This window comes from Raphanus sativus, chromosome 1 (genome assembly GCF_000801105.2).
Source record: "Raphanus sativus cultivar WK10039 chromosome 1, ASM80110v3, whole genome shotgun sequence".
Taxonomy (NCBI): Eukaryota; Viridiplantae; Streptophyta; class Magnoliopsida; order Brassicales; family Brassicaceae; genus Raphanus; species Raphanus sativus.
In genome coordinates, this window is record NC_079511.1 from 10257739 (window position 1) to 10323075 (window position 65337).

General features: G+C 31.9%; 10 protein-coding genes and 1 long non-coding RNA gene across 11 annotated transcripts in view; 7 read left to right on the forward strand and 4 right to left on the reverse strand.

Annotated features, from left to right (window-relative positions):
• The first annotated feature begins 411 nt into the window (after positions 1-411).
• On the forward strand, positions 412-999 carry LOC108856531 (uncharacterized). The gene has a single exon (XM_018630361.2). The coding sequence runs from the start codon at positions 523-525 to the stop codon at positions 931-933; it is 411 nt and encodes a 136-aa protein (XP_018485863.1). The 5' UTR covers positions 412-522; the 3' UTR covers positions 934-999.
• A 1803-nt stretch (positions 1000-2802) lies between these two features.
• On the reverse strand, positions 2803-8053 carry LOC108808049 (probable sulfate transporter 3.3). The gene is made up of 11 exons (XM_018580269.2): positions 7676-8053; positions 7500-7548; positions 7195-7402; positions 5450-5621; positions 5299-5364; positions 4772-4885; positions 4561-4677; positions 3866-4470; positions 3420-3505; positions 3245-3321; positions 2803-3162 (listed from the first exon to the last, which is right to left on the reverse strand). The coding sequence occupies exons 1-11, from the start codon at positions 7922-7924 to the stop codon at positions 3007-3009; spliced, it is 1899 nt and encodes a 632-aa protein (XP_018435771.2). The 5' UTR covers positions 7925-8053; the 3' UTR covers positions 2803-3006.
• Positions 8054-25087: 17034 nt separating this feature from the next.
• On the forward strand, positions 25088-26284 carry LOC108850238 (MLP-like protein 43). Its single transcript, XM_018623810.2, has 3 exons — positions 25088-25513; positions 25685-25809; positions 25895-26284. The coding sequence occupies exons 1-3, from the start codon at positions 25243-25245 to the stop codon at positions 26045-26047; spliced, it is 549 nt and encodes a 182-aa protein (XP_018479312.1). The 5' UTR covers positions 25088-25242; the 3' UTR covers positions 26048-26284.
• A 1481-nt stretch (positions 26285-27765) lies between these two features.
• Positions 27766-29050, reverse strand: LOC130512359 (uncharacterized). Its single transcript, XR_008945869.1, has 2 exons — positions 28637-29050; positions 27766-28543 (listed from the first exon to the last, which is right to left on the reverse strand). It is a non-coding gene; the product is annotated as an uncharacterized LOC130512359 (long non-coding RNA).
• Positions 29051-29959: 909 nt separating this feature from the next.
• Positions 29960-32942, forward strand: LOC108850230 (MLP-like protein 43). The gene is made up of 4 exons (XM_018623803.2): positions 29960-30465; positions 30624-30748; positions 30848-31033; positions 32760-32942. The coding sequence occupies exons 1-3, from the start codon at positions 30009-30011 to the stop codon at positions 30998-31000; spliced, it is 735 nt and encodes a 244-aa protein (XP_018479305.2). The 5' UTR covers positions 29960-30008; the 3' UTR covers positions 31001-31033; positions 32760-32942.
• Positions 32943-35103: 2161 nt separating this feature from the next.
• Positions 35104-36309, reverse strand: LOC108861238 (protein C2-DOMAIN ABA-RELATED 8). Its single transcript, XM_018635074.2, has 3 exons — positions 35977-36309; positions 35689-35784; positions 35104-35618 (listed from the first exon to the last, which is right to left on the reverse strand). Exons 1-3 carry the CDS (start codon positions 36085-36087, stop codon positions 35343-35345), a joined length of 483 nt encoding a protein of 160 aa, XP_018490576.2. The 5' UTR covers positions 36088-36309; the 3' UTR covers positions 35104-35342.
• A 2640-nt stretch (positions 36310-38949) lies between these two features.
• On the forward strand, positions 38950-40049 carry LOC108855449 (uncharacterized protein At4g22758). Its single transcript, XM_018629284.2, has 2 exons — positions 38950-39566; positions 39663-40049. The coding sequence occupies exons 1-2, from the start codon at positions 39338-39340 to the stop codon at positions 39857-39859; spliced, it is 426 nt and encodes a 141-aa protein (XP_018484786.2). The 5' UTR covers positions 38950-39337; the 3' UTR covers positions 39860-40049.
• Positions 40050-43015: 2966 nt separating this feature from the next.
• On the forward strand, positions 43016-46352 carry LOC108812938 (uncharacterized). The gene is made up of 10 exons (XM_018585345.2): positions 43016-43610; positions 43718-43855; positions 44130-44321; positions 44517-44654; positions 44743-44861; positions 44952-45084; positions 45156-45285; positions 45372-45451; positions 45545-45685; positions 45763-46352. Exons 1-10 carry the CDS (start codon positions 43128-43130, stop codon positions 46027-46029), a joined length of 1821 nt encoding a protein of 606 aa, XP_018440847.2. The 5' UTR covers positions 43016-43127; the 3' UTR covers positions 46030-46352.
• Positions 46353-48829: 2477 nt separating this feature from the next.
• Positions 48830-53262, forward strand: LOC108813230 (probable phosphoglucomutase, cytoplasmic 1). The gene is made up of 18 exons (XM_018585726.2): positions 48830-49011; positions 49505-49586; positions 49713-49768; positions 50039-50152; positions 50283-50345; positions 50473-50592; positions 50684-50784; positions 50886-50945; positions 51061-51160; positions 51255-51412; positions 51508-51603; positions 51706-51769; positions 51858-51939; positions 52021-52199; positions 52286-52362; positions 52463-52595; positions 52725-52841; positions 52943-53262. The coding sequence occupies exons 1-18, from the start codon at positions 48934-48936 to the stop codon at positions 53012-53014; spliced, it is 1752 nt and encodes a 583-aa protein (XP_018441228.2). The 5' UTR covers positions 48830-48933; the 3' UTR covers positions 53015-53262.
• Positions 53263-56427: 3165 nt separating this feature from the next.
• On the forward strand, positions 56428-58667 carry LOC108851634 (probable pectinesterase/pectinesterase inhibitor 6). Its single transcript, XM_018625096.2, is given in 3 exon segments — positions 56428-57162; positions 57165-57434; positions 57852-58667. Coding segments are annotated over 3 exon segments (1641 nt in total). The 5' UTR covers positions 56428-56456; the 3' UTR covers positions 58517-58667.
• A 6464-nt stretch (positions 58668-65131) lies between these two features.
• The window catches only part of LOC108839508 (21 kDa protein), an 861-nt gene continuing 655 nt past the window's right edge, over positions 65132-65337 (reverse strand). Inside the window, exon 1 of the mRNA XM_018612266.2 lies at positions 65132-65337. This exon is cut by the window's right edge and continues 655 nt beyond it. Within this exon, the coding sequence (XP_018467768.1) occupies positions 65256-65337 (82 nt within the window). The 3' untranslated portion in view covers positions 65132-65255.

Below are 65337 nucleotides of genomic sequence, written 5' to 3' on the forward strand. Positions count from 1 at the left end.
GTTATATATTTTACTAATTATAGAGGAAAAATAGTAATTTATATTTTAAAGAAATTAACTCTAAATACTATAATAAAAATAAAAATAGCAATGTGTCAGAGATGATTTCACAGCAAGCAAAGACACGTAACAAGTGTCATCTAACTAGACTCCAGACCTTCCAACTAAGAGCACCTCCATTGGAGGTTTGTGCACAAATTCCAAAAAAAAAAGTATTATAATACAAAAAAGGAGTGAACCTGCCCCTTGCAGTTTCACTTGGAAGAGACGATATCATGAGAATTTCGTGGGCTCCACGATACGTGGCGGCCCACGATTAGTTCGGTTCATTTTTTTTTTTTTTTAAATCCAACGAAAAAAATAAAAAATTAATTATTTGCATTGGAAATCGTGTCCTCTTAATCTCACTAATGCAGATGCTCTAAGCTTTTACCCAAAACTTATCTTTACTTTCTCGCGGTTTCTCTTAACCGAAAGTCTGTGTTTACCAAAAAGAACCTCATCAAGAAAGGTAAAAGAAACATGAAAACTAACGATCATATTCCCTCGAGCTTAGTCTTCATATTTTCACTTCTTTACTTCCCCTACTTAGCCATATCCGAAACGCCGTGTCCGTACCCGTGTTATCCGCCGCCCATTGGCGGTGGTTCCACCACGAATCAACCACCACCATATCCTCCTCCAGCTGAAAATTTACCAAATTACCCTTCACCACCGTACGTTGGTGAAGGCGGAGGCGGTGATAGCAGTATCTATGGTCCTCCACCGCCGGATGCTATCTTGCCTTACTTCCCCTACTACTTTAGAAAACCTCCTCACCAGACGGATCAAACGTCCTCGTCTCCACTTGTAGCGGTTTCAGGAAAATTGACGGTGAGGATCATAGCCATTGGAAATCTTGTGGTATCTGGAGTTCTCTGTAATATTTGGTAATCAAGTTAATTACTAAGTAACTATTGTGGAAACCTTTATATGTTTATAAAAATATATTGTAATATACTTCAGAGGTCTAAAGCCGAAGCTGCGCAGATGCTATTCGTTAGTATTTCTTTTATTATCACGGTAATACAAATATGCAATTTTAAAAGTTAATGATACATCATACTATCAATATTTCACGTGATCCTTGAATTAGGATAAGCACGAACACTGTCAATAACGTCACTGTTCGTTGGTGACTTCGTAGTGGACAACAATGGATGTTAACGGTCGAAAATGATTAATTAACAATATTAGTAATTGACTCTTTTATTTTGTGGAAACTAGTGCAAGCAGAAAAGGATAACTAGGCCGTCGACTAAAATCAAATCAACACTAAAAGTCTAAAACATTAAAAAAAATATGATGAATAAAAAAGAATATGAAACGAAACCTAATAGAATTTCATTGTCTTAGAAGTATAGGGAATTCGGCCAAAAAATCACGAACTTTGCACGAATTGCCAAAATATACCTAAACTTTTGGACATGCCAAAAAAATACCAAACTTTTCATTAATTTTAAAATTTATTAACAATGTCTTTATTGACTTGCTAATTTAGCACGCCGTTAGCAAACTTAACAGAAAAAAATTGACGTCGTTTATTGTTCCTTTAACTGAAACGACGTCGTCTTTGTTTTACATGATCTGGAAATAAAAATAAGTAGAACCCTAGATTCGAACTCGAGTTGCTTAGGTGAAATGATAATGTATTTAACCACTGGGCTAAAGGCATTTCAATATAGTTCCAAACACATTTAACTTTATTTGATACTCACTGAATATAAAAAGTTTTCTAAAAACATAAAAGATCTTTAAAATTACAAATATTGAAAAGTAAAGATTTTGTAAAAAACAAATTAAACTTAGAAATATTTTTTTCTTTAAATAATCAAAACATTTCCAAAAAAATTCATTTTTTAAAATTAAATTAAAAATTGAAAAAATAAAGAATTTTTTATAAAAATAATTTTGAAATTAAAATAATTATTTTTCTTTAAAAAAAAAAACAAAAATCTTCCAAAATTTTCAATTTATTAAAATTAAATTAAAAATTGAAAAAATAAATAATTTTTTTATAAAATTAATTTTGAAACTAAAATAATTATTTTTCTATTAAAAAAAACTTCCAAAATTTTCAAATTTAAAAAAAAAAAATTTTAGCTGATAATTGTAACTTAATTTTTTTGCATTTTATTTTATTTTTGAAAAATTTTGGATTTTTTTTTAAAGAAAATTTTGGAAGATTTTTGATTTTTTAAAGAAAGAAAAAGTTTATTTTTAATTTCAAAATTAAATTTACAAAAAAAAATTATTTTTCAATTTTTGGAAATTTAAAGATTTTTCAAAAGTTTTTAGAGAATTTTTTGAGTTTATGAGAAATTACTCAATTAGGGTTATGTTTTGTTTTATTTCAATCATCCACGTCTTTTGATAAATAAAAAGAAATTTGTATTTAATCTTTCAAAAAGTTTCACTAGCCCAGTGACAAAACTCCCATATGTTAAGTCCAATAGTGTGTGGGTTCGAGTCCAACCAACAACAATTTTAAGATTTTGTCTTGTTATTTTGGTCAGTCAATCGTAAGTTTTTTAATAAACTAAAAAAATCAACGAAAGTTTAGGATTTTATTGGCCAGGCTCGAGTACATGTTTATTTTGGTAATTCGTGTAAAATTCGTGCTTTTTTGGCCGAATTCCCTAGAAGTATAAGGTGTTAAAGTCTTTTTCTCCTTGGAATTGTTTTAGTTGAAAGTCGCAATGTTTTGAAACTCAACAGGAGACGAGAGAGTTGATTAGTCTGATGGCTTGATAATCCTCAATGTCACCAGACTCAATCGGCTAAACTCCATATTAGCAAAAGCTCATACCAAAACATACATCTTGAGATTCTTGATCAAAATCAATGATAGAGAGAGAGAAATGAACATAGCATACAACTTAACTGTACTGAAAATAGAAAAAAAAGGAGACCTTTAACCATCTGCCAAATATCATATTCTGGACCGATAAAACAAAATCTTTAGTGTCAAACGTTATTGAGAGATGGGCCTCCTTTAAGAGAGAGCGACGCAACGGCCTCAGAAACAGTCAAGAAGAGAAACTCAGGCCTCATGAACTCTTCTTCTTCGTCAGATCTTTGTAGCTTCTCCATCACTTCACTTAATGGGTTCACAAACACAAGCTGGCACAAATATACGGTTTAGATAAAAACTAATTACATTTCTTGGTTAAAAAAGGAAACCTGGTTTGCGAAACAACTTTACCTCGATGTTTTTCTTTGCTGTGGTTTTCTTCAATTCCTTAAAGAATGAGACTCCGTTTGTGTCCACCCCACTCACAGCTTTAACAAAATATAAATTAAAAAGAGTTCGCTACGAAGGTCAAGTTTAAGAAAAACATCTAGATATGATGATGTGGTATGATTCAAACTAGACTAACCTGACATTTCAAGAATCAAGAACCGAAGGCTAGAATGCTTCTCCTGTGCTTCCTCTTCTTCGCATTCTTCTATCCAACGAGATGTTCTACAATATTTATACGCAGTCCAGGTCAAGAGACAAATATTGTCAACAACGTGACCTAACTTCTATATATAAAGAAATGCATTTATGTAAACAATAATGATAACTCAACGGGTAAAACTTCAAAACAGAAGAATATGTCCTAATACAATTGACTTAACATAGCGTTTTCGAGGCTTGAGAGATCAAAGTCTATTGAGTCCAAAGCATAGCTTACATCAGTGTTCTAAAATCGGTCTATACAGGCGCCAAAACAACAAGATCATAAACGAAGTCTAGACGTCTTCCTATGTACTAATCATCCCATATAAAACGTCTAATTACCGTCTAGCAATTTATCTAATATTGGTATATATAACTAACCTTTCGGTGAGGTAATTAGAATTGGCAAAATTGACAGGAGATTCAATGCTTAGGACAAGGAACCCTGGGATCCTTCGTGCATCTTTGTAATGATGAAGATTACGGTACACATCTGTCCCCGGAATATTCCCCATAATAACCGTCTTCGGCCTCGTTACTTGCATTAATAACTTGAACAACGATAGTCCCACCGCTATAGCTAGACCGTTCTGGACCGACAAGAAAACAACACCAAAGAAGGCGCATAACATCACCAAGAAATCAAACTTATCAATCCTCCATATATGACGAGCTGCGGGAAGGTCGATGAGACCAATGACCGCGGTCACAATGATGGCACCGAGGACCACGTTGGGAGTGTATTCGAAAAGCGGCATTAAGAAGAGGAGTGTGACCATAACGGTGACAGACATCACGATGTTTGAAACCGCGGTTTTACATCCGGCGTTGTTGTTAACGGCTGATCTAGAGAATGCTCCGGTTGTGACGTAGCATGAAGTGGCGGAGCCGACAACGTTCATTAGACCTATGGCGATCATCTCTTTGTTTCCGTCTACGTGGTAGTTTTTTACCGCTGCGAATGTTCTTCCTACTGCGATACCTTCCTGTTAGATGACAAAGGCACAAAACAAGAATGGGTTAAACACAAACTAAGTAAACAAGAACATGTTAAACTGAGTTGAAAGAAACGTTACGGTGAGGGAGACGATTCCGGTGATGAGTCCTGTTTTGGCAACGAGTCCGAGATGACTTCCTTGGAACTGAAGCATGTTCCAAGACGGTGGATTCAAACCTTCTTGTAGTTTCCCAATCTGTACGTCCACCAGAATATAATTTTCTTAAGTTCTGCCCCTCAAAAAAAGACAGAGGATTGGTTATTATGTAAGAAGGAAGAGGGAAGCTTACGACGCTAATGCCATGACGATCAGCTCTTGAAACAAATACGATAAGTGTAGAGACGGTAACTGAGAGTAGCGGAGCTCCAGCTGAGACCCAGAACAGCTTCGGCTTCTTCATGCTCTGCATATCGATTTATCATTATATTTTAGGTTATTTATATTTGGATGTTTCATTTCGACATTTTTCATGTTTCTCTTTTCTATCCTAGTGTTGTGTTTGAATGCAATTTTATTTGTTTGTGAATTTTCTAAGCAAATTTTAATGCAAAAAAAAAAGATAACTTTTTCAATGATTAAAAAACTAAGTTACTATCAAAAAAGTTTAAAAAAACTAAGTTACTATCAACACTAACTTTTAAATAATAATTACTTGTTTTTTTTCTGTTCAAAAACCATTGGATCGTTATTTATTGCGGGAAGAATGTTGAAAGAAACAATGGCGGTCCATTGTAAAAGTAAGTGTAACAAATGTTCCACATGCATATTGCAGAAGATTTAAAATTGGAACGAATAGTGAGAGATGTGCAAACATACGAGGTGACGTGTGGCGAGCAAGAACAGCAAGAAGCAGAATCCCATCACAATCGTTTGCCATGACCACTGCATAGTACGTAAATTTGAATATATCAAATATTTAATGAATCAGTTCTTATGTTAATTGTGAATAAAAGCATAAGAGAGAAACCTCGTTGGTGTGGTGGAAAACAGAGGAGAGAACAGGGATCACACTCATTTGCTTAGTGAAATGAGTTATCCCTAGCAGAGCCTTTAGCTGTTGCAATGATACTATTATGGCTGCACCCGCCATAAAACCTATTAATGTTGCTTTTGATAGAAAGTCGATTATAAATCCCAGCCTACATATTTGGAAAATAAATTAGTTACTAAAATATCCATCATTAATTCCAATAAACGGATGTCGAAAAACAAATAGTTGTTGTCTAATTGACATGTATGTTGCTTGAGAAAGTCAGTTTCATATATCGCGTTTACGTTAGTTTTTACGATGGTTTACTATTATGATATTCTTAATAAATTAAGTTAATTATTATAATTGTCATTATTAATATTTTTCTTTTTATTAATAATTTTTTGTAACCACATTCTTATCAAAAAGTAATTTTACATAGAAAGTTAATATCTTTAACATTAAAATATACAATCACTGTAATGTTTGTTATATATTTGAAGCCCATGTCAGTTACATATTAACATAATTATTATAATGTGAGTCACTTTATATAACATATGCTTCCATTTTTAATTTACATATTTCCTCATATATTTAAAAAATTCTTATTTTAGCTATTTTTAATAGAAAGGAATATATTTTAAAAGATATAAAAATAATATTTTCCTTATTTACAATCTGTGTTTCTTATATTTTCTTGGATTCAAATTCTATGTTAAAAGAAAAATTATGTTATTTTTAGTTATCCAATAGGGAATACTGGGTGATAACTATATACTATGAAATGTTAAATAATTAGAGGTTTTAACAAATTCATTGACACTGAAATATTTGACCAAAATAATAAAATATGATATAATAATCATAACTAACAGCCATGAACTAAAATTAATTAATTATACCAAATATAAATCATATTATAATTTCATAAATAAATATCATGGCTAAGTTAAATATTTTGCAAAATTAAAACAATGCAACTAAATAACTCATAACTTATAACTGTATTTAAAATAACATAATGATACACAAACAAATAAAAACTACAACTAATAAAAATATTATCTAAACTATTATATTTTAATTTTTCCGCAAGAGCACGGATAAGTCACCTATTCGATTATATTGTGAATGCATATACTTGTAAACTGTTACCTAAATCTATTTTATAAGATGCTTAAAAAAATATTTTGTTTTTTTTCATTTGAGTATTGTGAATATTTGTATTTGAGACTTTTTATTGGTTAGATTGTTTAAAGTTAATGATAATGTAAAAAAGATACAAAGTAGTGATTTGGTTTAGTTTTTCGATCTCCACTTACTAATCTAATACATAAGGAATAAGAGGGAGTATATTAGATACCAGACCAATTATAGAATAATCATTAATGATATGAAATTGTGCACTACTTAAGTATTATTTGAATATAATATAAATGGTTTTATATTAAATTTAAATTAGTGAATCTATATATTTTTGTAATGGATTTTATGTTAAATTTATTCTTAAGAAATATTAAAAAGTAGTTTAAAAGATGATGTGAGTGAAAATATAAGTGTAGATCAATTTCTTTTGTAACAAACATAAATATATAACCTTACAGATTAACAGTATAACCTAGCCCACACCCAGTATATTGACCTCAGAAGTTTTCAGCAGAACAAGTGGTTCACGCAATGCTACAAAACTTTCAGGAGAAAATAATATTAATAATACATACATAGTATAGATTTATAACCTGAGGATTCCAAGAGAGGCTTGAAAGAGACCAGCAAAGAAGGTAGAAGTGAAAGCGAGCTGTAAAAAGAGAATAGGATTGTCTACGGGAGATACTTGCTGCCTTAGCATGGACCCTAAGATCAACGACGCTATGGATACTGGTCCCACCGCTAGATCTCTTGAGCTTCCCAACACCGCATAAACCAACGGTGGTACAAAGCTCGAGTCTACGTACATCAACATACACACACGTGAGTACTACTATAACTCGCTATTTACTTATATCAAAGAATAATTCGATGCAGTTTCACTTTAGATTCTTACATAGACCGACAATTGGAGGTAAATTCGCTAGCTTCGCGTAACTTATCCCCTGTTTAAGTTTGAAAAATATCAAGAATTTGGTTAAGGATATGATCGATCGTAGTTGTTAGGAAACTGACATGGTTCATCGTCGGGTTATGCAAACTCTCTCACCGGAAAAAAAAAGTGTTACGTACCTGAGGAATAGCTAAACTAGCGATGGTGAGACCTGAAACGACGTCAGATTTGAGGAGTCTAAAGCTGTACTCTGGACACCACTGGAGGATTGGGAAAATGTATTGAGCGGCTCGTATGAGTTTGGTACGGTTCGGTTGTCCTCTGAACTGTCTTAGAGGATCATCAGGGAAGAAAGTCTCCTTCAGTCTTGTCTTCAGCTTCGCCGCCGTGCTCCTATGCGGCGGAGCAACCACCTTGTGCACCTCCATTAAGCTATATTTATGTGACTCTGCGTGTTATGTTTTTTTTCTTAGCTCTCTGTTGATAATGTAACCTCGTGTATTCTTGTTTTCGGTCGGTCATGACCATTTTATAATGGTAAGCTTGGCGACTCTTTTCTGGTTTTAAAAATAAATAATTGTTTTGGAAAACCACGTACTGCTGTTTTTGAAAAGAGCAATAATTTGTAATTTGTACCGATATTCTGTTTTGTTTGTCTTTGTAGCGTTTGCTCTGTGAATATTTAGTTGTTTATGACATGCTCCCAATCTTCAACACTTCTCCATGCGATAAATTACAAAATAGTTATATAAAACATTAGTCGCCAGCTTAAGAATTTATAATAACGCATATAGAATACATACCTAATACTATGAATGATAACAAAGTAACAAGAAAAATAAGCAGCATATTATGTATCTAACTGTTCTATTGCCCATTAAAATCGCTAACAAACAGAGAGAGAGAGCACAAAGTAGCCTACTAAGAACATGATTAATGAGGGTTCATAGAAGTGGGGTTCTTAACGTAATTTAAGAACCGGTTCTTAATTTTAACAAATAAAAAATGTTAAGAACCGGTTCTTAAATCCCCATTAATCATGGTCTAATAAGGAGTTTAAAAGAAAATCAAAAATATTAAAAACATCAAAAAGAGTATACAAAAGTTCTTAAACTTCATCTTTTAAAAACCTATTAATAGCCCCAAATAACAAGTGTCATTCAAATGTTTTTTCAACTGATTAAAAAATAAAAATTTAATCATTTAAGTATAGTATTAATATATTTTTTTTAGAACCCAAGAAGATTCTTTAAGAATCTATTAATTTAAACTATTATTTGTAAAATTATTTCTTGAATTTTCACATTAAAAATTAGAGCAGATAATATCGCTATTATAATTTAAAATGGATTTTATATTAATTATTCGATTTTCTGTTATATTAGACAATTGATTATAATTTAATATACCAAACTGCTAAAACATATGTTAAAAAATAAGATAATTCTTATATATTGTGTTATTATCTGAAAAGAAATATTTTCTATTTTAAAATTTTTAAAGTTCAGATTTAAAATATTTTATAACTAAATACAAATCAAGCAAAAAATCTGTATAAATATATTTTCTAAAATATTTTTAATATGTGAATGTTTTTAAATTTTTCAAAAAATAACAAACATATATTCACAGATAAACTTTTTGTCATAAATAGATAATTTAATGTTTAAACTAATTTTCCAAGAACATAAATAATAATAATAATAATTATATTAGTTTTTAATTTAATAACACATAAAACAATAAATATTCGTAAGAAAGATTACCATGATAACTTACCTAGTTGTTAGATTAATCAGGACCAAAAGAAAAGGTTGACGAAAGCTGAGCACCTCCAATAGAAGGTTCTATACATTGGAGTTCCAAATATCTATATATATATATATATATATAGTTGTAACGTCTATAATTTTGTGCAAAATCCAATCCAAAATTTTTAAACCCCAAGTTTTAAAATTTTGGAGTGGGTTTTCCAAAAAATTGTGGATCCCAAAATTACAAACACATAATAATATTATACATAGATATATACTGATGTTTATAAGTCCAATATGTAGAACTCTTCATTGGTTGGATGTACTCTAAGAATCTTCAGACTTACTGTCTTTGGGTTAATGAATCGACCCTACACTACAGTTAAAAATATATCTCCTAGACTATGGATCTAACTGGTCATCAAGTAATGAATAAGAATAATGTATTTTTAATGTTCCTAACAAATTTTACCATTCACAAGGAATAGTCATTTTTTTCGTTCTTTCTCATTCCTTTTATTGTAGAGAATTAAAGAACAAATTTGTTCCTCACTAAATTTGATATGGAATAACTGTTCCTCATAATTCCTATAATTTTATTCTCATCCATTCTTTTCTTATTTGTTCCTAGTATTCCCGAAATAGTTACCAGTTAGACCCTATATTTGAGAAATTTTTTTGATATGTGTCGTCACCATATTCATTCTCATTAAATAAAGATGACATGACACGAAAAATAGATGACATGACTCTTAGAAAAAAATGACATGGCGTCAAACTATTTTTGAAATGTATAATTTTCTTATAAAATTTTATATTTTTTTGGTAAGAATTTTAAATATGGTAATGACTAATAACTCATATATCGTCATTAATATAAATTTTCATATAAATACTTATTTGATAAAACTATTAATTTTATTAATGACTCAAATATCACTATTAAAGTGTGTATCTATATATATATGTCACATAATGAAAACAAACTAAATAAGATTCAAAATATATTTTTCATTAACTTATATATACTATTTATATAAATATATTTACCAAAATTAATTGTAAATGGGCCTCAACAAATACAAAACTAAAATAGCAATAATCAACTTTTTGATAGTTAAATGATTAAAAGTTTATTTAATTTTCTCTTTTCATCAGGTTAACTAATAAATAGATTTCTAAGTTTGACATATTTTAACCAAGACAAACAAAATCTCAAAATTATTAAAATTTATATTTATATATGTGCATATATTTAAAACTATAGATTATAAGGTATATATATTTAAAAATAAGTAATCATTAAATATAATATAATATACTTAAAATATTTTTATAAAATGTAACTTAACTTTATTAAAATTTAAATAAAGTCAAATTGAGATAGTTAAACCAAATCAAGAGAAATAAGACTAGAAAAATAAGTTTATGATTTTTTTAGACCGTCGAAATTAAAACATGTAAATAGTAAAGTTAAAATATAAATTGTATATTTTAAAATAAAATATTATATTTAAAATTATTAATTCTGTGCATGGCGCATTAAAACTCCTAGTGTATATATAAAATATTTGTAGCTGCATCAGTAATTATCCAAGATTACTGACTTAATTAAACTACGGATCGCAAAATTGCATAAACCCAACCAACTAATTATCTAATACGTCGTCGTGGAATTGAAAAACTAGGTTTGAATTATTAAACTGCAACTTTAGTCATGGTCACAAGTCAAAGGATTTCTGTAACAAAAATAAGTTTTCCATTGCACATATGCTTTGATTTCGATTCATGATCTTTTGGTTATCTATTAGAATTTACGCTTAACTAGACATAGAATACATTTTGCTTTACACTTCAGACTATTTATATCCACAATTCAGCTTCGCATTACTGTGGATATATTATAGACCAATTTATCACTGAACTGTTTCTCTCACGACATCATCAATCTCTTTATTTACACACAAACAATAGACCCCATAATTATTTACACACAAACAATATATACATATAACATATATGAGAGTTTAGAACTCCAATGGGTAGAACCCCTATTAGAGGTGGTCTAATGTGTACGTGAAGAAAACAGTTCACAGTTTCAATGCAAAATAGGTAAAAATAGTTTAACTATTTTTAAACTTTGTGTAGTAAACCAGCCTCTTACAATTTCAGGGAGATGGTGCTTTACCGATGGTTCGTGGAAGGACAAAGACTCTTTTTCGGGACAAGGATGGTTTAGTACTCTAGAAGGCTATGAGGGATTAATGGGGGCACGAAATGTTCGGGCAAGTTTGTCTCCCCTTCACTCGGAGGTGGAGGCTTTGATTTGGGCAATGGAATGTATGAGGAATTTATGACAGTTTCAGGTTACGTTTGCAACGGATTGTTCTCAATTTGTGAAGATGGTTTCGGAACCAGAAGAGTGGCCGGCGTTTGCAAGTTATCTAGAGGACATCAAGAACTTACAAAGTAGTTTTCATAGTTCACAGCTCATTCATGTACCGAGGACGGCAAATTCAAGGGCGGATCGTTTAGCACGCAGTGCCAGACAACAATCGTCTTTTGTCATCCACATGGATGCTGAGCTACCAGTTTGGTATGCAGAGTCAGTATGAGTCTGTATGTTTGATGACAAAAAAAAAATTAAACTTTGTGCTTTTAAACTCTGTGCTAATTTGTCTACCACTTTGGTTATCTTCTCATTTTGAACTGTATAGCTGTGGCATTTTATTGTAAAATTCCTAGTATTCAATGGTAAGCCCTTTTTCAAAAAAAAAAAAGTTTAACTATCGTACAGTGAAACCTCTATAAATTAATAATGTTGGGACTACACCAAAACTATATTTTTTTATTAATTTATAGAGATTATTAATTTATCGAGATACTAATTGAACCAAAAACTCAATTTAGGACTATGAAATTATATTAATTTATAGAGATATTAATCTATCGATTATTAATTTAAAGAGGTTATACTGTATTTGGTTAAGTAATGTGATGACTGATGATATGTCAATTAATATCTATCGATTATTAATTTAAAGAGGTTATACTGTATTTGGTTAAGTAATGTGATGACTGATGATATGTCAATTAATAGTACGATACCCGAAGATTGTCTTCTCGTGTGAATCAGATCGAGTTTTTTTTGGTCAAAATCAGATCGAGTTTATATTACTTTAATCAATCAATCAATCTCGGACATTCCTTGTTTCCGGTGAAAGAAACGAAATGGACCAAAATGAAAAGAAAATTTGGAAATATCATATAACATTGAGGAATCTAACCAAACTAGTAAAAGAAATATAAAATTTTCCAACCAAACCTATCTGCGTCAAAATATGGGTGAAAAAGTCTACAACTTTAACCTACAAATTTTAACATGTTCACCAAAAAAAAAAAAAAACTTTAACCTACAAATATTTATTTGGAGTCCAGACCTACTTTATGAATCTAAATGACACTTAAGACACAATTATTGCGATCTACACTATTCTATCGGTATGGAGTGAGTGATAGCTAAATATAGTTTGGTTTTAAACAAAAAAAAAAGATTAAGAGCATCATTAACGAGGTAGCTTAGTAAGGGGGTGTTTATTAAAAATTAATATAATAGTCAGTGAATTCCACAGTGGATCCTACAAAAATGTTTACACTGTTTACTGACAAGTAGCAATCTATAATTTTTTTTTTTTTTTAATCACAAAAAAAAATTTAAGCACTCATCACTTAAGCCAATTGGGTTAATGATGCTCTAAATATAGCTTGGCTTCTTTAGTTCACTTACTCATAATAAAATGTGATCACATTATTTAACTAAAGTTTTTTGCTTTAAAAAATTTAGTAATAATGTTGTAAAAACAATTTAGTAATTGAAAAATTTGCGTTCGAAAAATTGTATAATTTATAAAATAACAAATCATTTAATTTATTCTTTGTTTTCATTCCACGAACAAATCAAAACTTAGTTTACATGATCTGTTTCCTTACTTTATTTTTATCATATTTTTAGTTACTTTTATGTTTTTCTAAATATTATAATCATTGACATTTTATTTGATATGCTTTATCTTTGTGAGAATATGCGTATTACTTACAAAATAACATTTAATTCAATTTAATCCAATCAAACCTGGTCGAACCACATTGACTCATGATTCTAATTATTTTTGGTTCGTTAACCGGTTCGGTTTTAAAAATATTGGTTTCTTTCTGTTCAGAATACAAGCTAAAATGGTAAGAAGAACTAATAAAATAAGTATCTTTTTACGATTGGGTTCTTTTGTACAAATTGAGTCAATATACCGAACTGTTTTTGATAAGCTAGAACCCAAACTGGAGGATTACAGACCAACTAATTATTCTTGGATCCATGTAAAAATGGTGGAATGAAAAGTGAGAATTGGTGTATATTCAATTGGGATCCTATTTAGTATTGTAGTATATATATGGTTTCTGGTTTTGTTTTTAACTAATTATGTTTATGGTATATAGTTTTGTTTTTAACCAATTATGTTCATGCGTGAAAAAACAGTGTAACGAGAATGATCTATGAAAACATGTGCCACGTAACATGGATGGGCATTGAACACGAGATCAAATAATACAAGTATATACTATTATAATGGATATTGGTTTGGCCAAATTGGATTAAAATAAAGAAAAAGAATATGAGAAGAAAGAAACAAAAGGGAAAAGTAACGGGACGTGATTGGAGTTACGCATGAAAAAAGAATCTGATGCCCAACTCTTTTGGAATGAAGGGGAATGTGAAAGCACTATGCACATTGCGCACTTGTGAATGTATGTATTCGCGTGACTATTACTTGGTCCATCTATCCTTAGTTTTAGTTTAAATTTCTTGTTAGGTACATAAACTACATATAGGCTATAAGTCATTTCTATCTAGGACTATTTATTTTATATAGTGTTGACAAATGATAAACGAGTCACTACTTATATGCTGAGAGGTTAAACAATAATTGATTCATCAATATGTCTTACCTTTATATCTTCTATTTTTATTTATCGTTATATCTTTCTGAATTTGGCTATATATACATACTAATAAAATATTTGACAAAAAAAATCGTTGCATTTAACGACCCAAATATAAGACATGACACATGAAAATCTTGGATTCCTCCACTGAACAAACTCGTCGACTTCTTTAATCTTCGGGAATCTTTAGTGTTCGCACTAGTGTTTATATTATCATAATAAAATAATTGGCCACAGATTCACTCTAGATAAGACTTTACTAAGAAAAGTATTTATCATTCAAAAAAGATCCATACTGACACAACAAAAAATCATGATTGTTGATTGTCTTTTTAGCGTTTGGATATAGACCCCAGTTTAGCTTAACCATTACTGAAGTGGTCATATATATATGACGTTGAACAAATTTTGATGTATCAAGAAGTTCATTTTCACTTTTTCCAATAGCGTCTGTTCTTGTGAAACTGTGAATTAATACAACAGTCCGAGTCTCTAGCAACACAAATCGTTAACGCATAAGTACAATACCTTTAAATGAAAGTCGCGGTGGGTATTATTCAAAATTCCCTGGGAGGAAATTTTAGCATGACTAGTAAATTGATAGGTATTGAACTAAAGCGGGCCTCACTTCTATTTATGGAGAATTGCCACTATCATCTTTTTTTTTTGCCACTATCATCTTTGTCTAGTCGTTATCTCTTTAATGGACTAGGGTATAGTTTTCGTTGCAACATTATTATCACATGTTATATTTTAATTTACCAACAATGTTACATCGCTAAAGGTGAGTACGGATTATAGTATCTTAGTTTTCAGTATTTAAAATTTGATTCGTATTTAACGAATATCTAATATTTTGATTTGTATTGTTTTGGAATAAAAATTTATAGATATTTACGAAGACTAACAAATATCTTATCCACTTTGTTCGATACAAATCAATTTTGAAAAACTATACAAGTTTATCTTCAAAAATTATCTTTAACATAATACAAAATATAGAACGAAAAATTAATGAAACTATGTCTGTATATTTTTAAAAATAAATTAATTTTTTTATAGCATAAAATTTTAGAATAATTACAGTTTTTATAAAGAGTTTATATTCCTTTCTTAGTTTAATACTTCTATAGTAGTTTTATAAATAAAACTAATAAAAGTTATATGTTAAAATAATAGTTATATAAAATTATACATTTAAATTTTTATATTTAGTGTAATATACATATATTTATATAAAAATTCAAAGCACTCTAATTTTTTAGTATTTGCGAAATAGATATTCATTTTCTAATATTTGTCTGACTTCGAAAGTTATGGGTATCCATTTTTTAGATCGAATCGATAGAATAATGAATTGAAATCAAAATTAACGGATAAAATAACAGTTACACATCACCACGTCAACAACACATGCCTAGTTATACACATATGTGATATGTGGATGCTTTTATTCAAAAGACATGATTAAGAGAGATAATCAAGACGAATCCAAATATGTTAGAAAACTAGACGTGTATATTTTTAGCAAAAAAAAAAACTAGACGTGTATATTGACTATGTATATTGACGTGTATATTGAAGAATCCAAATAGCACACACAGACACACTGTCGCTGTAACGATATTCAGAGAAAGGAATAAATGGAATTTTTTTTTTTTGATCACTTGGAATAAATGGAATAAAAGTAAAAATTATTAATGAAATTTGAAGAACCGGAATTAGTGTTCTGCTTATTACATTACGTTTTTGATTTTTTTCACGTAGAACTATTTTGAAAGAAATGTTGTTTTTCAAATTCATGGAATGAAACAAAATAATTTTCTTTCTACTTTTTAGTATATTTTAAGTGGTTAATAACTTAATATTATGAAAATGTGAGAGATTTAAATATTCATGAAGATTTTAGGAGGAATTCATTTGGGGAGGGGGTGGAATTCTACTTTTACTAATTTGCATACCACTATTTAAATTACCTTCAAAGATATCCATTTTATATATACCTTAAATTAATAATAAAAAATTTATTTATGATTGCACCTTTTTAACAACTTGAAACTCACGCCATTCCATTTAAATAAAAATAGTATTACTCTGTACTCTGTAGGATCATCGAAACAAAACTATGCTGTTGGGTAAGAAATATATTAAAAAAAAAGCAGATAATAGTTTAGCATAAATTTTGTGATAAAATATATATTGATGATCAGTTATCAAGGAAAATAATTTGATGGTTCATAAAATGTATTTTTATTGTTGTTGAGGTAGTGACTATACATAAAGTAGCGTTATTTGGAAGACCGCAAATGTCACCAAAAAAATTGTATAGATATCTGCGTTATTTAAAAAGACAAAACAAAAACCGTTTCGCAAAATTAAAAACACGTAAAATAGTTCACTGAAGAAAAAACACACATGAAAATGTAAAGTTTTTGTAACCAGCGGATCAATCAATTACGCACTAAACAACAATTATTTTAAAAATATTTTTTTGTTTGAAGACAAACCCTTAAAATATTACATTATAGACTGTGCATTTTTAGTTTAATTTGTAACAATTAGCGTTGCGCTTTCAATTTGTAACTGTTCATTTTAATTAATTTAAATGGAATATGCATTTTTAATTTACCAGCAATAATAAATATATTCACTTTATTTTTGAATAATAATTATATTTTTAAAATATGCATATGACACAATAAAAGATAATACTGTAAATATGATATGGAAATATTAAATTATTTTATACTATTCTTTTTGTATAGTAGTTTTATATTTAACACTTTATTTACAATGTTTTTAATATGTATTTTGTTACAAAAGAACTTTAGTAATTAAATTATATTAAAAAGAAAATATATGTGAATTATAGTAACTAATCATACTAATTTTATATTTCAAATTATAAATAAATATATTATGACATTATTTAAGCAAAAAAATTAATATATTTTTTATATATTTTTTTTTTTTGAAAAACAAATTATTTTTTATATCAAATCCTTTTGTGTCCCACAAAACGTATAAAAAAATAATACCATAACATATTTTAATACCGCACCATTTATACTATCAAAACAGCGGATATCATTCACACCGTGAGAAAAAAAAAACATAAAAGCGCAAAAAGGGTGTTATGATAAACATTTTTTTTGAACTTTATGATAAACATTTTTGTCAGGTAAAAATAAACACCAGCTTGTTACTGCAGTTTCATTTGCTCTCTGTATCAGAAACCTAAAATATAATTAATTAATAAGTCATCAAGCATATTTTGGAATGAAAAAGAGGTCAACTTCCATCTTCTTGCAAGTTGCAACCATATAATCTGACCGATGACCCAATAGTCCAAAAGTAAAATAATAATGCGACTTGAGACTGTGACAAGATCTGTCCATTCATATTTTTCCCCCTTTTCAACCTTCTTTCAACCCCTATTCTGAACCAACTTGCTTGTACATCAAACAACTTATACGGATTTGTCTTTGATATGTTTTTTTCTCTCCATTATACTGATGTGATGTTTTGTTTGTAGCATATGTTCTTATCTCCATGAAGATATACGTGAATGTGACTAAACGGAGCTGTACAAGTTTTCTAGAAGTCCATAATTTAAGTATCTTCATTACATGCTAGGGAAATCGCATAAAAATTCTTGGAAGTAACATCTAATGACTTTTTAAACCTTTAACGTTTGTATCACAAAAGAACTTTCAATTTGGTTTACTTTCATCAAATAAAAAACTAACTTGTTGTACAAGTAAATATGATGATGTATCATTTTTTTTAGAAAATAACTGTTAAAAAAAATAACTATTTGATTAATAAAATCAATAAAAACAAAGAAAAAATAGAAAATAAAATATAAAATCAGAAAATACAAAAAAATTCAGAAATTAAAGTAAATTACAAAAATAAATTAGATATAATTAAAATACATAAAGAAAAATAAAAATTCAAATATTAAATAACAATACAGAAATTAAATGAAATTCAGAAACTTAAACAAAAATCAAAAATAAATCACATAATAAAAAAAATCAAAATATTTTTTTTTTAATTTTTATTTCATTTTCTGTATTTTTAAGAGAAATACTTTAAGATAACCCTATAATTTTTTTAATCACAAATATAGCTTTCAAGGATCAAAATGATCAAAATATTTCATTAAATAAGGAATTTTATATATTTACACCCCTAGATTTAACTAATTTAGACTTAGAATTTAGAGTTAAGAGGTGGGTTTTAGGGATAAAGGTTAATTTTTTAAAAAGAATAAATTAAAATTTTGGAAAAAGAAAATTTATAAAAATAGTTTCAAATATCTTTTTCGAATTTAAAATATAAAATTAGAATTAAAAAGCTCAAAAATATTTATAAAAATTTGAATTTGAAAACATATATTTTTTTTAATTTATATTTGTATTAATATATCTAGGATATAAAGATCTTTTTTTTTTATTAGCTGAAACATTTTGGTCACTTTCCTCTTTAGAGCCTCTTTTGTAACATAAACTTAAAAGAGTATATTTGAGAGAACTGTCTTTTAATTTAATAGTTTATTTTGAAATTTTATTTAATTTTCTGAAGTGTTATTTAAGTTTCTGAATTTTGTTTTATTTTCTGGATTTGTATTTAATTTTATTAATTTTTATTTAGCTATCTGATTTTAAAGTTTCTGATTTTTTTATTTTTATTTATTTTACTAGTTAAATAATTATTTTTATATTTTAATTTTCTGACTTTTTGTTGTATTTTGTAAATTGTTAAATAATTGTTTTAATTTTTATTTAGTTTTCCGACTTTATATTTAATTATTATGATTTTTATTTAATTTTTATTAATTTTATTAATTAAATAATTATTTTTCTAAAAAAAACTGACACATTATTATCACATTTACCTAAACTACTTTTTACTTGTTATGCAAGTAAACCAAATTGAAAGTTTTTTCTGATATTAATGTCACTCTAAAGGTTCAGATAGTTAAAAAACTTTAAGGGGAGTGTATTCTATTGAGAGTTTCAGGTGATTTGTATTAAAATGACAAATCTATTGTTATTGAAACATGAATTTTAAAAATTCATTTAAAATCCACTGTTATTGAACTTGACATTTCGTAAAGTATTCTGAAATCCACTGTTATTGAAAATATTTCAAGTTGTGGAGTTTTAAAGTTATTAGGTGATTTTAGGATTTGAGTGGAATTTCTTAGTTAAAAAAATTAAAACACAAATCTCATGGTTTTAGGTGATACTCTAGAGTGGTTTAATAAAAATCGCCTAAATCTCTACAACTTATTGGAATCATCTAAAACTCCATTAAAAATCAATTCACTTCAAATGTTAATTTGAATACACCCCTCTAAGATTCAAAGTGTCCGTATCTGCCACTTTAAAAGTTTTCTTTATGAAATTTTCCCAAATGTAACAGTCGATGGATTTTCTTGCAAAATGCAAAAGTTCTAACGATTTCTTTTAATATTTTACTTAACGTGTATCCGAGTATTCAACAAGAACCAAAAGAATATCACAACATATATATATGAATTCGTGAAATAGTATACCTTTTGCTAAAAAGTCAACGTGCAATAAAACGATCTAAACATCGTTTTATGAGTTTTATAAAAAAACATCGTTTCGTGAATTGAAATCAATAGTATTATTTTTACATTTTTCCACTAAATAGTACTATTTAACTTCTTACATCCGTTAAAGTTTTAAAAAGAAAAACTTACACCTGTGATCTGTTAGCAAAAAGAAAGTTTCTACTTAGAGAGAGGTATATGGGCAGATTTGAATTTTAGGAAAGACGATTAGGTAAAAGCTTAAATAATTTTTCAAAAATAAATTTAGAAGTCTATGTCTAAAGTTTGGAGGTTCATCCAATGTTTAATTTTGCTATATTCAGAACCAGGTCTAGATAGGTACCTTGGCAGCATGCAGTTAACGTGAATCAACAGTTCAGACTTAACAATCAAGCGACTAAACAAAACACTTTACTTTTTGTTAGAATTAACAACCATTATATCAATTACAATAAGAAAAGAAGGATATAGCACTCGTGAAAATTAAAACACAAAAATATTTCTACAGAAAATGTTCTTCCATTCATAATTAATTTAGTGGCTATCTTTCGATCTATTGTTTCCTAATCAAACATCAATACGAACAAGAGTCCCTTATTCTTTGTCTAAGGAAACTTTATAATAACGTGGCACATCAAGAAAGAACGTCAAACCCACCAATAGTTGAAACTTGGCCCTTGTCTTATTAGGTTTCGTGATTCTTCTCCCAATGTTACAAAAAGGTCAATGCACGATGCAAGGCTGGTAATGTTCTCTTTTTGTTTATGGTGGCTTTGGCCGGAACACAAGTAAAGATGTTGATGAGACTCGATACGATGTTAGTGTCAAGATCCTCTATTTTCGTTAGACTCTAGGATGATGAGGTGAATCTATATGCTGTAGTGCCTATCCATTTGTTCATCATTGTCATGACTCATGAGTTCTAAAACCCATACATATACTTTTGGGACCTCCCAAAAGACACATTGAGCTTTTGATCGCGTGTTGCTTTGTTATCTTCTCTGCCCACTTTAAGGACCTCCATGTGTCAGTTTTACTTATTTTCTTTGAATAGTTTGGCAAGGAAATCCAATACAATTATTTGTTCAATTTTTGGTTAAACATTTGGTTGTGAAAAATTGAGAATAATTAAAGTTGAATCCAGTTTTGGAAAAGTTTAACGCGGTTTGCCATTTCGCCAAGTTTTATAATTTGTATTTTTGTTTCCATTTTCGTTGCCAAATCATTTAATTTTGAACTATTTGGACATCACATGTGCAAAGTAATTGTTACATTCAAGATTGTTCGCTCGACCAACCATTATGGTCCGGTCCACTTCTAAAATGTATTACATACGTGCATGTGCCTTTCTGTCAATTTAATTTTCTTCCAGTTTAGATTTTTTTTATTAATCAAATACATCAGCAATCTTAAGAGTGGTAATGTTAGTAAAAAAAATTTTAAAAACAAACAAAGAAAAATGAATTCTAGAGGACTAATCATTTTACTATCTTTTCCCCCTTTTTTCCACTTGTCCATGAATAATACATCTACTAATATACTTTCATTATTTTTAATGTAAATATTGAAAACATAGCATAATCCAAAGTAAGAAATAAAAAAAAAATCGTTCATTATATCGATCGTTTTAATTTGATGTAAGAACTAATTTTGCAAGTGTAAGAAATTTGTTATCGGATAAATTATTGAATATGATGAACAAGGCGACAAGAAAATACATGAGATCGAATCAATGGGCCTGGTCTTCCTAAAAGCCCAAGTAACTATGAAACCCCCAACACACGCTTCTGCTTAAACCCTAAATCTTGCGGAGCTTTATCCGACGATCTCCGTCGTCGTTGATTCTAAAGAGAAAAATGGCGAAGCGATTGATCCCGATCGACGCCAAACTGCGTGTTGGTGGAGATGATTCTTCAACCGTCTAAGACCGTACCGGCCAGCATTCTCCTACCGGAGACATCTGCTCAGTCAAAGAGCTACTCTTCATGATTGATGTGTGTTGTGAGAGTGAGAGTAGAGAGAGAGATATTTGAGTTGATGATTGCTCCCTGTTTTGTTTTCTGCAATTTTTCATTGTTTTCTGCAATTTTTGGTTTCGACTATTTTCCTTGGAACATTTGGAAATCTAATCTAGTATTCGAGAACCTTTTAACATGTTCAAGCTCCACTGGCTTCCGCGGGGTGCCAACCAGCGTGAAGATATCGTCAGCTATGATCAGAAGACCTCCTATCAAAGAAGTGTTGAGATCTGGATCTTTTAAAGCTTTTCTTTTAGCCATTAATAACTTTTGGTTTCTCTTTTCCAGATCCCTTTAGAGACACTTGACAAACCATAACTGAATCTAACTGGATAGATTTTCTGAACACGTATATGGAGATGAGTTAAGAAAGATGGACCTTAGTACTGTCGTTGTGGCGATCATTGTGTAATCTACCCATCTTGGGTACTTCTTCAACTTTCCCCTAGAAGTATGATATAGACTCGATGGGATTTCTTAGGTATTTCTTCAGCTTTCCCCTAGATGTATGATATAGACTCGATGCAATTTCATCTCCAGCCAGGGAGTTTGCTACCTTTGTGTTCAAATTCTTTCTGTATTGCATAGTTCTTTGATTAAAGTTTTAGTGAAAGTCTACGTACAAATGGGTTTCGCAAAGAGAACATTTACCTCGGTGCCTGCATACCAAGGATGAAAGGAAGCAAGTACCATGAGGGAACCAGCATCATTCGTTATCTAAAAGTGTAAATGGTGACTAAATAATGAATGATAAAAAATGATTTTTTTTTTTTATTTTCAAAAAAGTTACACCTTTTATAATGAATACTTGATCCCTGAATCCGTATGGATGTTTATTTTAATAAAATAGACATAAATTATTTAGAACACAAATTGAATGATTGCCTAAAATGCATTAATATGAATGTTTGTTCAATTTGTTATTTCTGATAGATTGACGATTTTTAATTGTGTGTAATTTTTTATTTTTTCATATTGTGCTTGGATACAAAACCAATCAAAATAATATGCTATATAACATATTTGTTAATTAATATTTTAATTATAGTAACTATTTTTGATGTATTTATTTATGAATCAAACATAAATTATTATGTTTATGTATGTTAATAAATATATGTTTCCAAATTAAGTGAATTTGTGTTTTAATAAGATATATAGATATATCTCTCAGATTTTTATATGCCAAATAAATTTCCCTTATGTTTTTTTTAATGTTAAATTGAAATTTCTTTGTTTTATTTTTATAACTCAAATATATATGTGTGAGTTATACTAATCATCATATTATTAACTTATATTTAAAAAACAAATTTATATGTTTTAATTAAATCATAATAATCCCCTTTCATTCTTATTATTATGTTTCTAATCATTCTTTTTCTTTTGTTCCTCTTGTTCTTTTATAATCACCAGTCATAGTTTCTCAAAAATTTACTTTTAGACCTTTTTTGTAAAAAAAAGTCGTGATAAACAATAACTAACTACTCTTTTCATCATTAAAAGAAAAAAATGATTAGAAACAAAATAATAAGAATGAAAGGGGATTATTATGTTTTAGTTAAAACATATAATTTTTTAAAATAAGTTAATATTATCAAAATAGCCGTTTGATGTCAAAAAAATAATAATTAAATGATGAGAAATTTTCTTTGAGATACTGTATTGGAGTTGCTCCTGAAACGACGTGACAAAATTAACTTTCCTTTTTATTCAGCGCACTTATTGTCTTATTGTTTAGACTTATTGTCTTATTGTTTAGATAAATAAATTAATCATCCTAATCATGCAAGGGTGGAAATAAAAAAAAACAAAAAAAAATTATAAACTGCAGGGAGTAAAGAAAAACATAACTAAATACAAAACAATCTTGTAATAAGTAGTTGGAAGCAGTTGATCCTAATAACATCTCTAAAAATGACACTAAATTTAGTGTTTTGGTGTTGTAGTTTTTTTTATCTTTAAAAATAATACTAAATTTTACGTCAAAAGTAATATTATATATTATTTCATGTTTTGTTATTTTTTTAATTTTTATCATTTATAATTAATAAATAATTATTTTATTACATTCCATTATTATTTGTATTTTATTATTTTAAGTGGTAAATAATGATAGTCATTGAATGATTTATTTCGAAAAAATATTTTTATTTTCTAATTATGTGAGTATAAATTAAAAATGAAAATAATAAAATATATTTATGTTTAATTGAAAATTTATTAGTAATTAAATTATATTATATTATTAAATAAAACATAATAAAATATATATTTTAAATTTTTGTTGTGATAAATAATATTACACTAAATTTAGTTATGTCAATTTTGGTTAACTTGTTGGAGATAAAATAATACTAAATTTGGTGTTTTAATGTATTGTTGGAGATGACTTTACACCAGACTTTTTTCATCTGATCAGCAGGATACGAAATGATTCTAATGCCATAAACTATATGCTCTCTGTTGATGGTTCTAGGTTGAAAGAGGTTCATGAGATCGCAGCTACCCACTTCTCTGGAATTCTGTGCAACATCAAAGGCTCATATTGTTCCCATCTCGAGAGGTATTCGGGAGCTAAGAGCATTTTTATCCCAATTTCTTTTGGGGGTGGGGGGAGTTTTAAGAGAAAAAGTAGATGTGGACCCCACAAAACATCAACAAACTCAAGCCAAAGTCGCGAAAGAATGAACGTTTCTTCTTACTGTTTGCGGGTCTCATGACACGTGGCGGCCCGTGATTGGTCCGTTTTTAATTTTTCTTTTAATTCGGACAAAAAAAACCAAAAAAAACAAATTAGAAACCCAAATGGGTTTTTGCAATAAAGATATTCTAAGAACATCAGCACCGGTGAAGGTTTTATTCCAAAGTTTCTCTTAATATAATGTTAGTATAATTTTTTTATGATTAAAATTTAGTTATATATTTTTATTTTTATGAGAATTTTGTTGAGATACTTACAGCTGCGGGTGGCCAAATTTTTAGAAATGAGTTTGATAAAATCTTGGAAGACTAAAAACTAAAATTTTGAAAATTTAAGAATTTAATTCTACAACTGCAACAATTTTGGCAATAAATGGTAAGAGAAACTGAACACCGGAAGGGAAACAACGTGAATCATGCGCTTGATTAAATAATCATTGAAGAACGTTGTAGAAAGAGTCGTTGAGTCATAAATGATGTGTTGAGATAATATACTACTCCAACTTCAAGGGGACAATGAACTAATCACTCTGAAAGCAAAATAAAACTACTCTCATTTGTCTTCTTCTATTACAATACTTTCTCCTTTTCTCTCTTTATAAAAAGAGCTATACGGATTTTGAAGGCATATATATACTCACACCATTCAGAATTGACTTAGCGTAGCAAATCATTCGTACAAAATGGCAGAGGTAGAAACTGAGCCAGAGACAAAGGCTGCGACTGATCCAGAGACAAAGGCTGCGACTAAAACAGAGACGAAGGCTGATAGCATGGTTGGAGAGATTTGGATAGATGTCGATATCAAAGCTTCTGCAGAGAAGTTCCACCATATGTTCGCTAAAAGGCCACACCACGTGTCCAATGCCACCCCTCGCCACATTGGGGGAGTTGAGCTGCACGAGGGAGACTGGGACAAAGTTGGAAGCATAGTCTTGTGGAACTATATTCATGGTAATGAATTATGTAAAGATAATTCCTTACGAAGATACAAATATTAATTAGTTTTAATGTCAGCGATGAATGCAAGAAACCATTATTAGACTGTTTCACATCAAGCATATGTGTATGTCTTTGATGATAAAAACATTTAACATTTCATTTTTGAACGAGTTTTGGGTGCAGAAGGAAAGTCAAAAGTAGCAAAGGATAGGATCGAAGCAGTGGATCCGGAGAAGAATCTGATAAAGTTCAGGGTCTTAGAGGGAGATGTGTTAAAGGAGTGCAAAACCTTCTTGATAACGCTCCAAGTAATACTAAATTTTGTGACTCCTATTTCGATCTAGTTATATTTTGGTTTTTCATCTGAGTCAATATTCTGATATCTCTCAACAGGTAACACCAAAGCAAGGAGGGCCCGGAAGTGTGGCGAGGTGGCACTTGGAGTATGAGAGGATTGATGAGAAGGTAGCTCATCCTGAAACTCTACTTCCATTCTTGGAATTAATGTCCAAAGAGATCGATGAACACCTACTGTCCACAGAGTAGATCCAAGACTTTCTTCTGCTTGTTTAAAACCCTATATATGATGAGTATGGTGCATGCATGGTTTGTATGTGGTACATGCATGTATATAGTTCTGTATTATATGTAATAGTAGTTACGTATATATGTTATGTTTTTTATCAAGTAACAAGTTTGTAATTGTAACATGTATGAGTGTGAGCTTGCCTTTTTTGTATTAAATTGTGTGGCAAAATAAAATAAAAATCGTACTTATGCAGATTTTTTGGGTTTTAAATCATACTTATGCAGTTATGCATGAGACCATAATGTCGGAAGTATAATTTATTAATTTATAGAATTTACAAATTTTCTTTATTTAGTTTTATATTTTAAAATATGTCTCTGATGGAAAAGGATCAAAAGAATTTTATTTTACGATATTATATGCTACTTAAATTTTATATATTTTCATTAGATTATTTGATATATTTATGTGTGTTGATTCTATACGATAAAATACAAATGTAATTTTATATGTAATTCAATTAATTAATACCAAAATATTGAAATAAAATAAAATAAAATCGAAATCATTTTAAGAAAACAAAAAATACTATTTTTATATATATTATTTTATTATCTTATTAAAATTATAAATATACCTAATAATTTATAATATATTTATGTCATATTTTACACTAGTCTAGTTTAAAATATGAAAAATTTATTAATTTAGCGGATATTAATTTATAGAGTTTTTGTTCACTGATTTTGGAATAAATTTTGAATTATTTCTTAAGGATTTTTTACTCAATAAAAACATTATTTTATCAAAAGATTATAGTTTTGGAATATATCATTTTTTTAATTGAATAGTTAAATTTAATTTAAAAGAAAAAAACCTTTACAATCTAAGAGTTTACTTTTTCTAGAAATTACTTATCATTTATAAAACTGTTCAAATAAATGTAATGCAAAAGCAAGAAGTGTTTGAAAGAGTTGTGAACTGAGACATGTTGAATATAAGACCAATGTGGCTTACCCTAAAATTGAGAAACAAACTCAAGCCTAAAAGATTACAGCGTTGTAAAGCTTATTGAAATAGAAATAGCTCAATGAGTTTAATTTATAAATAAAAAGCTAAGGAGAAAAGACTTGAAATTATCACCAAGAGATAAATGGTTTAGACTGATTCATAAAATGAAAAGGAGAGGCTGCCACAATCGACAGCCAAAGTTACTTTACAAAATTTTGGAAGATATATTCAGGGTAAACGATCTATTTCTCCACGATAAATATCATATAGCACTAGATTCCCACCAAACTATGATCTCACGCTATATTCCCATGAATTGAAAGTCACAGACACATTTCTGCATGAATCGATAGTTTGAAACTTAATTACCTATAGATGATAATTTTAAGTCAGTTTACTGGTTTAGTCGGTTTATACTTTACCAGTCAAATTAAAATCAACTAAACAAAAAAAAAACCCAATTTTTATATATAATATTTTAAAAATAGATTTCATCTTCTTCACATGTCTCTTTCTTCTCTTCTTTAATGATTGCCATAGTAACTGAATTTCTTTTATGATGAAACTCATCTTCATGATTATTCATTTCTGTTTCAGTTTGCTGGTGAAAATAAAAGTAGTAAAAAGCTAAGAGCATCCACAATGGTGGATTCCATTGTGGAGTCCTTAGAGACTATTTTAGTATATTTTTTTTTAATTGAATAGTTAAGGACTCTTAGCAAAATAAACAGTCCAATGGTGGATTCTTTTTAAGATCCTTAGGAGAAAAAAATATTTTTTTTTTGTTACAATGATCTATTAAGTTCAATACTAAGCTCATGAGAAGTCTGACCAGAACTGCATTCAATATTAAGTTCATCAGAAAATAAGTTCACCCAACAATATTGCTAAATACACTGTCGGTGATGCTGCAGCAAAGGAAGCTTGTGGCTAAAGGCTATTCAGAGGCTGGAAGACTCCCAACTAGCATAGACAGCACCTATAACAGATAAGTCATTAAACAAGTTACCTAACTCCCATGCTGTCGGCAAGTCCTGCAGTGAACAAGTGGTTTGAGTTTGCTCTCTCTACCGGCTCACAAACCGTAGCTAGAACCGGATCATCCAGTGCTGAAACCTTAAGAAGCGTTGCATCCAAGCTTGACCACTTCCTCTCTCTGCATACATGACACACCCTTTGGCTCCAAGTTGGTTACAACCGTTACTTAGGCAACCTTTCTCCTTGATATCCCCTATCTCCTTGACGAGCCGTTTCCCACGGCGGCGAGCGTGGGATGCTTCAGAAACCTGTGGATCACATGTGTTTGTTCATTCAAGTTTCATCATCAATAGAATGAGAGAGAGGTCTTTAGAAAAATGGTCATAGGAAAGTAAAAGATCAATTTTGAGTTTGGCTGGAAGATGAAAACAATGCTTACCCAGAATTCAGCCAAGTGCCTGGAAGTGTTGGAATTCTCAGCTCGAAATGTAGGACCAAACGTGTATATCTGTAAAGGCCAGAGACTGTGCAAAACAAGAAAAAAAAAAGATTGAGCTAACATACATTTCATCGAACACTTTGTATGCATTAAAAAAAGGTTAAAACAGTTAACGTACCTCGTCTCTCTCTATGATCGCATCTCGAAGGCGACCCGTGGTTTCTCCATCGACAAGCAACCTTAAACCTAACTCATACTTCTTCTCCCTAATGAAAGACAAGTTATCATCAAATCAAAAGTTTCAGTAGTGGGGTTCGCGAGTCAAGTTATCATCAAATCAAATGAAAGACAAGTTATCATCAAATCAAAGGTTGCAGAGGTTTGCGAGTCGAGTGGGGTTGTGGATTAGTCGAAGAGTAGTAGAAGAAGGAGGATTGTTCTGTTCTGTTATTGACCACTGAAGCCTTGCCACGTTTTTAAGGATCTGATCCTTAAACACCCTAAGTAAGGATTCGATCCTTGGATTATCAATTTCTTTTATTATTATTTTATGTTTTTTACCTAAATAAACGTGCTAAGGATTGGTCTTGGACCTCCGTTGCACATGGTCTAAGGCGCATGGTATTGGAATCATTAAAGTTCTAGAACCGACAGCGTCTCTCACCAGGATACAAGGAGACAATGTGGCAGAAACGTGCAATTTCCAGCATCTATGCTTACACAGCATGTACATTTGATGCTCTCCTGTTGAAAAGACATCTGGGTTGAATCTAATTGAGATTTTAATAATCATGACCATACTTTCATCTCCAGTGATTTCATGAATTTTAATTTCATCTCCATTGATTATACATTGGTTTAATGAATTTTAAATTTTTTGTTAAGAATAAACCGATTAAAATTGGTAAACCTATATAAAACCACCATCAATGGGTAATTAAGTTTTGAATTCTCGATTCATGGAGAAATAAGTCTATGACTTTCAATTTGTGAGAATATAACACGAGTTCATAGTTTGGTGGAGATCTTGTGCTATATGAAAGTTATATTGGGAAAATAGATCGTTTACCCTATATTTATATCAGGAGATACTAGCAAAAAACCTAATTAACATCGACTGATTTTACAAAATTCTATAAGTATCTCTTAATAATTTATAAATTATTTTGACTATTTATAAATGCTTAAAATTATTTATAGAATTTTATATGACCCAACCTCCGAATTAATAAACTCTAAACTCAAATATTAAAATATTTTTGATTATTGCTATTTTAATCAATTTTTTTTCCTTTACTTTCATTGGTTACTGACTTACTGTTACTTTAGTGCCTTCTTTGTTAAAACGTCGCTATAAGGATTTTACCAATGTGAATCACGCGCTTGATTAGATAAATAAATGATTGAAGATTGCTGTAGGAGAAGTTGAGCTATCAGTGATGCGTTGAGCCTATTATTAGGATGAGATAAGGTATAATTGTACAACTAACTACTTAAATTTTAAAGGGACAATGAAGTAATCACTCTGAAAGCAAAATACAACTACTCTCATGTGTCTTCTTAATTATCTCTATAAAAGGAGCTATTCGGATTGTAGTGCATTCACTCACTCTTCATTCAAACCATCTCGAAACGACTTAGAGAAACAAATCCTTCATAGAAAAATGGCAGAGGTAGAAACTAAGAAAGAGAAAAAGGCTGCTACCGAGCCAGAGACGAAGGCTGCTGCCGAGCCAGAGACGAAGGCTGCTACCGAGCCAGAGACAAAGCCTGCTACCGAGCCAGAGACAAAGCCTGCGAGTAAACCAGAGACACAGGCTGATAGTATGGTTGGAGAGATTTGGGTGGATGTTGATATCAAAGCTTCTGCAGAGAAGTTCCACCATATGTTCGCTAAAAGACCACACCACGTGTCCAATGTCACCCCTCGCCACATTGGGGGAGTTGAGCTGCACAAGGGAGAGTGGGACAAAGTTGGAAGCATAGTCTTGTGGAATTACATTCATGGTAATGACAACATGTTTAATTTATAGGCAAAGATATTTCTTCATGCAGATACAGATATTAGTCTTATGGTCAGCGATGAATGCACGATAACACTCTTCTACTATTGCGTACCAGCCTTGATGATTAAAAAAAACATAAAACATTTAATTTGGGAGCAGATGGAAAGCCAAAAGTTGCAAAGGATAGGATCGAAGAGGTGGATCCAGAGAAGAATCTGATAAAGTTCAGGGTCTTAGAAGGAGATGTGATGAAGGAGTACAAGACCTTCTTGTTAACACTCCAAGTAACACTAGATAATTATATTTTAGCAAAAAAAAACTAGATAATTATATATATTGTGTGTCCTTGATATTCTTAGTCAAGATTTGAAATCTCTCAACAGGTAACACCAAAGCAAGGAGGAACCGGAAGTGTGGTGAGGTGGCACATGGAGTATGAGAGGATTGATGAGAAGGTAGCTCATCCCGAGACTCTACTTCCATTCTTGGAATCAATGTCCAAAGAGATTGATGAACACCTACTGTCCACGGAGTAGAACGAAGACTTTCTTCTGCTTATTTAAAACCTTACTAGATCTTAACCCGCCCAACTGGGCGGGTCTTTATTTTTATGATATATATAAAATCTTGAAAAACAAAAGGTTAATGGGTACAATCTTTACTACTTTAGTTTATTGTGGTAAATAATATTAGAGGCTGATTCGAGCATCCACATGGATATTGGGCTGGTTTTTGTTTTTATGATATATATAAATATTTCAGAACTTTAAATTAGTTGAACGAAATTATATAGCTTATTGTTTATTATTTAAACTTTGTATTTCGTAATTGTACCACCAGAAGCAACAACCTTTGAAGTGTTCAACAAATCTCCATTCACCAATTGGGAGATTTCGTTTCAGGCGAAACATCAGATTTGTTTTGCAACTTACGTGTATTTTGCCACTCTAAACACACGAAATTAACAATGACCAAAATTGTACGAACAGATAAAACATATCTTGACAATTTAGTTAGGTGATGACTTACTATTTCATCAGCAAGAACACATTCTAGAGTTTCCCCTCCAAAACTTGTGTTCGATGTCCATCAATGGAGTAGCTTCACGTGCACTCTCCAAGCATCTTTATGTGGTTTCATTTTGTGAACGTCGACATAATTTTGATTGTTTTCCATCGTTTTCTTTTTGTGAAGTCTGAATGTATGTGTAGAAAAGAAGCGTAAGAGGTGTATATATATAAGGCGAGCAACGTTGTTTTGGAAAATGATTTTATTAAGATTAAATGCTAAGATTTCGTACGATTTAAACAATAATATATGTGAAAATATTTAGGAATAATTATGAACAATAAAGATATGGCAATTTAGTAGTTATTAACCTTTATTCTAATTCGCTGGGATCAAATTTGAGATCTTGATTTAAATGAGGCGATACTCACGTCAAATCTTTCTAAAATTTATGAACAAATATATAAATTAGTTAAAAATTTCTAGATTTAAATTTATGTGAAAATATTTAGGAATAATTAATGGTAACTAAATTGATATTAATCTCTATTCTATTTTCGTGGAGATCAAGTGTTGGATTTTGGTTTAAATGAGAAAATCCCCAAACAAAATTTTCCAAAATTTTAGGAATAAATATGTATATACCTTTTTGATAAATAATTATGATGAATTTACAGTATTTACAAACTTAGAAAACTAACATTTAACAATTTCAGTTTTACTACTTTTGTTTGTTTTTTAAACTATGTATTTCGGCTCTGTATCGTGTTATAAAGGCGTTTGTGACCCGTAAACACGGTAGTAAGAATTTTACAAATACTTATACTTTTGTAATTTAATAATTCTTTTACTTAATAATAGTGTTTCACTCTTAAATACACATATTAACTCATGAGGTGAATCACTTATATAGTTATACTGTATTTTTAAAATTATATATCAAGAATTTTTGCGAAAGGTGTTTAAAATATACGAAAACAGAAAATATCATACAAAATATATATTTATATAAATAAATTACATTTTGTTCTTTATTTATTCAAAAATCCCTTCAAAAGAAACTATAAATAATTTTATAATTTTTTTTTAACAAATTAATAACAATCATACAAAACCCAAAAATAATGTTAATTGTACTTTGGGCCATAATAATCTATGATTAAAATTAAGCTCATTATTATTTTTCTTAATATACTACTATCCATTTATCCAAACAACATTATTTTTTTTTACTACTATCTATGTTTCCAAACAAAAGCTTAAAGTACTTCTACTTTAATAAGATAGATATATGATGCATCGGGGTGAACATGCATGCATATATTTCTGTATTATGTGGAGTTATTGTTACACATATGTTAAGTTTTATTCAAGTTATATAAGTTGGTAATAATAAAATATGTGCGTATGAGCTTTCCCTTTCATGTATTTTGTGTTATAATAATAATATAAAAAACATCCCCTAGACTATATTTGAGAAGTGATTTTGACATGTGTCATCACTATATTAATTTTGAAAGAAAAATTATGAACATGGCACACTAACATTGATGACATGGCTTAAAATAAATTATGACATGGATATTTACATTTAGTGTGATTTATATTTAAGATATTTTTTCAAAAATATGGTAATAACTTATAGATAATTATGACATATTTACATTTAATATTGATTTATATTTAAGATAAGTTTTTTAAATATGGTAATAATTTATATATCATAATTAATATAACAATAAATAATAAATTAAATAGAAATATAATCAAAATTAAAATTTCGAAATATTGTTTAGCTATATTTTTATAAGTAATAAATAATTTTTTACCAAAAACAATTCTTCAAAATACTATGCATTTAAAAAAAAATTCTTTAAATAGTGACATGGACATTTACATTTATTGTTGATTTGTATTTTTAGTAAGTTTTTAAAATATGGTAATAACTCATAGATCATCATTAATATAGCAATAAATAATATAATGTTATAAATAAAAATATAATATTATTTTGGATTTTTCAAAGTTAATTCCAATTTATAATTAGTATTAGTAAAACAATTCTTCAAAATTATATAGTTTTTAAATGTAATTTTCTAATCCAATACTATTAGTTTATTTTTAATATCCATAAATTTTATAAAATTATTTAGTTTTATGTTTTGATAATTATACACTTAACAAAAATTTTCTCTTACATTTACAAAATTTGATTTAATATATTTTACAAAAAGATATACATATATATTACTAAATATACATTGAATAAAAATATTTTTTTAATCTTATAGTTTTACATATGATTAAAATTAAGATTATATGTTGTAAGCAAATAATAAAATCAAAAATTAACAAAATCAAAAATTAATAAAATTTGTATTTTAAAATAATTTTATATTTTAAAAATTTTATTTCTGCACATGGTGCAGGAAAACACCTAGTACTTATTATACAGTTATGCATGAAACCATAACTATTATCAATTTTTGGTTAATGTTATATAAATATGGCTCTATATATTTGGCGTATACAATACGCTGTGTATGTATGTTGGAGATATATCAATCGATCACGGTGCATCAATCGGTTGCAAAACCTAACCACTAATTTATCAAATGTATTTATACCTAGCCACAGGATCAAGTCCGCTGTAATACATGCCAGTCGAGTCATGAACAATGTTTAGTCTGAAAATGTAACTCCAATAAAAGAGAAGTCAAATCTACACGAATGAAGAAGGGCGAAATAATGGAGAAATCATAGCATCATCATTGATAAGTGGTGAAGTTATCTCATTTGCACTTAGACTGAAACCAAGGTGAAGTTTGCGCAAATATTTGCAACATATCTTTTTATCTTGTTTATGCATTAATTTCTTTTTGATCGATGGTAATCTAGAAGTGACTTAAATTTTGGTGTGCATCAGTAAAATATGACATTCATTGGCTGTATAATACTAGTTTAAAGAATTGTAAATTACTCATTCATACAATCAACGTAAAAATTTAAAACGGCATTTGCCTCGATCAAGTTTCACTTTTTGTTTTCTTACTTTCTTTCAAATTTGCTTCGTTTGTTCACAACCTTCGGTGTAAGGTTACACGAGCAATGAACAATGTGATGACCAATAGTTTGTAACTTCGCAAAGCTGTTTTGTTGTGTGATTAGAATTTTCATATAGCTAACAATCCATTTTCCTACTTAAATTTCAAGTGACCCTCCCTCTATAAAAGGAGCTAACAACTATATAGGGAATCACCCATTCTCCTTTCACTTCTATTTAGCCCATCTAAAACTATAAAACACTTAGAGAAACAATGGGAGATGCAGAGAATCAGGCGTGTCATATATCTGGTTGGGCAACTTTAAACTGATGTGGGAAGTAAACCTTGGAAAATGACGGAGAGTTGGTAATATAATCTGATTACAACCCAAAAGTCATATCTATATCAAGAATATATAACATTTTGATTGGTAACGTCACCGCTACAATTTTGGTGGCAAAAATTGATGTGGCAAAGAAGAGGATCGAAGCAGTGGAACCGGAGAGGAATCTGATAACGTTCCAGATAATATAGAATAGGAGATTAATTAAATATATATATATATATATATAGAAGGAGATGTGATGGAAAGAGTTCAAGAGCTTCTTGATGATAACTGAACATGTAACGCAGAAGCAGGAAGATTGACGAGAATGTGGCTCGCCCTGGAACTCCGAATCTCCAAAGAGACCAAACAAACGCCTAATGTCAGAGGAGTAAATAGACTTGCACTCTTCCGGTGTGCGTACAATTCAATTCACAATAGTTAAAAAAAAAAAATTCACAATAGTTGTTTTTCATGTCTTATTTCAAAGATCCCTTGACCCTATGGAACACTGATCCACTCAATTTGAATCTCAACCTCACCTCTTTCGACATTTCTCAGCTTGAGAATCATGTCTTGGACGATTTTTCCATTACTGAAAACGATTCTGCTCTCTTCAACCAAACAATTGTCTGTACTCGGCTTCACTCTCTTGACCTCGGTTCCTTCAGGTAGTTCTTGAAGACCCATTGCTTGAATCTCAAGAAATGGCCTGACGTCTATTTCCGCATCTCCCATCTTGTCATGGGAAGTGAATGTATCTTTATCATAAACTTCCTGTACAAAAGAAACTACATATTCAGAAACTAACAAAGCATATTTTAAACACAATAAAGAAGTAACTCACGAGATTCACAGGTTGATTATAATCATTGAATGCAAGCGTCAGTTCGTCGTTCCACTCAGGGTTACAGTTATTTTCCACACGACTAGTCTTCAATGTCTGAGCCAGATTCACAAAGCAAACAGGAGATAACATCAGTAAAGACATCCATTCACATATGATCGGATCTGAGATTTATTAATAATAAACATATAAATGTTTCATTCAGCTGTGCCAGAGCCGATTCTGATTTACACACCATTAGAGTTTCTGACTATGTAACAGATAAACAGAAAGAAAGAATGTGTGTACCTGAGGACCCATAGTTATGACGACGAAAGGGTCGCTGCTCTGAGAGTCTCGACTAACAAGATTAGTCCCTCTTTTCACTCGGATTCTAAGAAGTCCCACAAGATCCTCCATGTCTCCTCTGATAGAGCCCTTCTCTACTAGGATTCTTTAAAGAGAATGAATTTCGGAAGAACAGTTTAGGAGCAAGTTATGTGTGTGGCCTCAAATGTCTGTGACTTATTCTTTAACCTCTGTCTTCGCAAGCATCTTCTGGAGGATCTATTTATGCTACGGATCTTGTTTTTATAGTAGTTGAATAAGTTTTCCTTTTGCTGTAATGTTTCAATTAAAGTACTTTGTATAGAGATAGAAAGTAATATCATTTATATAAATCTAAAAGATATCAACTTCTCTTTTGCATCTATTCATGGTCCCAGGCCAACGTTTTCTTATGTAAGACATGTGCTAATTTGTTTGATTGGTGGTATTCATGCTATCTTCGTGGATCATAAAAGAGTACGAGAGAATCGAGATAAAGCACCAAAATATATAGAATCAATGTAGTAGCTTCAGAGCCCCACAAGATTTTTTCATCAAAACAGTGTTCTGACTGAGAGTATTGAGCACCACTATTGGTGAGATACCCAAATGATTCAACACCCTCCACATCATCTACTTTTTCTTCCACATTATCTTCTCTCTTTTCTATCTAATAATTCAACATCCATCCACTTACAATGGTTTGTTGAATTTTATTCAATACTCTATCATACAATTGTTTTTTAAATACTTTTCTTTATATGTTTTGTAATTATATATTAACAATTATTGAATAAAATCAAATTAAAATATTTTATAATCAAAAAATGTTTTAAATAATTTTATTTGTTACTTTTAAAATTTAATATAAAATTAAATATTAAAGACAAAAAGTAAACTGAATTTTTATCAATATTAATAAAATTACGAGAAAATAAAATAACCATAATTTGGTAAATATTGAGAATGGCTAGAAGATTGATTCTGAAATTAATAGTTATTAGGATTTAGATAGTTAAAAAGGTAATTATTAAAATTTTGGGTGTTAAAGAAATTATTATTAGGATTCATTTTACATGAAAAAGGAAAAAAAAAAGAAAGAATTTTTGTAGACTAATAAAAAAATTATAGTAGAAAGAGATGAGTTTTGTTTTCTGTGTCCAAATCAAATGAAACAAGTCTCTATTTATAAAATATGGAAAATGAAAATTTTTGATGTAAAACTTTTTTAAAAAATAAAAATCTAAGAAATAATTTATCTTGAATAATTGAGAGGAAAAAAAACAAATCGGAAATTTCAGTGACCAATGTATCAGGGGACAAGTGGCTTTGGAGGGTCTATTTTGCTTCTTCCTTCAGCAATTCAACAATGTTGAATTGATTCAACTATGTTGAATTGATTCAACTATGTTGAATACACGTGAGTTTCAATTTTTTTTCAATACCCCACTGGATCTTTTCTAACTATTGAATTAAAAGTTTCAATGGCCATTGTAAGTAGTATTATGTAAATAAATTTTGTCTAACTTTTCTTGTGTGGACCAGTTATCATATAACATTTGTCAAAGACAGTATCTTTAAGGTTCTCAAAAGTCATACTACGAGACCCGCTTCTAAGAACATTCCCATTAAGAGTTCAAACTCCTAATCTCTTAACTATTCCCAAAAAAATATTAAAATAATTGTGGGTCCCACACAAAATATAAAACTGTCTCGCGAAATCTCTTCTTTGTGAACGTGTCTCTCAACTGTTTCGCGGACTCCACACCATTTGGCGGCCCACGATTGGTTCAGTTATTTTTTTATTTTTTCTTATTAATAAATCATACTAAAAAAAAATTAACTTTTGTCTTGGAATTCGAACATAGTTTCACTAATGGAGATGTTCTAACTTCTTTCGTGTACTTTTGTTTTTTCACTTTTACTTTTTTTCTGCCAGAGCTTTTCTTAAAAACTTTCATTGTAGATGCTCTAAAAATCTCAATTAAGTCAGTACATAACAGACTCAAAAGTGAGGGTTTATATCATGAAATATAACCTCCAGCGCCTCTATATGACTGTCTACGACAAACCTGTAGTCAATGGTTGTGAGATTACAATGATCGAAATCATTCTAGTTGATACACCCCCTAATATGTGAGGTTAAATTAATATATAAGAACAGATTACCTTAGGATATACAGAAATTTATTCAAGACTAGCTAGTGTGAATTCTGATACTAGACCAGTTAACTATGAATAAACCTGCTTTCAAAAAAGGCTAATGAGTAAACCTATCTGTAACGCCTCGACCGCCCGCGGCTAATGGGCCATCCACACCTGCTCTCTCGGCCCGTGGGCCCCATCCCATCCCACGGTCGGTCGTTAATTTTTTTAAGGCTCGAAATCATTGTTTACTGACCCTGCAATCACCACCCGACCTTTCCCCGTGCTTTGGCCTCACTTTCACGGTATCGCGAATCACTTCCCGATAGATCACCCATCCTTTCACTACTCCAGCCCAATCACGCTTAACTCTGGAGTTCTAAACGGATGTGGATGTGTGACGAAAAAGATAAGTCAATTTTGGTGACATATATAGCCAAATCAATTTTCTTAAGCCTTTTCACATATCACAACTCAGGATGTTACACTATCATTTGGCTTCTATTTATTAGTTTTATCATCCAATAATCATTTAAAGATTGTCCGATCGATGGTTTCAAATTTCTAATTAAATTAGAAAATAATTCCTTCATACTAAAATTTGTCAACTGTCACGTACGTGTATTACGCGTCTGCATGCAAAAATATGCACAGAGGATGCTTATCTAGGTTTTGTCTTAAAATATACATGAACACGCGTTTAACAAAAAAGAAAGTAAAAAACGAATGGCTCCGAAAATAACCGAAGCGGCAACAGAACATAACAGTTATCTCTTAACATATATATATACATACCTCTCCTCTCACCAAGATTCACAAATTCGATTTTCCTTTTTTGTCATCTTCTTCTTCCTCCTCCTCCTCGGCTCCTCCTCTTGGATTCCTGATTCTACCGACGAATACCTAAATCGATCTTCTTCGCTGATCCTGTTTCCATCTCCCTCTTTTTTTTTTACGTTCAAAAATTTTAGGTGAAGTTTTGTGAATGGTGGAAGCTAATCCGATCTGCGATAACTCTGGGGTCTCCCTTACAATCCAAAGGGCTAGCATCTTCGTCCCTCTATCTTCAGACTCTGTTTTCGCGTTCGGATCTTGCAAAGAAGGCTGGTACTACCGTTGCCTTGGCATCGACCCGTGAAAGTCTCCTTCCCGTTTGACATATATTTTTCTAGCGATTTTTTTTAATTACTTTTGAAAGATGTTGTACAAGCTGAAGAAAAGAGGGATGGTTAAGGGAAACAGAATCTTGATCAGCGTTACGTTTCTTGGTAGCCCCGGTCCGATCCGGTTCGTTGCTAACGAAGGAGATCTGGTTGCTGCTGTGATCGACACTGCTCTTAAATGTTACGCTCGAGAAGGTCGGCTTCCCATTCTCGGATCCGACTTCAACGATTTTATTTTCTATTGTCCCATGGTTGGACCTGAAGGTGAGATCAATCTCTCATCCATTTATATATCCAATTGTTTTTCTTGTGATAATAATGTTGAGTTCTTTTTTTATTATTTTTTAAATGTTTGTGCAGCTCTGAGTCCATGGGAAGCAGTTGGGTCGTTGGGAGCGAGGAACTTCGTGCTGTGTGAGAAGTCAGAGGAAAAGAAGAAGGTGGAGGAAGAAAATGGAAGATCGAGTTTTCCCATTAATGGAGCTAGAAAAAGAAGAAAAAGAAGGTTTAGGGCTTGGATTAACAAATCCTTCAGTCTTAAAGTCACTACTCATTAGACTTTATCGTCTTATGTGTAACCTTGATTGCCCAAGATTATTGGTTTGTGTTTCTGTTATTTGATTTCTCGTTTTGAAAGAAATGATTTGTTTCTTGTGCTCAGTTTGAAATATTTGTCTTTTGATTTCTCGTTAACTTTTGATTTGTTTCTTGCATATGCCTCAGAAATACAATTTTCAAGTTCTTTCTTTTGACTTTCTACAAATAATAGAAATAGTAAAATGCATATATTGTATTTTCATTTATATTATAGAAATTTAAAACATAAATATTTTCTATAATTTTTTAAAATTTAATAGTATAATTTTTAAATATAATTTTATATTTGTTATAATATTATGAGTTTTAATATTTTTACAATTATATAAAATGTAGATATTGTTAATTTATTATTTAATTTGGTAGTTAACCAGTATGAATGTTTGCAAACTCAATAATTTCTAACATCTATATCAATCATACAATTTTTAAAAAATATTTAAAACTGTACGTAACCACTCTCATCCGTAAACATCTGAAACCGTATAAACAACTATTGCAATCCGTAAACATCCGAAACCATATAAACAACTATTGCAATTATATCAATTAGACCCTAAAATATTTATGGTCCCCAACATTTTAGGGATGCCCTTGATTGATTGTAGTATTTTTCTCAAGTTCTCAAAAATTGTCGCTTAACGTTTGACGTAGATGTCATCGTTTTCGTATTATACATCCAATTTATGAGTTTGTGGTCGGGATTTGTAAAACGTACAAGTAATGGACATGAGTCATACGATGTGACTAAATGTTTAAACAAGCCATGATGTTTTTTTTTTCTTTTGCTAAACAACAAGCCATGATGTTACCGGTATATTCTTCTATGGGCCGAAAGCTTCGTTAATGGGTAATTGGACAACCAATGAGCAGAGGTGAACCCATAAAACATTTTATATGGGGTTATAGTGTTGGTAAAATTTTGTCAAAATACAAAAATATTAAGAAATGGTGTCACTGAAGGTTTGCGGGTTCATAAACAAGCTTTCAAACCAAATGACTAGTCATTTGGCAATTACAGGTGGAAATGATCCCATAACTCTTTTTTGTGGTGGAAAATGATTTGATAACATTTTTTTTTGTGGTGGAAAATGATCCCATAACTCTTAAGGTGGATCCGCCACTGCTAATGAGACTACGCCTCAAAGACTCGGCAGAAACAACCATTTTCTTTTACGAGCGACAAAAAATCTCGCTTTCCAACATCAACATGCAAACGTGTACGTGTGATCGCATATTGCAAGCATTGTTCTTGTCACCGTAACGTTTACGTACTAATAGAGGTTTAATTAATTTGTCAGAAAACGTAAGTAGTAATGAAAAATTAAAGACAATCAACCACACATCCACATGCCTGATTTTGTTATTTGGCCGTTTGCTTACGTTGACTTTATAAGAAAGTACTGACTCTCGTGTTATATTATTGCACTAACTTCTCCACCAATCACCAACCACTACCGGCACCACTTTCCATTATCTCTTTAATAATTACAAGCCATATCGGTAAACAATAATTAAAAATATTGATTCTTTAAATTATGCATTTTTGGTAAAATAAATTCTGCATTTGATCATTTGGATCAGTGAATTGTTTACATGGACATTGAAAAGCTTTAAGTCTTTAGATATGGGTCGGAGGGAGAAACAGGTACCTATAATAATTTGTTTGAGCTACATATACTAAATGCGATATGAATAGAACTTTCTAAAAATCAGTTTAAGAAACATGACTAGTCAGTAAATTGGATATGAACGAAATATTTTTTTTTAAAACCAAATTATTAAAAAATCAGTTAGGCGTTCAAAAAGTCAATATAGACATCCGTCTAAACAATAATCATTAACAAATTATCTAACCACCGCTTAACGGTTTTTAGAACACTGGAACTTATTGATAAATATTAAAAAGGTAGAAGTATCCAAAGAAACTACGTCTATTCATATTGACTGTTACTAATCATCTTTTAGTAGCAAAACATCATATTTTGTGTGGCTAGTAAACATACTCTGGTAAGATTGGACAATGGTATTTGTTTTAACCAAAGATTGGGTAATGGTATCACATCTAAACTCTAAACTAAACATACAAAACTATTGCAGGTTGAAATAGTTATAATGTCAACAAATGCTTCTTTTCGCATACATGTAATTATGTAGCAAATGAATATATAACGGAGGGATGAAATGTCATATAATGTTTCTTTCTGTCAAACTGTTAATTTCATTCATGGATAAAATATATATAACAATTAATTATTTTTAATAACAATTTATATATCCTCTATGATTTTATTTGATTGTTATTATTAAAGTAAATTTTAACAATCATATTAACTATATAATAAAAATTTAAGTTTTCTGTTTAAGTTATAAGTATTTTGAATTAAAAATGACTACGAATTACTAAAACTATTAAAAGTTCCATTTTGAAATTTTCGATCAATCATTTAAATTTTTTGTTATTAACAAAATACAAATGATCATGAAATCATATGAGTAGAAAATTTTATTTAATAGATATTTAGATTAAAACATATTTTAAATATTGTTTAAATTAAACTAGGTACCATATAAAAATACAAAATGAGTATTTTTATTAAATATTTACATTGATTTTTAAAAATGATTAAAATTACTAAACATTTCACAATGAAATTTTGTTATAACAAAATACAAATTATCATAAAACTATATAAATATGAAAACTCTTTTTTTTTGGTAAAATATGAAAACTCATTTAATACAAAACCCTATTAAACCATAGTATATCTATTTTAATACCATTCAAATTTAATCATATATCGTATAAAATATATAAAGTGGCTATTTGGATTTGTTTACCATAAATGATTATTCTAATAAATATGTTTGTACCAATTTAATTATATATGTAATAGTTATTATTTTAATTATCTAATTCATACTATATGTTATGTAAAATAATGCGAAATAAATAATAGTATATAAAAATAATCTGTACACAATGCTCACTTTGTATTTTGTGGAAATGGCAGATTTTAACCTTGTGAAATACGAAGTTTAAAACAATTAAATTTCCTTCGATCAAAACATTTATGATCTCACTCTAACCTTATATTTATAGATCACCTCTCCTCCCTCTGGTCAATCCCGTCGTCTACTCTTTCTCTCTTGTTTCTCTTTCTTCTCGCCAGAAGAGAATTTTCGTTAAAAAAAAGAAAACCAAAAACTTTTTCGAAAAAGCTCAAAATGGATCAGATCGAGTCCGTCGTGGAGTACAATGGCTTCGAAACCACCAACGGAAACTCCCACGCCGACCACGGGTGGAAGAAAGTCGTCTACCCGAAACGCAACCGGAAGCAGAAACCGTCGGATCAGACGGCGGCGGCGACGAACGGAGCCCACGCATTATCATCCAACGGAGACAACGTCTTCCGCTCCCTCGAGGAGCAAACCGAAGATCGCCGTCGACGGATCCTCGCCGCGAGGAAGGCCGCCGACGCCTCGGAAGACTCCGATCTGGCGAGATCCAAACGCCGATCCGACGGGTACGGTTTCGACGAGGGGTACGGTTTCGACGAGAGCGACGGTGAGATCGATAAGGAGAATGCGAAGGTGGTGGTGGAGAAGGTGAAGAAGGTGAAGAAGGAGAAGAAGCCTAAGGTGACTTTAGCTGAAGCTGCTGGGAAGATTGACGCGTCGAATCTCGAAGCTTTCCTCGTCGAAGCTTCGGTATGTTGTGTTGTGTGTGTGTGATTGCATGAGAATGATTTGTGTAGATTTGGATTCGAGATCTTCTGATTGTGAAAAAAAATCGAATCTTTTTTTGTTTGTTATAGGAATCGTATGGGAGTCAGCCGGAGATTCAGATGATGAGATTTGCTGATTACTTTGGGAGAGCTCTCTCTGGAGTCTCTTCATCTCATTTCCCTTGGGTCAAGACCTTCAAGGAGTCTCCTTTGTCTAAGCTCATCGATGTGAGCTCTCTAAAAATCCTGTCTTTACAAAGATTGTTAAATCGAATTAAGTCAAAGATTCAAAGTTGTCATTGTGTTTTTTTATGTGTCTTGTCTGATCATATTGTAGTTTTCTGTTGGGTTCTGTTTTCTATTAAAAATATTGACTTTACACAGATTCAATATCGCCATTGTGTTTTTTTTTTGTGTGTTTTGTCTTATCACATTGTAGAGTTCTGTTGGGTTCTGTTTTTTTTTTTGTTTCTGAAAGTTGGAATCTTCTTGCTTCGTACAGATGCCTCTGTCTCATATCCCTGAAGCTGTTAATAAGACATCAGGGGATTGGATCAACCAACGGCCTATTCAGGCACTTGGAACGTTTGTATTGTGGGCATTGGATTGCATTCTTGCTGACTTGGCTGTACAGCAAGGAGGCGCCAAGGGTGGTAAGAAGGGCGGCGCACAACATGCTACTTCAAAGTCTCAGGTAACTGTCTTTTTTATCTGAATTGTACCAATTGATTTTGCATTTGTTTTGTAGATGCATGTATCAAACTTTATTTTATATCTTTGGTCATGTTACTCATTTCTTTATCAGTTTATAAATGTTGTTGGTCTGGTTGAAGTTTCTCTCAGTTACCGTTTACTAACATCAATATTTTTGGATTCATTTGATGGGCAGGTTGCGATATTTGTGACGGTGGCAATGGTATTGCGCAGGAAGCCTGATGCTCTAGCTAATGTATTGCCAATTTTGAGGGAGAATCCCAAGTATCAAGGACATGATAAGCTTCCAGTTACAGTTTGGATGATGGCTCAGGTGCGTTGAGATTTTATTCTCACTATTAAAGTTTATGTTAAAAGATTCTGAATTTCGCGTTAGCTTAAACTGGTAACTTATGGCACAGGCCTCTCAAGGTGATCTATCAGTAGGCTTGCTCTCGTGGGCGCACAACCTGTTACCGGTTGTTAATAGCAAGAGTTGCAACCCTCAGTCAAGAGATCTCATCCTTCAGTTGGTTGAGAGGTGAGTACTAAAGATTCTGTACGATTGTATACTGTTTTTATGTGTGCTGATTAGCTAATCTTGGTTATTGTGTTTTTTTTTTTCATCCAGGATCTTGTCCAACCCGAAGGCCAGGACCATTCTTGTAAGTGGGGCTGTTAGGAAGGGAGAGAGATTGATTCCTCCTCCTTCGTTTGAGATCTTAATGAGACTTACTTTCCCTGCATCATCCGCAAGAGTGAAGGTAATGTAAATATTTGAAATTTCAACACAATATTCATTAGAGGTTTAACTTTTATGGTTTTAACGTACCAGGCTACAGAGAGGTTTGAGGCAATATATCCCTTGTTGAAAGATGTGTCTCTCGCTGGTGCAGCTGGGAGTAAGGCAATGAAGCAAACCACTCAGCAAATATTCACTTTTGCTCTGAAAGCAGCTGGGGAAGGTAAATTGAAATGCCTACCTACCTTCCTACACGTCCTCTACAAGAGGGTGCAACTAAAATGTGTATTATGTTATGTGCTGCTACAGGGAATCCCGTATTAGCCAAGGAAGCGGCTGCAGTCGCTATCTGGGCCATAACCCAAAACGTTGATTGCTGCAAGCACTGGGTATGATTTGATTCATTCTTCTTTTGTCTCCCACATTTTTAGTGGCTGATTTTTTTTTTTGTTTTTTACTTATTGGTGTATCTGGTTTAACAGGAGAATCTCTATAACGAGAATCTGGAAGCAAGTGTTACTGTTCTCAAAAAGTTCATAGACGAGTGGAAGGAGCGTTCTGTCAAGCTGACTCCTAGTGAAACCCTCACTCTGAACAGAACAATGAAGAGCCTGAGGCTAAAGGTTTTGTAACTAGTTTTCCATCTTTTTTGTATCGATGTGCCAAGTCTGATTCAGTGATGGTTTACTAAAAAATACAGAACGAGGAAGCTCTTGCTGAAGGAGGAGCCAGTGGTGCAAGCCAGTCACTTTACAAAGATGCAGACAAATGCTGCAAGGTGATCTCCGGGAAACTATCCAGTGGGAGTGGCTACTTCAAAGGTATAGCTATCGCTGCAATTCTGGCAGCTGCAGGTGCTGCTGCTCTGTCTGCCAACCCGGATGCTATAGACGAGCTGAAGAGCCAGGTGGAATCGTTGGATCTCAGCAAATTGACTGAGTCAGTAATGACAGCTTTTAAGAACTAAAGATGAAAACACAGTTGGGGGGTGGGGGCGATGAGCAAGAGAAAGTAAGTCTCTCTCCTTATCGTTGTGGGTGTAGAGAAATGTTTGAAAAGCTCTTGTCTTTTTTATGCTCTCTGATGACAAAGTTTCTGAAACCTGACCAGAAGAATTATTAGTGGGAGGTTAGGGTGATGAGTTGTAGAAGTGGGGGGAGTTTGTTCAAACAAGTTGTAGAAGGTGTTGAGAATGTTGTTTCTAACTTGAGATAATTGCTGTTTTTATGTTCTTTTGTTTTTTTTTTCTTTTCCAGAAACAATAAAAGTTATATTTGAGTTTTGCTCTTATGTTAAGCTGGTACTCATGAAATATGTTAGCTGTTGTCCGAATATCAATTCTAAGTATTTTTTTACTGGAATTATGTTCTTAGAGCCAAAAGATAAACATAGTAATAGCTTCAGTTATTTCATAGAGGAAAGGAACAATAGAGGTATGTTGAGGCGAGTTTGTCAGTATTGTATTGTAACCTAAGCATTGGGCAGTGAGAACCAAACAGTCATTATAAGACCAGGACCTGTTCCAGTGTTAAGACGGATTGTTCTGTCTCAGAGAACCAAACAGTCATTTACTCTGAAACTAACCGGTTTGATAGAAGTTACGTTCTTGAATCATAGTGGTCTCTGGCCTACAGATTTTTCAAGAAGATGTGAGAATGATTATTGTTTATTCAGATTGTATCATGTAAGTTAGAAGACACAATAGTATATGATTGTAGCATGCGAACCACAAGAAAAACAACAGTTTACAAAAAAGAAAAGTTAAACAAGAGAGGCGATTGAAAACTCAGCGATTGTCTCCTTCCAGGCGCTCAAATCGAGACACCCGCTACGACCATGTTTTCCGACGCCGGCAGCTCCGTAGCTTGCCGGCGTCGCCGTTTCTCTCTTCCGTTGTACTCCTTTATCTCTCTTTCGCTTTGTTTTACATCCTTTCTCCAGAAATTTCTTATGCTTTTGGGATTCATGAGTTCTTCCGCCGTCGCTCTGTTCGTAAAATGTTGCAGTTGCCGTCTCCATATCATTTGGGTCCTGCTTCTCATTTGTAGCCCTCCTCCATCTCTCATGACTGCACTGACATCAGATCTAGCCCAGATTCGTTCTTCACATAAACTCCATTGGCCAGATCTGAAGGCTCCGCGACGAGCGTCACCTTCGTCGTCCTCTCGGGCGATGACCTCTCTCCCTTCAGGGATGATCTATTCTGACTGGATTTGGTGTGAGCAAGAGCTCAATATAGTTGTTCTTCATTTACCACTTGACAGATCTGTGAAGCTCTATGACTCAGAGCACCACTTCCTTTTTAATCCGGTGAGGAATCCCCCGCTAGAAGATATACAGACCAGTCTCTTCTCACCGCAATCGTTGTTCACATATGCTCTTCCTGGTATTTGCTCTCTCATGTCCAGCTTGTTAGATTTTGATAACCAGCGAGACTGTTTGGGTTCCATGACAACTCTCTGGATCCAGTACGGTAATGCTGGTGTCCGAAGTTTCTGTTTGAACTCAATTCCTGGTTACTCAGCAAATCTCGCCAAGCTCATATCTCAGGATGTTGTTATAAGGGCTAACAGCTCTTCATTGCTGGATTTAACACATTGGTGTTTGCCCGTCACTGCCGTATGCGCCCAGAAACCAGCATATCTCGTAGACTCATCTCTCTTGTGCTCTTCATGGTCAAGAACTTGTACGTATTCAGAGAGGGAAGGTGCATCAACCGAGCTTTACAAATTGGGATTAGAACTACATAGTTATCTCTCTGGTGCAGCCATTGATGTTACACACAGTTCAAGCCAAAGTCATCATCAATCATTATCTCCAACAAGTGCAAATGTCATCGCAAGATTATTTCTAAAGTGGAGTTTACCAAAGCTTGAAGATTGCAGCCCTTTAGTCTTTTATTTTCATAAAAGACTAATCAAATTTCCTCATGTCCAGGGCCATGAGAGATCCATCATCGATGATGCAGGTTCATCATCTTCTCACTCAGCGATTGTCTCCTTCGTGGTATCGGCATCGCTTCTTATTGCGGAAACTTTGGCGTTGAGAAACACCATGATCTCTGCTCGTCAGTGTGGGATTAACGCTCTCTTGATCTGCTCAGAATTTCAGATTTTCATTAACCTTGTGAAATCAAGAGGAAGACATTTAGAGATCGCTGTTCTTCTCAACGACATCCACTTACTACCAATCCTATCTGCAGTTAAATTTATGTTCATCCCTAGACTAGTTATTTATAGAGCTGACCTTTGTGGCCAAACAAGCTCTATCTCTAATGTACTAAACTTTTGATTATGAAATGAAAGTTGCTTTACAAAAAAAAAAAAAAAAAAAAAGTATATGATTGTCACGTAGGCCGCCAGATACACAAGAGCGAGACAAAATAATTATATCACACTAAATTACGCCAGAATATTCTAACAGAATATCCTGTGGATCCATCCATGCACGATTACGGAAATATACTCTTTTGGTATGTAGAATTGGATAGAATTGTATGCCTCGTATAGTTGACAAAAAATTTTTTTTTTTTTTTTTTTTTGGAATGTTACGCAAGGAAAAAGTAAATGCATAGATCCAAAAGTTAAACGGCTGAGATTTCTTATGACTGTCTTTAAAAACTGCAAAAAGAGTTAAAAAAAAAACGAAGTAAAGAAAGAGAGAAACGTTCCACTTCACTCGGTTGTGATGCCAAGGTGAAAAAGAGAGGAGCCACACGTGTCACTGTCTCGTTTAGCTTGAGCAAACTTCTTCTTTGCGTCGATCATACTCTTTCATTCTGAAACAGCTATATATATCATCACTCTCGTCTCTCTGTCTTTCTTCGGTCACTAATCCAAATCTGATCTTCTTCTCCACCTCAAAGAAGGAAATGGTATTCAAGGTCTCTCTCGTCTCAACCTCCCCTATCGATGGCCAGAAACCTGGCACCTCTGGTCTCCGTAAGAAGGTTCGTTCCTCCATCCAAAATCCTCTTCTCAACCGATCTGGATCCGATCTCTTTTAGATTTCGCCTGACTGGATTTTAAAGTGAGATTAGCATTTCGATTTAGATTTGAAATGGTACGCAACTCCGATTTTGATTTGATCTATGCATTGATCCATATGATTATGAAGAGAGCTGAATAATGGGAAAATTTGCGTAAAATCTGTGGATCTGTTTTCTCTAAATTGTTTTATTTTGATCAATTGATGATGCTCTCTGTATTCAGATCTTTACTTATTTTTGATGCTCGTGTATAAAATGATGTATAGCAAATCAAATATGAGAGTGTCAATGAAGTTTGAATTATTAATCAGTTTGAAACTCATATATGATTTAAAAACAAGTTTGGGATTTGATCGTTTTTTTTTTATTTGTCATATACCATTGCTTTGGTATTCTCTCAAGGTTAGCATCTCATCTTTTGGTATCTCTGATTGGTATTATTGTAACTGTGTAGGTGAAAGTCTTCAAGCAACCCAATTACCTACACAACTTTGTCCAATCAACTTTTAATGCTCTTACCCCTGAGAAAGTCAAAGGTTGTTATTTTTCTATTATTATTTCTACTATATTTGGTTCCTATTTGAGTGGATTCTTGGAACATATAACTGTTCCTTGTCAGATATCTGCTCATTTCAATGAGTATCTGATCGTCTTTTGTGCAGGTGCCACACTCGTGGTCTCTGGTGATGGACGCTATTACTCAAATGATGCTGTTCAGGTATAACCAATTTTTGATTACTTTCTCTTCCAAATTCGGTTGAATGTACCTCGCCATTGGATTGTGAACCTTAAGTTATCAAATTTATCAATTAGAAACAGCTAGGGAGCGTAGATGGTAAAGGTTCTGTTTGTCTTTGAAGATGATCTCTGAAACTTGCTTGGAGGTTTTTTTTTTTTTTAATTATTCTTTTAGCTCAGTTTGTTTGACCTGCTCATGTCCAAATCCGGTTCGAGATGATTCATACAAATTGATTTCCTATCTTAACAGATCATTATTAAGATGGCAGCAGCCAACGGCGTGCGACGTGTGTGGGTTGGTAAAAACACTCTGTTATCAACTCCTGCTGTATCGGCTGTGATTCGTGAAAGATCCGGACCTGATGTAAGATCTCTTTCTCTCTTCTCTTTTTTCTAGTGAAACTTTGGATTTGTGTTTTTTTTTTTAATTATTCTCCCTGGGTAAAACAATGCAATGATGGTGAAGAGAGACTAACCTCAGTCCCCGGTTACAGGGTTCAAAAGCAACGGGAGGATTTATTTTAACAGCGAGTCACAATCCTGGTGGCCCTACTGAGGTCCGTTATGTTCTTGCTTTGTATCTTTTGTCCCCTGCCCCCTTTCAGTTGAGCAGCTCGTTTAGTTCATTTTAGTAAACAATTATATATATAACTTGATAAGACTAAGAGTTGATTCCGTATACAGGATTTTGGAATCAAATACAATATGGAAAACGGAGGACCTGCTCCTGAATCAATCACTGACAAGATTTACGAGAACACTAAGACGATCAAGGAGTACCCAATAGCAGAAGATCTACCCATTGTAACTAACATTCTGAAGAATTCACTTACTTGACAACATTTATCCCATCATCTGTTTTTCACTGAAGCGTATCTGTGATTAACTGCAACAGGTTGATATATCTGCCGTTGGTGTGACCAGTTTCGAAGGACCTGAAGGAAAGTTTGATGTTGAAGTTTTTGATTCCGCAGATGACTACGTTAAATTAATGAAGTGAGTGCTAAATTTTAGAGCATGATTCCCGAATCTGCTTCCTCTCGAGTATATATGCCATCTCTGTGATCTTTCTAAAAATATTTTCTCACTCCTTTAAGGTCAATCTTTGACTTTGAATCCATCCGGAAGTTGCTTTCATCTCCAAAGTTTTCATTCTGGTATGTAGCTTGAATTGGTTCCCTAACCTTTTCTATTTGAGTTTGTGATGTATATTGCATCGCTCTTAATGTTATATTTTACACACTCTTTTTTTTTTTACACTTTTCTATGAAGCTATGATGCAATGCATGGAGTTGCTGGAGCCTATGCACATCGGATCTTTGTCGAAGAACTCGGTGCGCAAGAAAGTTCTTTGTTGAACTGCGTACCCAAGGTTTTATTTTTGTCTAACCAATAAATACTATTCCTTAAATGATCACGAAAATACATCTCCGGCCTCATATTGACCACTATACAACATTTTGTAGGAGGACTTTGGTGGAGGTCATCCCGATCCCAACCTAACCTATGCTAAGGAGCTTGTGGCACGAATGGGTTTAGGTAAATCTGACACCGGAGTTGAACCTCCAGAGTTTGGTGCCGCTGCTGATGGTGATGCAGACCGTAACATGATCCTTGGTAAAAGGTAGCTTACTAAGGCTTTTTTTAGTTAGATACATATATGGAACGGGTATATATACCAAGTACTGTTGAACTTAAAGTACCTATCCTCTTTTGCAGGTTCTTTGTAACTCCTTCTGATTCAGTTGCTATAATTGCTGCAAATGCTATTGGGGCCATACCGTACTTCAGCTCTGGTTTGAAAGGTGTTGCAAGGTATAACACACCCGGAATCTTGATTTATAGTTTTTGCAGAATTCTATGGCTCCTTTTATTATCTATTTTGTCTTAATTTTGAACTTCCACTTCTTATTTTAGGAGCATGCCGACCTCAGCTGCTCTTGACGTCGTTGCAAAAAGCTTGAATTTGAAGTTCTTTGAGGTACATGTCACCGTGCGACTTCCATCCAGCTTCTTTTCCTTCTAACTCCATCAATCAATTCACTGACTCCTATAAAATCACATATCAGGTTCCAACAGGCTGGAAGTTTTTCGGTAATCTGATGGATGCTGGAATGTGTTCTGTTTGTGGGGAAGAGAGTTTTGGAACTGGTTAGTTTCTCATTTCACACTCAAGCATCTGGTATTAACTAAAAAAAAACAAGGATTCTGAAAGATGGGGGTATTTTACAGGCTCTGATCATATCCGTGAGAAAGATGGGATTTGGGCAGTCCTTGCGTGGTTGTCCATACTTGCTCACAAGAACAAGGAAAATCTTGAGGGTGACAATAAATTGGTGACGGTTGAAGACATTGTCCGCAAACACTGGGCTACCTATGGTCGTCACTATTACACTCGTTACGACTATGAGGTAAATAGCTGCTAAGTATGGTGATTGTGCGGAGAACACGAAGAATCCTTTTTTGTGATATAACTTGAAATTTTGTCTTCCAAAAGAATGTAGATGCAGGTAAAGCTAAGGAACTGATGGAGCATTTGGTCAAACTGCAATCTTCAATCCCTGAAGTCAACAAGTACACACACACTTGCACTTTCTCTGAAATCCCTTTCACTCATCAGTTTGGTACTCTTTTTTTTTTCTCTCTAACCCTTCCTCTGTTGATGTTATTGAAGGATGGTGAAAGGAATTCGTTCGGACGTGGCGAATGTATCCAGTGCAGATGAATTCGAGTACAAAGATCCAGTTGATGGCTCCATCTCCAAGCACCAGGGAATCCGTTACTTGTTTGAAGATGGATCACGACTTGTAAGTCCTCATCTTTTTCTTTGGTTTGTTGAGCTCTTTAGGCATATCAGCTAGAACAAAGTGTTCATCAAAACATGAAAAGAAGTAAGTAATCCTCTCTTGTTCTATGATCTAAAAAATCATGTGAAGGTCTTCCGTCTATCTGGAACTGGCTCGGAAGGAGCAACCATCCGACTATACATTGAACAGTACGAGAAGGATGCTTCGAAAACCGGACGAGAGTCTCATGAAGCTCTGTCTCCTCTGGTCAGATGTTTTAAGAAAAAACTCTTCAGCACTATAATACCAAAAGGGTATATGGTCTCATTAAATACTAAATTGGTGTTTGATGTGTGTGTGATTCACAGGTGGACATAGCTCTGAAGCTGTCCAAGATGGAGGAGTTCACTGGCCGATCAGCCCCCACCGTCATAACATAAGAGAAAAGGCGGGTCAAGTGCAACGGTCTCAAATCATTCACTTCTTTGTCTGCGTGCGTCTTTTGGGGATGCTTTTCTTTCTTCTCGTTATATGATGCTATGAATAATTTAGTCTTGGGGAGGCTTTCATATTTCATGACTTATCGTGAAGCTTATACTTGGATTTGTCTTTCTCGGTTTTTGTTATTTTACATGTATTACGTACGTACGTGATTAAGATTTGTTATTGCAGTTCAATGATTTTGCAAGTTCCCTCTCATAAAATCCAATAACTCTACTTTTTTAGTCGACAAATCTAAATCTAATAACTCTATTGATACTTCAACATGGTAAGATTGGTTTTGATGCTGACCTTACTCATAGTTTTATTTAATTAAAAAGTATTATTGTAACCAAGAAGAATACATACATACGACAATCTAAATCGTTCAATTGGTTATCTAGAATGGTGGTCGACCACCGTCTCTGCATGCTTTTATTAATTCTACCACAATCCATGAACAGCCCAATTTGTACTTTCCACTAACAAAAATAAAAAAAAATGTAAGGAGAGACGTCGATCTTGAAGTCGAAAGGGAGTAAAGGATATCTGAAAGAGAAACGAATCATTCACAAAATATATTCGAGTTGCTTTCGTAATGAATATAGAAAAATTGAATAAGGAAACCAGAAGACTGGTAGAGTCGTACAAAATCCGAGTTCTCCTACCGGACCTTCCATATTTAGAATGCAGCTCCTATCACCTTTCGACTCCACTTAAGTTCACCATCCTTTACGAGAACGATCCATTTTCTCTTCTTTTTTATTTTAGTATCAAATATAGATATGATTAAACTATCGAATATTTCAAAATTCAGATCCAAGTTACTCAAACATTTTCAGATACGATGTGAATATTTGAGTGGTCGTGCATACACATGACCATGATAAAACAAAACTGGACTACAGTCGGTACAAATTTGTTATATGATCCACATGAAAATGAAACATAGTGACCATGTACAGCAATTACATAGTGTTTTGCTCTCTGTGAAGATTTAATAGTTCTTTTTCACGATAAAAAGCAATGCATACGAGAAAAGCTAGCTAGAGAGAGAATTAGCATATTTTGTTGATAAGTCAAAAAGAAAACACCAAACTCATCTAACGAACTACCACCACCCGCACTAATGTCTATCACACTCATAAGCAACACACAAAGCCTTTTGTCTCAAAGTCGCTTCTTATCACTGATCATATAACAAGTAAATTTCGTCGGTTTCTACGTAACAAACCATTCGAGCTGATTGAAAACAAACTCCCACTCCCAATAGTACACCTGATCTATCATCTCTAGCTTTCGAAACTAGTAGTCTTAGCTTGTACCCTTAATCATAGATTTAGCAGCTTCTATATACGTGCGTCATGTCGGTAAATATAGTTTTCGGTATTCCATTTTTTCGAAAACAGCAAATTTTATATTCATTTTTCTGGACTACTTTCGTAATATATATGTAAAAATGTAACTCATTCACTTTCGTTTTCAACAGTCTTCTTCGTATTTATAGTTGATTTGGATATCTTTGAATAAACCACCCAATCTTTGACAAGTTACGTAAATAAACTCTTTGTACAAAAAATATGATGGACGACCAAACAACAAGTTCTACCGCCATCTATTACTATTGTATTTTTAATTAGCGACACAGAGTATTTCCATTAGTGTGTCGTTTTTCTTTTCTTGTGTACGTATGACCATTCTTAGATATGAAATGTGACATATTATAGGATTGTAATTGTTTTCGATTGGCACTAAATGTTCATAAGCTGTATAGCCTCTATACCTACGTAGAATCATCAACTATCACCACGCATATGTAATATAATTTTGAATTTCTAAATGCTTAAAGCTGTGTAAAGGCATTTCATCGACTTTAGTTGTTTTCAGTACCAAAATGTATGTTATATTCTTTTTATTGTCAACAATGTATGTTAGAATCTAAAAACTTGTTGTATATATGACTTCCATATCTTTAGAAAAAGAAGTTAAAACACATGATTTATTGTTTTGATCTAGCTACGTGACCAAAAATTGTTTATAGATCAAAATTAATGTCGTTTTTATAGACCTAAACACATTAATTAAAGCATAAAGTTTTTCTCAAAAAAAGATTAAAGCATAAAGTAAGAAAACTTGTAACAACGAGGAAACAAATGATTTCCACAAAAGACGGATTGAATCAAACTTTCGAATACTTTAATTTGGTCAAGCTCACACGAAACTCATGTGAGTGATCAAAGTCTGAAAGCCTTGAACCTCTGATTTTGATATGTACTTAAAACACTTTCTGAGAAACACACTAGCGCTTGGTTGGTGGATTTCACATCAGAACAAATTTTTGATTTTTGTTGGTGATATGTAGTTTTTGTGGTTGGAGAAGCAGATCTAATAACTCTATTTCATCATTATTCACACAAAAATTGTATTGTACCAATATAAGCATTCTTATAGAGAAATACAAAAGATATAACTCAACATGCAATTTAATGGTCTAGTGAACACATGAAAATTTAGCTTTTCAGAAGTTACAAATTCATATTATATACAATAAATCAAAACTTTGGTAATTATCATATAGTTTCACATCATTTGCTAATTCTTGCATACTTGTTACGCTAAAATTTGAAGGATTTTTTTGTTTGTTTTTTTATTAAAAATTTCATCTCATTTTTAAATTTTAATATAGTATTTCTACAACTTTTTTTTTCATCACTTTTTCTAACTATTCATCTTCACAGTCTCTTATTATATACGATTAGTTTATTCAGATAGATATTATACTATTCTATAAAATTACTCTTTCAACTTTTATCTACTTCGTTTTTTCCTTCCTATATATTAAATTTGTTTCATAATAATCGAGTTTCTATCACCATTTGAAGTCTCAGGCTTTCTGACATTTGGCACTATGGGAAAGGTCCATGTATCTCAAACTTCTTACACATGTGGCAAACCATCAACCTCATGCACTTCCAAAATCAAAAAGATAGTTTCTTTACATGGTGTTGATACTTGAGCTTCCTTTCCTACATACCAATGGCCATAGCTAACTTAGATTCTTCAAATTTACCTTTTTATTTCATACATATGTCGAACATTGTTTTGTTTCATCTTATAAGTTATTAACTAACCACGTAGAAATGTTTCTAAATTTTATTATAAGAAAATAAACCATAACAATGTGAGGATAAAAATTGAAGTTACAAGTTTTTCTTCAAAATTCAATCATACATCACACTCTATTACGTGGTTGCATACGTGTATATGCATTTATGAGAGCTAAAGAGTATCCATTCATTTGCAGATACTTTCATACGTTTATATATAACTCTTAGTTCCTTATGAAACCACAATACACTTCATAGTCCATTAATTCTCTATTGATACTTTTCAAATCCCCAAATGGATCACAAACCTCCCAGATGTTTATACACAAAATATATTTTACCAATGATTTATGCCCTATCAATCTTTCATACCAACGCCTATTTCATAACTTCATGCAAACAAACTCCATACCCTAACGTCTGCGCTCACCACATGTCTAATTCACCTCTCAAAACTTTAGACGACCAAACCGATGGGCTCACTTTCCACGACCTTGTGGTTAGCTCCACCATGGACCAGGCCATTCACCTAAACCGCCTCGTCTCTAAGGTGAAACGGCGTCGCTCTATCCACAGACATGCCAAGTCAGCTTTGCTCGACTGCTTGGAGCTCTACGAAGATACCATAGACCAACTCAACCACTCTCGGAGTTCATATGCTCTAAACTTTTCAGCGCATGATAGACAAACCTCGTTAAGCGCTGCCATAGCTAATCAAGACACTTGCAAAAACGGGTTTAAAGATTTTAATCTAACCTCTTCCTATTCAAAATATTTCCCTATACACGTCCACAGGAATCTCACTAAATCAATAAGCAACTCTCTAGCGGTTTCAAAGGCCGCGTCTGAGGCGGTTGCCGAGAAGCGTCCAGCAAAGGCGTTCACAAAATTCAACAAGCAAGGAAGTAGCGCTGGAGGTGGTGGTGGTCGGAGATTGATGTCTTCGGACGACAAGTTTCCTTCGTGGATCTCTCTTCCCGACCGTAAACTTCTAGAAGATTCTAAACTACGGTTAAACCTGATCTTGTGGTAGCTAAAGACGGTTCGGGTCATTACACAAGTATTCAACAGGCGATAAACGCAGCAGCCAAACTTCCTAGGAGAAACAAGAGACTTGTAATATACGTTAAAGCTGGTGTTTACCGAGAAAACGTGGAGATCAAGAAATCAATCAAGGACGTGATGGTTATCGGAGACGGCATCGACTCTACCGTCGTCACCGGTAGTAGGAACGTTAAAGATGGCACGACGACGTTTCGGTCCGCAACTTTTGGTACGCCGTCCGTGCTAAATATCAAGGACCTTTTTAAAGTAGTCTTTATTGTTATCTATCTATATCGATTGTTTACACAAATATATAAATATTTTTAATAATAAATACTACTATAAACTTTTACTACCACATAAAATTACTTTTAGTTATGAATTAGCTACTAGTTATAATAATTTTTTCGCCAAGAATTATTTCATAACTTTTCAATAATTTTGATTAAATCAAAGTATACTTTCTTCTGTCAAAATATATATATTTTTAATATGTCCAAAAAAAATTCCTCTCTTTTTAACGACTAAACACATAAATGCAACAAGTATTTATTTATATAACTTTTGAACTATTATTTAGCAACATGATATATTTTTTTTGGTAAAACAAATGATATATTTTATTTCTTTTGACCTGCCGCAACAGCTGTCTCCGGCAGCGGTTTTATCGCACGAGACATAACATTCGAGAACACCGCGGGCCCGGAGAAACACCAGGCAGTGGCTCTCCGGTCAGGCTCAGATTTCGCAGTCTTCTACGGCTGTTCTTTCAAAGGCTACCAAGACACTCTCTACCTTCACTCCCGCCGTCAGTTCTTGAGAAACTGCAACGTCTACGGAACCGTCGACTTCGTCTTCGGAGACGCAACCGCAATCCTCCAAAACTGCAACATCTACGCTCGTAAACCGATGAGCGGCCAGAAAAACACTGTCACGGCTCAGTCCCGCAAAGACCCTAACGAGAACACAGGATTCGTCATCCAGAGCTCGACGGTGTCTACGGCGGCGGAGACTTACTTAGGAAGGCCGTGGAAACAGTATTCTAGGACGGTGTTCATGAAATGCAGCCTCGGAGAGATGGTGAATCCGGCGGGATGGTTGCCTTGGAGCGGTGACTTTGCTCTGAGGACTCTTTATTACGGCGAGTATGGTAACACTGGCGCAGGAGCAAGTGTCTCCGGTAGAGTTAAGTGGCCAGGTTATCATGTTTTGAAGACGGCGACGGAGGCGGGGAAGTTCACGGTGGAGAATTTCTTGGACGGGAATTATTGGATTACGGCGGCGGGAGTACCGGTCAATGCGGGGCTTTGACTTAGTGTTTTACTTGTGTTGACTTTGCATGTGTGAAGTCTTTGGTTTTTGTTGGCGTGTTGATGTTTATATGATATATATTGTCCATGTAATGGATTGGATATGGATTGTTTTCAACTTTTGAATATAGAATAAGAAAATCAGTTTAATGTGGGTTTGGTTGGAGGAATTGTTATACTATACATTTATGTTATATAAGCTTTGAAAGTTGAAATTGCAAGTGTCATTAATTAGATCATGGTTTAACTTTAGTATATTAAATTAGTCTCATTGTGATTCTACATGGATCTATGGTGCTTAATTATTTAGACTTTGTAACAGTTAAATTAAGTTTGAAAAGGTCTAATGTATATGGATACTACTTGGAGTTTTCTTGCTGCAATGTGCAAAATTAATAATTTTTAATATAATATTTATTTTATTTCAAAATAAAATATTAATTTATATTTGAACATTATTATTTTTATTTCTATTTCAACTATTTGAATAAAAAATCATAAACGTATTTTTCTAATTTTGTTTCTTTTTATTTGGTTTAAGTATTTTAATTTGATTTTATTTAAATTTTAATAAAGTTAAAATTACATTTTCTAAAATTATTATTATTAAATATATATATATATCTTGTTATCTAATTTTATATATATATATATATATATATATATATATATATATCTTTTTATCTAATTTTAGATATATATATATATATATATTCTAATAAATTTGATATTTTGTTTGTTTTAGTTAAATTAGGTTAAACTGGAAACTAAGTTTTTTAAATAACTTGATGAACAGATAAATTTTAATATTAATTATTTAACTGTCAACAAATTGTATAGTGTTACATTAGTTTTGTATTTGTTGATGCATATTTACAATTAATTTGGTAATATATATATACAGATATGATATATAAGTTGATGTGAAATATTATATTTGTAATTTTCTTATGTTATTATGTGTTATATATATATATATATATGTTACTTTAATTGTGATATATGATTTATTAATATATTTTTAAAAATTTACTAAAAATAAATATTTCTATGGGAAATTAATAATGATAATGAGTTATTAATCATCATCATATTAAAAATTTCTTACAGAAAATATAAATTTTTATAAGGAAATTTTACATGTCACAATTACTTTAATGTTATGTCAATATCTTCTAGAATCATGTAATCTTTTTAAAGTGAAAATTAATGTGGTGATGATATATATATGTATACAAATAAATCATTTGTCAAATAATATCTAGAGAATGCTCTAGCTAATGTGATATCACTCCTTTTTTGTTTTTAGTGTTAACTTTGTTTTAAAAAGAAATTACGGAGGATTTGAATACTTAAAACAAGGTCTAAAGAATATAAATATATTACCCTTGACAATTAAAAGAGAAAGAAAAGAATATACATATACTATAGTGTGAAAACAATATATGTAAACTTAGAAAACTACAATATATGGAATTTTTTTGGTCCAGTGGTTTGACTAATAGTTCATTAATGTTTTTACACCATTAGGTTTGGGTTTCAATTCGTAGAAAAGACAGAATTATGCGAATTAATGGAAAATCGGTTTACAAAAGATCTGCAACATGGCTTAAAGAGTATCAGCTAGCATGGGTCCGATAGTGCGGTTCAGGTGAAGCAGTTACACGTGAATCATCATCAGGTAGGTAGGTAGAATTGTCGACAATATAATGATATGTAATATTTCTCATATTTGTAATAGCATAATATATCCAGTTTTTTTTTAGAAAAACTGCAGTATATTTACGCTTGTTTGATAATCAACATCACGGGTTATTTCAGTGTGTTCGGTTATTTCAGAATGTTCCTTGTCCAATGTCCATAGAATTTTTTTTAAAAACAAGTAAGGACGATCCAGTAGTTTGGATTCCAATATAAATTTGGGTTCTAGTTTCATTGATTACTAGGTAAAATTTAAAATTTGAGTTTTTTCAGCGTCTGATGATCGATGTGTACTCCGACCGATAGTATAAGCTACTATGGACACTCGCCGTTAGTCTTGTCTTGTTCCACTTTGGTAGAAACTAGGATCCATCCGATTATGAAAAGGAAAAAAATAGAAATTAGAAAAGAATTGGGATTTATATTACCGATTTATACTTTGGGCTTTTAAAGCCTTTATATGATCCATTATTGATACAGTCTATATTAGTCTAAGCCTTTTCACGAATTATGTGACAAGGAAGATCCGGCTGGAGACAGTAGTGGTGAACCCTTAAGGAGTTAGAAACGTAGAGCTAATGCATTTCACTTATTAAACAAAATTTTATGGTCGATCCGCGATTTCTTGATACCAAAGACGTCCTAGAAAATATAAAACTAGCAGTGATGGATTTGCATGAAACCCCTACTATTTTATTGAACAGTACATATATGTATAAATGAATTTTGTGCATAAAAAATTTTAAAAAGACTTATAACCTTCATGACTGATGAATAAACAACATAGTGTTTTTTTTTTTTTGTAAACTTACAACATAGTGTTTTCATACATTCTATATAATTCTGGAAGAGATCTATCTGTAGTAAGTACTATCTTACAACCATGCTTCAGGTATTCTTCTCGAGCTCTTCTCCTGCATGAGGTGGCCGGATCAAAGTCGTATCCTACCTGCCTGCTTCACCTTTGAATCCTCGTGCGTTTCTTTGGCATTGAGCTTTTTAATGTCGGTTTCTGAACTAGGTGATTCTAGGAGGAAGCTCTTCGTAGCTAATGGCCGGGGCTGGAGTAGTGAACCTTCTCCGCCTATTGTACTCAAGGTAACTTTATGCTTTCTCCAACGCCTCGTGTTTTTAATCTCTTGCAAGTCATTGCTCTCTTAAGGCCTACCAAAATTAAGTTGTTAGAGGCTCTTGTTTGTGTATTAGGTCAAGCTTAGTTTCTTTATGAGCTTCTAGACCTAAGTTTTAGTTTCTAAGTCTTTTTAATTTTTTTTTTTTGCAGCACTTAGCAATTTATTAGCTTTTAAGCAAAATGAAATCCAAGCTCACCACGTATTGTATCAAACATTTCATTATTTACTTAATGAAACTTACATTTTTAGCAAAAACGAAAACAAAAGTACTATCTTACAAAACATAAAAAAACACATAAAATTTACATTTTGTTTTGACGTTTACATCATAAATTAATGGATTAGACACATTCTGACGACTGAATTTAAAATTTGTAGGAGTTCCTCGATTCAGAAAAGACACTAAAAACATTTCACAAGATGTACACGTGTCAATCAGTAAGCAAAAAATTACAGGTAGATCCAACAGAGATAGGCCCTTGGGATTGCGCAAGAAACCAAAAGGATTGTTGTCTCAGTGCGTCTCGTGAATAATTTCTTTCCTAATTCCGGTACCTAATTGCTCTTGTGGTTTTCTTATTTTTCTGAACTTTTTCTCCCTCCTTGGTAAATACTACGACAACACTTTATATAAAAAAAAGAAAAAATTTCAATTCTACTCTAAATTTCATACCACTTTTTATTTTTACCACTAATAAATAATTATTTTCATTAATACCCTGAATGTGTGATAAAATACCACTAAACTAATTTTCTAAATATTTATAAATATATATAAACTTAATCCCAACCCATTAATACTAAATTCTAAGGGTAGACGTTCAGATATCTTTTCGGGTTCGGATCATTTTTTTAGATTTTTGGGTATTTTGATACAAGGATATAGAACACATTCGGGTATTTTTGTATTTCGGCCGGGTTCAGGTATTTTTAGTTTAGGTTCGGTTATTTCGGGTTGGGTTCGGATATTTTAGATTTCGAAAAAAAAAAATCATTTTTAAAAAAATTATTGTATTTAAAAATTTAGTTTTCGATTAACTAACTATTTATTTTTTAATAGATTGAATTATTAATAGATTTGGAGATAACATTTCAAAAATAAATAGACATTAATTTGGATATTGTTTTTAGAATTTGGATGTAACTTTTGTTAATACATGAAACAAAAAACTTGACATGCATTTTAAGTGAGTATCAAATTATTTTATCTGTTATTATATGTATATTATATGATTTTAAAGTGTATGTAATATTATAAATATTTTAAATAAAATAAGAGATGTAAACTAGAAATATAAAAATAAGTATACATGTGATCGGTTATCTTCAGATATCCATTCGGATTCAGATATTACCAGTTCGGGTTCAGATATCCAATCTCTCTTAAATCAAGATCCGTTCGGGTATTTTGCTATTTCGATTTGGATTTTAGTTCAGATTTTTTGGGTCGGGTTTGGATATGGGTTCAGGTATTGAGAAAAATGTACATCCCTACTAAACTCTAAACAATATTCATTAAAGATTCTCAGTGATATAAATAGTAGATAACCATTAAACCAAGTGCATAATTCTTTCTTTCTTAAAAATAAAATCTCTCTCTCCTCTTCTATTTTCTCTAACATCTTTCTCACCTCTCAGATTTTTATTTTTATTTTAATTATTTAATTCGAAAACTACAAAAAGTATTTTTATTTTAATTATTTATATTTATATATGTATAAATCAAGGAAAATGTTGCATCTGTATGTATTAAATTTCTGTGCACCAGTAAAAGTCCAACATTCGTTGGTTTGACTTTCTTTTGGTTTAAGAAATTTACCTTTTCTAGATAAGTATGTATTCATATAGAGAAAAAGGAAATTTGGTTTTTAAGACTGTTATAAATACGGGTCTAAGTGTTTATAAGATTATTGATTCACACAATAATAAGAAATCCTAAACGGATATTTACCTAAATTCGTTTTTTCTTTTTTCTAAATTAATTCGCGTTCGTTCACAACAGATAGAAAAATATTTTGCTTCTTTAATGAAGAAAATATTTGTGAAAATGTTTATTTTTTGAAGATAAGTAAAAATGAAGTTTCTCCAATAAATTTTGAATGGCTATTAAAACTGTAATAACAATTAAAATTACATTCATGATATTTTAAGGAAATTTGATGGCATGTTCTACCAAACGAAACATTATTTTCAGTGTAGCTTATATAGAACTGCTTAGTTAGATATGAATGCTCTACAAAAGACGTGACTTATGTGGTTGTATAATGTATTAATCATTATCTTATAAACTGGAAAAGCATAAGACCGTAAGTCGGCCAAGTATGACAGAGTTTCTATTGTGTCCTGTGTGCTATAGCGACAAAGAAATGAGATTGCGGTCAATTTCGAATGGGTCACGGGTTCTTGTTTCTTTAACACATACTTCCAACCAAATATAAATGTATGTATAACTTTGGTTTCCTATAATGAATTTCCTTTAAAGATGGACCATGCGCTTTGGGTTCATATACTATACGGCCGCGTTAACAAGTTAGCTAAAGAGCGCAGCGAAATAAGAAAATGAATGCAGAAAACCAATTAATCAAAGAGTAATTTTTCACTTTCTATTTTTCTTGTTTAAACATAACCGTGTTGGAGGTTTCAAAAAAAAGAAAAACATAACCGTGTTGGACGCATATATAGTCATCTAATTAACGAGTGCATGAACAGCTAAACGATCGGTTTATAAGATTCCTCGCTTTACTAACTAAATTCGCAGCCGTAGGTGCTACTAGTCTCCAATGAAACTTAGATCATTATAAATAAAAAAAAAATAAAGAAAAGAAAGATCATTATATAATAAAGCATGAACCAAAACGTATCATATATTGCTTTTGAGTTTGAAACTCATAAACTTTGATACTACTATATATATGTTAATGAAGATCTGCTCACAATCATATATATGTACTATTGATAATATGTATAAGCAATTACGGTTGGTGTATGAAAATTCTGAATAATCATATATGTACACGAATCTACGTTTGGTGAACCAAACACTATATTTTATCACTAATATTCTCAGACTTGATTGGAAATATATACATGGACGTACGGTAGTGACACAAACATAAATAAAATATATTCGAAATGGAAAAAAAGTAAGCATATGCATGTGTAACGCATATGCATGCTGCAATCCATTGCAATAGCTCTATACATAGTTCAAAAAAAAAGCTCTATACATTGTCGGCCATTGACATAACGTATGTGTAGTGGTGGCGGAGTTACAGCGCATGCATACATTAGCCATTGTATATACTTCTTTTTGTATCATTAGCCACTAAAGATATCAATAATGTGATTGATTCCTTCAGATTATACATCCGAAATATATAGCGTGCGATCTAGGTTCTACTGGTAACTGATAACTTGCGTTTGAAACCAATCAATTGTGTGTTTTAAGTCGTTTTAATTTATTTATTCTCCTAGTATTACTGTAAATCTCTTTTGCCCAGATACTTCTAAATTATTGTTTTTTCAATATTTTGTTATCATCATTTAAATCACACAGTGACAACATACTTATGTTGTCTACCACTAAATTAATTATATCTGAGATAATGTCAATTTATTTTCAGCTCATACAATTTTGTACCTTCGAAGTTCTAAAACGATTTATATGTCGTAAAAGGGAAAATAAGTATAATAAAATTAATCTACTTCTGTAATTTCCACACTTAATTTTCGTAATTTCCTCCTAACGAAAAGCGTTAACAAGTACACTCATTTTCAGCCAATAACAAACATAATTATCTTATTATACATCTCTATCATGCACGCGTGAGAAACAAAAAACAAAAACAGACCAATAATTTATTTAGAAAGTGAAAAAGAAGAAGAATATTTGATTAGCAATAATAATCAATGTATCGCATTATCAACACATCGATTAACTAGGGCCAACGCATTACTAGTCAACTTCTTGACATCATCGACCCGAGCA

What these genes read in the sequence shown, in the direction of transcription:
- LOC108856531 (XM_018630361.2), top strand. Translation starts at nt 523, where the DNA reads ATGAAAACTAACGATCATATTCCCTCGAGCTTAGTCTTCATATTTTCA.
- LOC108808049 (XM_018580269.2), bottom strand. Translation starts at nt 7,924, where the DNA reads ATGGAGGTGCACAAGGTGGTTGCTCCGCCGCATAGGAGCACGGCGGCG. An exon ending in TTTTCCACCACACCAACGAG is followed by an intron (nt 5,365 to 5,449) that starts GTTTCTCTCTTA and finishes CGTACTATGCAG; the next exon opens with TGGTCATGGCAAACGATTGT. An exon ending in CTTGATTCTTGAAATGTCAG is followed by an intron (nt 3,322 to 3,419) that starts GTTAGTCTAGTT and finishes ATTTTGTTAAAG; the next exon opens with CTGTGAGTGGGGTGGACACA.
- LOC108850238 (XM_018623810.2), top strand. Translation starts at nt 25,243, where the DNA reads ATGGCAGAGGTAGAAACTGAGCCAGAGACAAAGGCTGCGACTGATCCA. An exon ending in CTTGTGGAACTATATTCATG is followed by an intron (nt 25,514 to 25,684) that starts GTAATGAATTAT and finishes TTTTGGGTGCAG; the next exon opens with AAGGAAAGTCAAAAGTAGCA. An exon ending in CCTTCTTGATAACGCTCCAA is followed by an intron (nt 25,810 to 25,894) that starts GTAATACTAAAT and finishes ATCTCTCAACAG; the next exon opens with GTAACACCAAAGCAAGGAGG.
- LOC108850230 (XM_018623803.2), top strand. Translation starts at nt 30,009, where the DNA reads ATGTGTCTTCTTAATTATCTCTATAAAAGGAGCTATTCGGATTGTAGT. An exon ending in CTTGTGGAATTACATTCATG is followed by an intron (nt 30,466 to 30,623) that starts GTAATGACAACA and finishes ATTTGGGAGCAG; the next exon opens with ATGGAAAGCCAAAAGTTGCA. An exon ending in CCTTCTTGTTAACACTCCAA is followed by an intron (nt 30,749 to 30,847) that starts GTAACACTAGAT and finishes ATCTCTCAACAG; the next exon opens with GTAACACCAAAGCAAGGAGG.
- LOC108861238 (XM_018635074.2), bottom strand. Translation starts at nt 36,087, where the DNA reads ATGGAGGATCTTGTGGGACTTCTTAGAATCCGAGTGAAAAGAGGGACT. An exon ending in TCATAACTATGGGTCCTCAG is followed by an intron (nt 35,785 to 35,976) that starts GTACACACATTC and finishes AATCTGGCTCAG; the next exon opens with ACATTGAAGACTAGTCGTGT. An exon ending in ATAATCAACCTGTGAATCTC is followed by an intron (nt 35,619 to 35,688) that starts GTGAGTTACTTC and finishes TCTTTTGTACAG; the next exon opens with GAAGTTTATGATAAAGATAC.
- LOC108855449 (XM_018629284.2), top strand. Translation starts at nt 39,338, where the DNA reads ATGTTGTACAAGCTGAAGAAAAGAGGGATGGTTAAGGGAAACAGAATC. An exon ending in TCCCATGGTTGGACCTGAAG is followed by an intron (nt 39,567 to 39,662) that starts GTGAGATCAATC and finishes ATGTTTGTGCAG; the next exon opens with CTCTGAGTCCATGGGAAGCA.
- LOC108812938 (XM_018585345.2), top strand. Translation starts at nt 43,128, where the DNA reads ATGGATCAGATCGAGTCCGTCGTGGAGTACAATGGCTTCGAAACCACC. An exon ending in CTTTCCTCGTCGAAGCTTCG is followed by an intron (nt 43,611 to 43,717) that starts GTATGTTGTGTT and finishes TGTTTGTTATAG; the next exon opens with GAATCGTATGGGAGTCAGCC. An exon ending in TCTGAAAGCAGCTGGGGAAG is followed by an intron (nt 45,286 to 45,371) that starts GTAAATTGAAAT and finishes GTGCTGCTACAG; the next exon opens with GGAATCCCGTATTAGCCAAG.
- LOC108813230 (XM_018585726.2), top strand. Translation starts at nt 48,934, where the DNA reads ATGGTATTCAAGGTCTCTCTCGTCTCAACCTCCCCTATCGATGGCCAG. An exon ending in TTGAAGATGGATCACGACTT is followed by an intron (nt 52,596 to 52,724) that starts GTAAGTCCTCAT and finishes AATCATGTGAAG; the next exon opens with GTCTTCCGTCTATCTGGAAC. An exon ending in ATGAAGCTCTGTCTCCTCTG is followed by an intron (nt 52,842 to 52,942) that starts GTCAGATGTTTT and finishes TGTGATTCACAG; the next exon opens with GTGGACATAGCTCTGAAGCT.